This window comes from Erigeron canadensis, chromosome 7 (genome assembly GCF_010389155.1).
Source record: "Erigeron canadensis isolate Cc75 chromosome 7, C_canadensis_v1, whole genome shotgun sequence".
In the NCBI taxonomy this organism is placed as follows: Eukaryota; Viridiplantae; Streptophyta; class Magnoliopsida; order Asterales; family Asteraceae; genus Erigeron; species Erigeron canadensis.
In genome coordinates, this window is record NC_057767.1 from 24,195,387 (window position 1) to 24,267,275 (window position 71,889).

Sequence of the window (71,889 nt, forward strand, 5' to 3'; positions counted from 1 at the left end):
AGATTGCGAGCAAGTTCCATATTTGAATATCATTGGCAATAATGATTAATATTATAATGATCATTGGATTTTTTCTTTGTTGAAATACTTATTAAATATTTTTAAGCAATGATCATTTAAGAGAAAACTGAATGACTTATAATTTGGGGCCATGTTATTTAACATGCAATAAAATGAACTCGCATCACGCCAATAGTGTTCCTTCCCATTGAAATTAGTTTATGGTCAGACACCATGTATGTCTCATATAAGAGTTTTTGCTTTGTTGTGCGCTATATGTTAAAGTTGCTCCATCACAACGCATAAGTATGAGACCTCAAAGAATTTTGCAAATAATGTTGGGAAAATAGGCGTGCCTTGAAAGTGTGTAGGCTTATGCTTTGATTCAGTTCGAAACTGTCTGATTAAACTAGACATTAGTATGGCTGTTTTGGGTATGAGTTGGAACATGAATGAGGTGTACGTATTCAATAAAGCCATCATCGGAATATTTGTTTATGGCTTAAGTTTTTCATTGACATGATTTAGTTTTCCCAACATTAGGGAGAGATGTTCCTAACATTAGGGAAAGATGGAAAGCAGCTGTTGAAATGAGTAAGAATGAATTATCAAAGATCCTCACATCAATTAATATAAACTTAAAGTTTGTGGGATAATTCATTTACATGATTTAGTAATTGCCAGCAATGTAAACGGACCAAAAAGCTAATGTAAACTGACCAAAAAGCTGTTTATGCTCCTATTGGTAATAAGTTTATGAACATTTGAAGGTAGTAGAAAAGTCAATTCCAAATAAAAAGCCTCGAAAGAAAAGGAGCATAAAAATAAGATGGTCAAAGTCGAGGAATAAAGACCCCATAAGAGATTGGTGATGAGAAGCTAGACATGAAGGTTTTGAGAAACCCAGGTTCCTGAAAATAATGAGATCTCAATGAATTGTGACATGTCTAGATATTTTTGGAATTGAAAATAAATAAAAACGACGTCGAGATTGATTGAATATGATAGCGCTAAAAGTATGTAAAATTGTGAAGATCAAAGCATGCATGTACAGAAAATTGATATGATATGGTATGGATGATTGGCCAAAAAATGAAAAGACGCTAGTATTTTAAGACATGAAGTCCAAGCACTTGAAAGTGCGTAAAATATATGATGATGATCTGTGTTCGGATATTGAATGAGAAAAACTGAAAATATGGCACATAGATTGTTGAATAGATCTTGTATTAATTATGGGCAAGAAATGTCATATGGTGGAAACAACTATTGATATATTAAAAGTCTGGCAAAATAAGATATTTGATTTGCGTCTAAAGAATACGAACAGAGCTCATTTGGTTTTAAGATTTAATGAGAGATATCAAAAGACTGAAACATGTTTCGTGATTTGAAAAGCTTAAAAATCTATGTGAAATTGGTATGTGATGGAATCGCCTTAGTGCATATTTATTATTATGTGCCATAGAAATTACTATGTTTGCTCATGAAACTTCATAAAGAAATTTGGATTTAAATATGATATGAGTTTCAATGGAACTCCGAGAGAGTGTCCAATACAAATTGAATTATTAGAAAATGAATGTGAGATAAAAGACAAAGACTGTCTTGATTTACGAATTTACTATGTTAAGGACAATATTATTGAGCATCATAATAGCTAAAAGAGGAAGCTATACGTTTTGTTGACAAGTGACGCTCATGGCTATGAGGTCACATGATGTTGAAAGAACTCCCTCGAATTTCAAAGACAATGATCACAATGTTGGTTCAAAAGTGTTGTTAAAGCATTGATAGTTATCGATTTCTCATTATGCGTCATTTAAATTGAAGTTGTTGATAGAGCTTAGCTTATGAACTATGGGTATGTACTTAAATGAAATGTTTGATGCATGTTGAAAGCTTAAATTGGATATGTGAGTCATATGTGGAGTAAACAACATATAGCAAGTTGGTTCATGAGAAAATCAAATTGATTTATCGAGACACTTATTACGATAACTTGAGACTTGGTTAGTGATACTGATTTGTGTTAACCATCATGAGGGGGAGAAGATACGCATTGCACTCTTTTTCCCTTAGCCATGTTTTTGTCCCAATGGGTTTTTCTGGTAAGGTTTTTAACGAGGCAATATCCCCGCGTATCAAATGAGTTATGTACTCTTTTCCCTTCATTAGATTTTTTGTCCCATTGGGTTTTTATCTAATAAGGTTTTAACGAGGCATAATCTTTCTAAAGAACATCCAAAAGGGAATGTCATACATGTTTGTGGATCTTGCAGTATTTCTTCAAGAAACAACGCTCCAACAATTTTGTATAAAGGTGATGCAGCTTGTATTATTCAACCTAAAGAATGATACATCAAAGAAGAATAGAGATATGACGATTTGTTTATTAAGGCACTTCGAGCCATATCATTCAAGAAGTTAGTACAAGATATTGGATTGCATCAACTTAAAGATTTGAAGTGATATCGTCATCAGGGGGAGACAAAATACGCGTTGCACTCTTTTTCCCTTGACCATGGTTTTGTCCCACTGGGTTTTTCTGACAAGGTTTTTAATGAGGCAACAACTCTAAGCGTATTATACAATAAATATCCAAGGGGGAGTATTATAGATAAATATATTAGTGAATCATGAATGTTTATATGGAGATACAATTTCCAATATTACCATTACTTGGAACCTACTCCAAGCTTGTATATGTGTATATATATCTCTCCTATAATGATAATGAATGATAATTCTCTTCTCTTCATCTCTCTTGTTATTCTCTCATTATTACTTTTACAAACAGCTTTTAATTAATTTATGTTTTTGAGGGTGCTCAATCAATAAATTTGCTCAAAAAATAAAAACTTATAGCAATCACCCGGGATTTATAATATGACATTATAAAAGCCAAGAAAATAAACATTTGTTAACTGTAACATGTAGCTTTCTCCGGTCGAGTGTTTCTTTTATTAACGATAACTTTGGATTCAGCGGCATGTCTCTTCATATACTCAACTTCAATTTGAAACTCATAATGGAAAAACCTCTTTCTCTATTCCTGTATACATTTTGCTTAAATCAAAATTTGAACCCAAGACCTCTCAGTCTCAGGCTCCACCATATAACATTGTGTTACTCGGAGTGTGCACTAACTTGTTTGTTATATTTTATGTTAGTTCTTGATCGTCAATTTATATCCGATTAGTAAACTATTTATTGTCACACTACACATAGTAAAGCTGATCATATTCTTCTCATAATATGTACTTGTAAATATTTTATTCATGTTTCTTAATTCTCTTCTCTTGGGAAACAAATAAAAATATATGTTGTGATTCATTGTGTAAACGAATTCGTTTGAGTGGAGTCGAATAGTAGAAGTTTTGATCTTGACTCACTAATTACACAACTTGAGATTGAATAAATACTACGAGTAAAAATTTTGTTTAAGCTCGACTCTAATATCATATTACTGTATCTGTTTGATTTATAGTTCTCGATCCATGACTAAGTCCTCGTTTATGTTTACTATTAGTAAATTTAAATAACTTCTAAGCTCAAGTTGCTTGGTTATGAATTCGTATTCGATAATCTCACTTATAATCGTGAATTACCTTGTTTTGGTGCTCAAGGCTTACATAATCTCATTTTGGTTAAGCTGGTTGAGCTCTTTTAGCTAGTGAAGATTGACTCAAGATAGCTCAACAAGCTTTCTAGCTTTATCTAAACGAACATGGACTCGATTAGTTCGTTAAAACGCAACTTGTTTACATTCTTATTAAGTATCAATTATCTACTATCTCAATACTCATTTCTTTGTCTTATATAAAGTTAATACTCAACCAACTAGGCTTTTCTTATTTATTTATTTTTACTTTTTTTCCTCGTTAAGTGACAACGTGACCCAACATCATTGAAAAATTACATATAGACATTTGAGTGACACTACATCGGACAACATTATCTCCATTACACTCTAATTCTTTTGTCTTTCCTTATGCCACCTACATATCAAGAATGGGGTTATGATGCAAAAGGGGTTAAAATACAAATCGTCTTAAAATTTCATATCCAACCCCACCCCCAACAACCCCACCCTAACCATTATGAAGGTGATTTTGAAATGGTCCCTTTTGGAGAAGGTCGGTGAACCTGCCCTGCCATCAACAGGGCACCGGTACCACCAACATCAGAAACTGTGTTGAAGCGAGATGCACCCTTGAAACATTAATAAGGAGTAGCTGGTAAAGGTGATTGTCATAAAGGGTAATAGGTCATAGAAGGTGATCAATGATGGATGATCTACCTACAGGTGGTGCCCTCAGCCGCCATGTTTTGACGTGTTCCCCCATTAGCGGCCATGGATGGAACTACCGCCCTAAACGATGTGCAAACAAATTGGGAGGTATGGGATCACCTAACGAATGAATAAAGCTTAATCAGGTATCTCATAAATAATAATGTGCAAACGTTCGAACAGGAAGGCATAGTGGATCAATTTCTTTCTATGTCTAAGATAATTAGAAAAATTCCGCTCAAACTGATAGACTACTAACTAGATTGTTATATGCTTACTATTTAAATATTCATTAAAATGTTATTTTAAATATGTCTGGTCTAAATATGAAAATTATTCTTTGACGATAATTTTTATAAAATAAACACTTCTATGTTTATCTGAATATATATGAATTATTATTTATAATAACTTATAGCATCTCTCTTCACAAAATGAAACATGATATACTTACTTAACTCTTCCCATCTATTTTGTTACCCAATAATTACAATACTCTTTTAATAATGTTTTCACCATCATCGCCAGTCCGTCAGCACCATACTGCCGCTGCCACTACCAGTCTACCACCATCGTCGCATCATACGAGATCTCTCGCACATATATCAAATATATATATTCTGAAATAAAAAAATATATATATATTATGAGATTCGTTAACTAATGCCTTATGTATTTAATAAACTCAAAATATCTTAAAATATAAAAATAAATATAAATAATTCATATGAATTAATAGATTGATTTAATGACCATAAAATACAATATTTTTATTTCGGAAATAATGACTTTATTATATGCATACTAAACAATGATTTCGGATACTTTGATTATATAAATCTTTTATCAAAATTGATTTAATATTAATAATATTATAATATTGGCATATGTTTATTAAAGTAGTGGGTTCCAAAAATACATGATGATAACTTACCGCTCCCAGCATCCTAACCGAAAGTCTTCCTCTTTGTCTGCGCTTCCTTGATTCATCCGTGCCAATAAAAGAATAAGTCATGAAGTCATAATGCACGAGAAACTTTTGAACTATTTAAGTAGGTCTTAGTTAAGGCATCCAATAATATAAAAAAGAATGATGATAGATATAGCGTTAAGGAGATAACAGCTCGGCAACCCAAAATTCATATTCTTTTACCATAAATGTCAATCAAACTTTCCATATTTTTCACCCAAAAGTAAACCCCCAAATCTTTTATCACAACATAAACTAAAAAAAATTGGATCCTAACTACATTTCGAAGGTCCAAAAAATACAAATATGACCTGATAAAACATGTCTCTCCAAGTCTCCATATCACTTCCAAGACCCCCGAAAATAATTCGTATTTTTAATTTTATTAAAAATTAAAAACTTCAGTAAAATACAAAAACTTATTTCCTTTCATATTCTAATTTTAATACAAAGCAGCATGGTTGAATCAGTGCTAAACACCTTTGTCTCTGGAGACAGAGATTATGGGTTCGATCCTTATCCCATGCAAAGGTTGGAAGGCCTTTTCTACCATTTAGATAGAAACTGGAAGCAACCTCTCTACTTAGGTAAAGGTAAGGTCTGCCTAAATCTTAACCTTCCCATGCTATTCTAATTTTAATACAAATTTTTTAATTTTTTATATTTTATTAAATTTAAGGTACTATATTCTCTTCTGTCTTATTTATTCCATTCCATGCCCTAAAACTCCATCTTGCAAAATCCCCCACCTATACATACAAACCCCTGTATCTATATATTCGATCTCTCCCTTAACTCTCTTTCTATACACACACACACATATATATATAATATAATATAATTCTTTATTTTTATTATTATATAATATTTAATATATATGTTTCTTACAAACTGTCACCGAAAACAACAATATTGTCGGAAAACCAAAACAAAAAAAAAAAAACGAGTATAGTAAAGTTTGGAGAGAGATCTAAAGTTTATACAACATTGTTATGAAATTAAAGTTTAATAATAATAATCATAATTTTTTTCATTATTATAATCAATGCTGTTTGTTCAAAGGGTTTTAGGGTTTCCATTTATAGTGGTGGTGGTTGTGGGTGTTTTTGTGTTGATTATATGGCGGAGATGGCGGCAGGCGGTGGTTAGAAGTGAAGAAGTTAGAAGGCTTTTAGTGAATGCTTCTGAAGAAGCTTTTAGAGTTGAGTTGTTTAAGGCTAGAGAAAGTGGTTTTTCTTTTGGTGAAGAAACTCGAGCTGAGGAGCCGGTGCAGGTGCGTACTGCTGCACCGGCTCCTTCGGTTTATGGGTTGGGTTTTGGGGCAACTGAACCGGCCCCGGTTTATGAACCGGTTTATGGGTCTGGACAGTTTGGGCCGGGGCCGGGGTATGGTTCAGGGGTGAAATTGGCGTATAAGTGTGTTGTTTGCCTTAGTTCGACGACTACGAGATGTTCTAAGTGTAAAGCTGTGAGATACTGGTAAGGTTTTTGAGTAATTTGGGTTTCGTTTTTGGTATAGTTAACTAAACAAGTAAACGGGTTGAGTTTAGGTTCGATTTTTGGCATAGTTAACTACGAGTTGGGTTTGGGTTCAACTTTTGGTGTGGTTAATCAAAAAGGTTGGGTTTTGGTTCAACATTTGATGATTTTAAATAAACCGGTCGGATGGTTGTTGGATTTTGAAAATTTCACCTGATGGGGTTTTGTTCGGGTTTGGGTTAAGATATATAAACGAACCAACCCGAGACACGTCATGTTAACCTGTACATTACAAAATCGACACCCCTAAGTTGAGTATTTGTTTTTCTTTTTTCGTATGCAGAATTTGGAATTTATTTAACCTTTGATTTTAGTTTTGGTTGGTTGTTTTTTTGGTTGAAAAGATGTAAGGAACATGTAGTAGAGAAATTTTAACTTGGTAAAGTTATAGTACTTTAGCATTGCTTAAAGAAGGTAATTTGTGGTTAAAATTTTGATTTAGAGGTGATAAGGTGATCGGTGTGGTCGCCATCTTGCCAAATTTTGGCATTGTAAATACCAATCAAATCGAGCCACATCAAAAAGTAGGGTTGATTGCCAACTTAACAAAACTTGTAAGTCAAACCATTAATGCATGAGTCAAACAAAAACGCACACCCTAAATGCTTGCCAATTCTCTCTCTCTCTCCATTGGCATCCCCACACTGAAATCTTATGATAATGCCGTATGCCGCAAGATGCTAATCCATAGGGGGTAGTGTTAACCCGTGTGAAAGTTTGGTACTGCTCAAATATGCCGCCAATACCTATCACCCTAAATGTGTAAGCTTTGAGAACAATGTAGTTAAAGAATGTACTTTCTAAATCCTTTTGCGTTGGAATAATGTAGTGAAAGAATGGCTTGGTTTTTGTAGTTTGAAATTGTACAACTGTTGTATGTAAAGCAAAAATCTTAGTAAATAATTTTTAACGGCTGTTTAATATTTTGAATTTCCAGCTCTGGTAAATGTCAAATTATTCATTGGAGACAAGGTCACAAAGATGAGTGTCGTCCTTATGTTGCTGCGAATTCCGTCAACAATGTAGAAGCTGGCTTTTATCGGCACAGCGATGGCTTTGATACTGAAGTTAAGCAAAATGCTTCACTAGCAGGGACAGTCCCAGAAAATGGCTATCTCAAGGATGACGTTGGAGCTGAATACGTTGTTCATCAGCAGGGTATGAATTTGACATCTGAATGGAATTCCTTCTCATCCTACGAGAGACGTTCTGTTTTTTCTAACCCCATCAATTTTTCTGCAGGTGCTGCCTTTGAGAACTTTGAGACAGTGAAATCAGCAGACGAGCCTCTGACAAACGCTTCTGGTTTTTCATACGGGAGTATTCGTAACAGGAAATCTAGTGTCAGTGAGCATGTTGGTTGCCCACCAGGCAGTTTTGGCAAGATTCCAAATGGTTACATGGCTAACCATGGAACAAAAGGTGTTAATAACAGCTGTGTCATTGAAGGATTAAGTGCTGCCAATGTCGTTGATGGATCTGGTCTAACTGGTGTGGCGTGTAAGACATCTGTTGATATTGCAGATTCGTCAAACAACCTGGTCAACAATGTTCCCATGTCACGGGGGCCTTCAACATCTACATTTGAAACATTAAATCACAGTGATAGGGCTGCCGTCGCTGATTTGCCAACAATCAAGGTTGCGGAATCAAAAACGTCGCTATCTAGTGCTACAGCTCATCATGATTCCACTGCTGCAGAAGGCAACAAGAGCATGACTCCTCTAATGACATCCGTTATCAGTAAGAAGACATCTCATGGTACAAAGTCTGTGAAGGTCGTTGATAACCACCAAATGCTCGCTACTTCGTCTCAGCTCTCAGACAATTCTCGAAGTGAATCAAAGTCATCAAAATCAAAAGTTGTTGACTCTAAGTTGTCCCGTGAGGGGTCTATAGAAGGAGGGAGTGAGGCAGCTCAAAGATACAGTTTCAAGGCATGGCTTTGAAACCTATGTTTCTTTATCATAATTGTGCAGTTTATCACTGTATCGTGATAGTTTTTATATGATTTTGACAGGGTCTCTTCCCGTATGAGATGTTTGTGAAGCTCTACAACTCGAAACAGGTTGAATTGCAGCCTTGTGGACTCAATAATTGTGGAAACAGGTTAAGCTTGTCATTGTTTGTGTTGTATTTGTTTAGTTTATGTTATAGATTTGCAGTAGTTGCCATACTACCATAATATTAATATTTGGAACTGGCATTTTGTCAGTTTTCACAATTAGTTTATTATCTTATTTGTTTTTATATTGACTTCCGACATATTCTGCAGCTGTTATGCTAATGCGGTGCTACAGTGCTTGATATACACTCCACCTCTGACTGCTTATCTTTTCGAAGGGCTTCATTCCAAAACATGTATATATGACCATGCATTTAAAATCATACCTGTTTTGACTTCTGCTTCACTAAACTATTATTTACAAATTATCTATTTGTCATCTTTTTTAGGTGATAAGAAAGGATGGTGCTTTACATGTGAGCTGGAAGGCCTGGTTATGAAGGCAAAGAATGGGTACTCTCCATCGTCTCCTGTTCGTATCATTAACCATATTGAAAACACCGGAAGCAATATTGGACGTGGGAAAGAAGAAGATGCACATGAATTTCTAAGGTGAACATGCTACAAACAGTTGTGGAAGCATTTATGCTTTTCATCATGTTCCTGCTTTAACCTTTTTTGTTATGTGATTTTAAGGTATGTTATTGACGCTTTGCAAGCAGTTTGCATCTGGGAATCTGGATTAGATGCCTTGAACTCTTTACAAGAAGAAACAACTCTCATTGGACTTACCTTTGGGGGTTATCTACGGTCAAAGGTAACCTCATGATTTTATGAAGTTGTTTTGAATGTTCTGAATAATAACTAGAATTCATGTATTTTATTTAGTTTATTGTCAGAGTTGAGGACCACACTCTACATGTATAACCGTGATGGTTATTATTTACAGATAATTTGCATTAAGTGCGGGCTCAAATCGGAGCAGCATGAGAGGATGATGGATCTGGCTGTTGAGATACAAGGCGATATTGGAACATTGGAAGAGGCTTTGGATAAATTTACATCTACTGAGCTTCTGGATGGTGAAAATAAGTACAAGTGTAGCAGGTTAGTTATGGATTTTTGTTTAATGTCTTTGTGTTATTACTGTATGGCCGATATTGTTGTTTTCTACCTGGTTTAAATTTCCATGAGCTTAGTAGTTCACTATTCAGTTTCATCCTTGTTGTTTCCTGTTTTTTTTGGCTTTGTTGTATGGTGATTTTCTATGGGGATTATCTTCCATTAGGACCAAATATTCTATTACATGAGGTAAGGATGGACTGGTTGGCTAAGGGGTGATAACAGGCCGGGTGATCTGCGAAACATCTTTCTCTTAATCCATATTCAGTAAACACGCTTTAGGATCTCGTTTATAAATTTTACATCAAAGTTTTAACTAAGCGACCCATTTATAAGTAAAACGGGTCGAAATTGCCACACCTCTAATTGTAGTATGCATAAAATTAATTTTTTGGATACTTAATTTTGCTGCTACGTTGGCTCCAGGTGCAAATCATATGAGAAAGCTAAAAAGAAGTTGACGCTACTGGAGGCTCCTAATGTGCTTACTATAGCATTGAAACGTTTTCAGGTAAATTTTCTGATTATAAGATAATTCTGTAGTCTTGGTTTCATATAGACTCTTTTTTTATACTTGCATTGTTTTACAGTCTGGTAACTTTGGAAAGCTCAACAAATCAATTCACTTCCCAGAGATTTTAGACATGGCTCCATATGTTAGTGGCACGAGTGACAAGTCCCCGATTTACAGACTATATGGAGTGGTGGTTCATGTTGACACAATGAATGATACATATTCTGGTCATTATGTTTGCTATGTAAAAAATCTTCAGAATCGATGGTTCAAGTTTGATGACTCCATGGTGCGTTTTCAGTCTTTCATTTCCATTTTTTTCAATTACAGAACATGTATAAACTCGTAGGACCATAATAAGAGTGTAGGCTTGCAAGTTGGAGTTGCATTTTGAAAATCTTATGCTTTTAATCCACAATGTAGGTAGAAGAGGTGGAGCTTCAACATGTGTTGACAAAAGGAGCATATATGCTTCTTTATGCAAGGTAATATTGATTATGTTCTGATACTTTTACATTTTTTTTTTTAATTATTATTTTGTATTCTTTGCATTTTGTTCTTTTAAAGTAGGGTTGAAATGGTGTAATATGTCATTACAATTTGGGATTGAAATGGGGGAAATTTGTTGTCAAGGCTTGAAATGGGTTGGGTTTATCGTGGAACACATTTGTTCCTTGTGTAAATAAAAACTAGCCGGGAATAGCACATTAATGTTATGTTTAAATCGGTTAAAATGATTTAGGAGTTTGTATGCATTAAAATTTTACATAGGATTATTTTTCACTTGTTTGACCATTTATTTTTAATTCATATATTATATGTACCTTTTGAGGTTAAAATTGCTCTGAATTGTCCCACTTTCAAGTACAAATGTTGAATTTGCCACCTCTACCAGAGTTTTTACTTGTTTGTTTTATGGTACTTCCATATATTTTTATGCTAATACTAATCCTGCATTCATTATCTAACACCCCCTTTATACCGACATAATCATCAGGTGTTCTCCACGTGCCCCACGATCAATACGCAGCTCCTTAACCCACCACAACGACCCAAGAAAACATAAGACACCGCCATCGTTTGTACCAAAATCTCACTCCACCGAGTCTTGGGATGCTTGTATTTATCACTCACAGGTCATCAACCGTTATTTGGAGGAGGAATATTCCTCGAGTGACAATTCTGGATTCTTCTCCGAGTCTTGTTCTTGCAGCACAGACGCTACTCGCAGAAACTCCGCCACCATCGAAGATCATGATTACTGGAAAAACACCAACATGAATTCATCCGATTCTGACAGCTCATCATCCTCTTCCTTCCCCTCGCCATCAAGGCTTTCTCAGTTGTACACTTTGAGGACATTAGGTAAGAATGATTGTAAGAAAAATAAGGCATGTAGAAACTTAGACCGTAGTTGTAATTGCTGTAGGGTAACTAACTTGAGTAGTTTAGGAGGACCGGATATAAACCAGATCGTGAAGCCAGATGTAACCTTTAGAAAATCAACAATTCGAGGAAAATCGGACTAAAAAAATGAAGAAAAAACCTTCTTTTAGAAGAGGTTTTTGAGTAAAAAATAGGGGGAGAGAATAAGGGTTGGGGGCAGGTGTATTTTGTATGTACGTAGTTTCGGAAAGGTATTAACAAGCCTTCACCATTTTGTGATTCCCTTCCCCTTCTGATTAATATATACAAGTATTTCATTTATTCCTTTGATCAAGTTTCTTGCTTTCTATAGTTCTGAAACCTTGATTAGTTTTATGTGCCATGTCGCATGGCACAACTTGGCCTTTTGAGTTCGCATGTAGAAGTTATGCGATATGCACTATTTGATGCGGTTTTTTTTTTTCTGCATTTGTTGCTTCTTGGAATCTAGGGAAACCTTCATTAGTTTTATGTATTGTATCACATGACATGGAAATGCTATGCGAACGATCTTCACGTCTGCAAGTCTAATTGTTGGTTCGCTGCGTCACATATTGAATGGTGTCGGAAGGGTTGGTTAATAAGCCGAATGAATTCGGTCAGATAAACCTGCTAAAACATTATTTAGTATGCTACATCTTTGAAGTAACCAATTGAGAAAGTAAAAATCTAATGATTACGATTAAGTAAATATGTGATCTGTTAATTTAGTCTTGACCATGATCCGATTCTCCATAACTGCCTTCAATGTTCTTTTTAACATCCCCACATATTCCTCTCCTCTGCCGCTACATTCACGCCATTCCACATTTACCTCTACTTTTGTCCGCCCGCCCACAGTTGCCATTTCAGCCTTGACTGCCTTTCCATGGACTGAACGAATCGCCTCAGTCAACTCTTGGTTAAGTTCTGGCCTGTCCTCGCAACATATAGTTGCTTGGATGGCTATCTTATCACCACTATCATAGAAATTTATGCTCACCTCGTCCTTCTCGTTAGGTATGAAAGTACTTTTATCAGAACACCTTTCTTTGTCGTCATGCAAGAGAGCTACATTGGCAACCATGCTTTTAAGCTCTTTTAGATGACGCACTGTCTCTGTTAGCACAGAAGCCTTATCATTCTGCGACATACATCAATATACATGTCAACTACAATTTGGTGGCTTGAATTGTTGTTAACTTGTCTTGCATATAGACCAATGTTCTTTCCAAATAATGCAATGGATCACAAAATATGCTCAACCTAAGAAGGTAATAAAATTAAGATACACTAAAAATAAAAAACAAGACCCGATATTACGATATATATATATACACTGTTTAGTTAGGGTTATATGCAATTCTTCCGGAACTGGGATTCTCTAAAGCAGAAGTTTTCATAATGTTCTAAAGTTTGTTAAAACATGGATTATCTAAAATAAAATCCTATATTATCTATCTCGTGTTTCATATAAACATATATACATATCCTTTACCTTGAGTAGTCGAGGGAAGAATTTCCGGAGAGAATCATAGTGACCATTGATTCGTTTTCTACGCTTACGCTCAGAGAGGGCGTGCTTCTTTGATGCTAGCTTGGTCATTACATTTAGTTTTGTGGCTTCAATCGAGCTACTGATTTTGTTCTTCGCAACTTCGTTACTTTCTTGACTTATTATTCGGCTACAATGAGTGTCGCGGCTTGTATCGTGGCCATGAAATGAAACCATGATGTTTTAGTCTATGGTGTAGTAAGTAAAAAAGTTGGAGAGAAATACTTAAGCATGTTGATGAGAAGTAATTAAAAAAATCTCCAGGAAATATTTTTCATAATTTTTGTAATAAAAGTTAGTTATATTGTATTAAATTCGAAATATAAAGGAACATAAATAGGGATGAGAATGGCGATACTTACAATTTTTAATTTAACAAGGAAGTAAATGTCAGGAATATATGATTGTTTTGAATATATTGGCATACAATAAGTCAATAACCAATTAAAACTTGTGATAGAAAATGAGAGATCAAAGTTAGTTGATTTTATTAATGTAAGGAACAATATTGTGATCCATCCATTCCAAACTAACAAACACTTTTACCAAACATTTTCTACAGCATTGTTAGTTTTTAGAAAAAAAAACTAACTGATTGTTTATTGTTTTATGCAAAATACTTCAACCAAATTAGCATTATAATTTAGCCATTCAAGAAACCTGTTGAATAGAAACGATCATTTAACCAAAGGGCAAACCAGTTTCAACCTTACAAAACATAAACAAAATATTTTGCTAGCATTGCATCTTATATGATCATACATACTCATATTTCTCTTTCACAAAATCTTTAGGGATAGCGATATGATCAAGACACATGAACGTACACAAATAGGTGTTCAACCTTAGGAGACGATATAATTGTGTGCATATGGAAGCATAGTTAGAAATAAAAAAAAAATGTTATCAAGAGCAGCAAGAAATGCATATTCCTGGTGGTGGGCTAGCCACATCAGGACCAAACAATCAAAATGGCTAGACCAAAATCTACAAGGTACATTCTATATTAGGTTTCTTGCTTTCTACAACATCATTTCACAAGATTTTTGTTACCTTTCATATATAGATCAGAAAAATTCCTTTCCTAAGATATGTGACAAGTATAAAATCCATATTGATTCGATATATAGAATTTACGACGAGTAATCAAATTTGTTGTTTTGTTTATTTTGACTTGCAGATATGGAGGAAAAGGTAGAATACATACTTAAAATTATCACAGAAGATGGAGACTCATTTAGAACTAGGGCAGAACAATACTACCGAAAAAGGCCAGAGCTTGTAAATTTTGTGGAAGATACTTTTAGGGGATATCGGTCTTTAGCAGAACGATATGATCATTTGTCAAGGGATCTACAAAGTGCTAATCGAACCATTGCCTCTGTCTTTCCCGAAAAGGTACAAATGTCATTTGATGAGGATGACTATGAAGATTTCACATCGAATTTGGATGAAGATGAGATGAAAATCCCTACAAATTCCAATGTGCCATTACCATTACCTATGCCACCAAAACGAAACCACAATCCAAAAATGGAGAATGTAGTTCAAGCAATGATCAAGCAAAAGTCGAAAATGCCAACAAAAATGATGTCTAAAAGAGGACTCATCAAGATAGGCGTTGATGAAAAAACTTCTAGGCCGGTTTCCAAAAGTTCTGGATTGAGTAAAGATGAAGCACTTGAAGAGATTAATAAGCTTCAAAAGGATATATTGGGATTTCAAACAGAAAAAGAGTTTGTAAAAAGTTCATATGAAAACACATTATCCAAGTATTGGGAAATCGAAAACAGTATCAATGAAATGCATGTTAAGATTAGTGATTTGCAGCATGAGTTTGGAGCGGGTGCAATGATTGAGGATAAAGATGCACAAACTCTGATGTCATCTTCGGCATTAAAGATGTGTAAGGAAACATTGATCAAGATGAAAAATAATCATAAACGTTTCCGAAAAGAGGCAATTGTGCAACACAAAAAGGCTGATGAGATTAGGAAAACGTATGAAGCTTTGATAGCTTCTAATAAAAGTAAATCAGATTTTGAGGAAACAATGGAACATGTTAAAGATAAAAAGGCAAAGATTGAAAAGAAAGATATGAATGCTCAAATGGAGTCAACTGAAAGTCAAACCATGAACCAAAAAGAAGATGAAGATATAAAAGACAGAGAATCAAGGATTAAAGAAGGGATTTTAGGAAAAGATGAGCCAATCACTATATCTAAAGTTGCTGAGAAAATTGAACAACTTGTTGATAAAATAATCAATTTGGAAACTGATGTGATATCTCAAGCTGCATTGATAATGAGGTTGAAATTTGAGAATGATGAACTTCTTGAGCAACTTCAAAGCCTAGAGAATGAAAAGATGAGAGTTGAGGATTCGAGTGACATGAGCATAAATTTTAAAAGGCTAGAAGAAAGATTAGAAATAGTTCAAATCCTTGATCACAAAGTTAAAGGACAAAATTCGAACTTGGAAGCAAGTTTCGATGAGGTTAGCACTAGCCTTGATAGTTTGTCTAACGACGTTTTAATTGCAAAACCAGATGAAAATATTCAAGAAGATGTTACATTTCATGATGGGAAGGAAGGAAAATCAGAGTTTTCTAACGTAGAAAATGAGAATGGTTTTGGATCTTACAAGATTCACCATTCTGAAGAAAAAGCCGTTGAAGAAAACAAAATAAAAGATAACGATGAACCAGAGGATTTTGTGGATCAATCTACAAAAAACGATGAAGTGAACGTTGTTGAATCACGAGATATCAACATAGAAGGGGGACATCATCAAGAATTTTTTGAAACAACAATCAACAATTATAAAGATGTTGATTTCATATCTGAACACGGCGAACCAAATTGGAAATTACTTTTGTCACTCGAAATTGAGGATAGAGAGGAAATGTTACTTAAAGAGTACACATCTACGCTCAAAATCTACAAAGAAGTAAAAAGAAAGCTCAATGAAACTGAAAAGAGGAATCGTGCAAACTCATTTAGATCTGCGGTGCAAATGAAGATGTTAAAAAAATCGAATGAATCAAAAGATTCGGAAATTAGATCTTTATATGAAAAGTTAAAGCTATTGGAAAGAAAGATGGAAAAAAGTATCAACTTTGAAGTAAAGAAAGCTTCAAATTTGGTTAATATTGAAGAAACAGAAGGAAGAACAACACTTTATGAAATAAAAGAAAACAACAAAGACTTTGAGGAAGCTACTAATTTGATTGATGAAACAACACAAGGAGAAGACGAACTTGATGATATAGAGTATGAATTAAGAAAAGCATCGGACGCGATTGATGAAGGAACACATAGGATAAAAGAACTTATTGAAAATGCACACTCTGAACTAAAAAAAGCTCAAGGTTTGGTTGAAGGAGGAACACAAAAAAGAAAAGATCAACTTGGTGAAACGACGACAAATGAACCAACGAAATCTCCAAATATGGTTGATGAAACTACAGATTTTGAATTAGAGAAAGATCAGAAAAACATTGACAAAGAAACACAAAGAATCGAAGGATCAGCTGATATCGCTACAGATTTTGAACACAAGAAATCCATAGATTTAGTTGATGAAGAGACACAAAGAAGAAGAAAACTTGGAGACAGAATCGGCGAGGCACATGAAGTTTTAGACATTGAGGATGAAATACGTACCGAAATTGATGATTTAAGGAAAGAAAACTTAGAGTTATGGTTAAGGTTTAGTACCTCATATCACCAAATAAACAGGTTTCAAGATTCATACAATGATTTACTACAAGAGATAAAAGATGTGAAAGAAAAGAAGCACAAACATGATCATAAGCATCATCAACACCAACATTCTCATTATGTTTCCTCAGATGTTAGACCATTATATCGACAATTACGTGATATGCATACAGAAGTAATTCTATGGTTGGAAAAAAGTGGAATTCTAGAGGATGATTTACAACACAGGTTAACATCATTTTCCGATATCCAGAACGAAATATCAGGCATAAGTACTAGCGAATACTCAAACGCCGAAAAGGCAATCACAACACCACTTGGTGAACATCAAGCTGCAAAGTTTCAAGGAGAGGTTTTAAACATGAAGCAAGAAAATGCTAATGTTTTAGATGAGTTAAGAGTTGCATCTGAACGGGTCAGAAAATTACAAGTAGATTTAGAGAGGACTTTGTCTGAATTGGAAGCTGAACTTGGTAAGGTCAAAAAGTCAGATTCTAGCTTAAAAGTTCCTTTTAAGTCTTTCCTTTTCGGGGCTAAGTTAAAGAGAAAGCGTAGGTCTTCATTGTTTAAATGTATGAGTCCCTCATTGCGTAGACACCGTAGTAGTGATATCAAACAACCACCATCACCACAACCCAAAGAAGATAATGTATAGCTGAGTTTTTGTGAATATATATACATTTATATCATTATATATATATATATATATATGATCTAGTATTGTACATATCAATATTGTCATATAGTCGCCCAGTATCAGTTGGAAAAACCTTCGTTTATGAAACTGAGGTTAAAGATTCGATCCTCACTCAGTTGCTTTCAATTAGGGGTGAGTACGGTTCGGTTTGATTCGGTTTTAGTCTAAAACCGTAACCGAACCTTATAATTCGGTTTTTGAAAACTAAAACCATTGGGTTTCGGTTTTTCGGTTTTAGTCGGTTTTTAACCACTTGTGGTTTGGATCAAATTGAACTTCAAAAGTTTATAAATTTATATCCTATAATTACACCTTAATTGATTTCAACAAGTTTCCAAAACAATATTAGTAACAATAACACCACAACAATGACAACAAATCCATAAAAGTAAGTTGTATAAACTTCAAACAAATTTTATATATAATTATTTATATCTTTTATGAGTTGTTTAATTATACAATTATTAAAACAAATTAATTTTGTTGTGTATTTTCACTTAAAACATATAAATGATCACCTAAAAATGCAAATATAATAACATATTTATCAAAAATTAATAATAAAATGATATAAATATAAAATAAAGTAAAAAAATATATATATTTGGTTCGGTTCGGTTTTTATGGTTCGGTTTTTCATTGGAAACCAAAACCGAACCACAACTTTCGGTTTTTAAAAAACCAAAACCAATGATTTTGGTTTTTTCGGTTCGATTTTTTTGGTTTTCGGTTCGGTTTTTGTTCATCCCTATTTTCAATATAGCCGAGGCTCTTTGAAAGCAGTCTTTGAAAAACTGTTGATTTTCTATTTTTATTTTATATAGTCATCCCTTAATTATGTTATGGATTAGCTATATAGTTTAGGTACAAATTAACTAGCTAGGAAGATACTATTAGTTACGGATTTATCCAATTTAATTACAAGATTATTCATTCTTTTGAAGTTGCAGTAAAAACATATTTGTTTTGACTTATACGAGTAATATCTAACAACATAATATAGCGAAACATGATTGATGCATCATTAATCGACAAGTTACGTTTGAGCGACGAATGTCCCTTTAAATGTATATTCAACAATCTTATTTTTTAAAATACCATTATCATTATAATAAAAAATTTTATTTAATCAATATATAAATATAGATAGCTAATATAATACAGTTTGAAAATTCTACTATATTTGAGACTCGTGTCAAATACACGGATTATATAACATTATCAATGTAAGAATTAATATACGAAATAAAAAAATACTTATACATTAAATGTAAAAAAAATACTTAAAAATGAATTGAGATATTTAAATGTGATACTCAATGCTAAATCATTTTAACGATGGATGAGTGTAGCAGAGGTCCTTTTATACAAACTCTTCAGAGAAGTAATATCTTAACTTTGATTACATAATTGACTAAGTTCTCACTGATGTGTTACAAAAAATTAATTTTATTTTCGTCAATATATAAATATAGATAGCTAATATAATACAGTTTAAAAATTCTATTATATTTATTTTTATACGAAATTACATATTTCATTGTGGTTTATATATTTGGTTTTAGAGAAAACCTAAATACGTAATATATCTACCAAATTTGTATTATGAAATAATAATTTGTTGTAGCGTCAACGACAATGTATATAAATGTATACTTATTAAAGTAATAATAATTTTAATGTAATTATTAATAGATAAACATAAAAGAAAGTTCAATTTTAATGCAAAAAGCTTAAACATAATGGTTATCATGATTATTATATCTTTGTAATTGTTTATTTTAGACTTGATATAATAATTATAAATTATTTATTTTATTTTATTGTTATTATTATTATTATTATTATTTCTTGATGTATATAATAATAATCTTTAGATTTAATTCAATGTATATGCAATGTTTTTATAAGACTACTATGTATGTATCACGACTTTTTTCAAAATTTTGAAATTAGTATTTGATATGGGTAGCTCCTAAGTCCACTACGTGGACTCCGAGGGTTAGTTTGTCCAAGGTTTTGGGTTCGAGCCATGAGGTTCTCATTTTAAAGATATTTTTAATGAGGAAAAGATTGAAGGTCCAGAATTAAATAGTTAAAGTTGCATATAAATCTTTTTCCATGTATATCACAATAGAATTATAATAATATATCTTGGCTACTAACTTATTTAATTATTGGTTATAAGTCTAACATTTAATTATTTGTTGTATATAAATCTTTTTGTCCATGTATATCTCTTACTAGTATTACTTAAAGAGACAATTTAATCAAATATTAATGATAAATTGTAAATAGATTAATTAATGATGACATAAACAACTTTAATTTTGATGAAATCAACTATTATGATTGGTATATATATATATATAATTATATATATATATATCTACCAATAAATTAAAACAGGATTGAGATGTTCTTATAACAACACATGGCGTAATCCTTGATCGACACTTATATATATATATATATATCTACCAATAAACTAAAACAGGATTGAGATGTTCTTATAACAACACATGGCGTAATCCTTGATCGACACGTGTCCTCTTAATTTATTTAATTAAATTAATTATCTTTTTTAATTGTATATTGATTCAAATTCCTTATTAAAATTAGAATTAAACTACAACTCTTGGCTTATAAATACAAAACAGATTATAACCTTATTTGATTAATCGTTTTCTCATTAATAAAATTGTCTTTTTTTCTTAACTCTTATCTACTTATATTACTTATATTAAGTTATTAACATGAAAACTTCAAAAAATTGAGTTTACAATCCGAAATTACAAAGCTATTTGTCGTCATCAACTATGCTTACAAGTTTCGATTTTGACGTGATTGTAAAATTTAAGGTAAATCCAAAACTTTAACTAAACATATATTATATTTATCATTACAGTTTATTATAATTCGTTTACTTTAGGTATAATTTATTTCATACTCAGAAATCATATATTAGGCATATTCAAATTTCTTTATAATACAATTCATATAGCTACCGTATATCGTACGGGTATTAGGACTAGTATATATATATATAAAGATAAAGATAAGAAAACCTATTTATTATAGTTATGGAACCTGTTGAATTAATTAGTATCTAGTAATTTTGTTTCTAACTTATCATTTACTTATTTATCTATTCGACGAACCAAACTAAACGTTGTTACAACTTTAACACGACAAATATCATGTTTTACCGGCATGAATTTAAATTGAGGTGATATTGTTACAAATATCAAAAGTAATATTAGATGTTGACGAATAATTTTATGATATGTTTTTCATTATTAGCTAGGCTACCTTTAAAGAGGTCAAATACATGTGATATCGTGATTAATTTCTTTTTAAATTTTATTTTCATCGTACAACAAATTAATCATACATTATATTTTATCAATACGAAATTATATTTTATCAATCCGTATTTCGTATGAGCATCTGAACTAGTTTTGTAATGTATGAATGGGAACTAGTTTCATGTATATTAGGTTTGATTTTAAATCACACAAACAAAGGCGAACCATGTTCACTAATTGTTTCAATGATAGTTAAGTTACTTCTAATTTTACCTATATTAATTTGTTAAAAATACGAATTGAAGTAAGGATAATTTAATTATTAATAGATAATTAATTCATTTGATAAAAAGTTAAAACAAAAATCTGGTAACTTAGGGGAAAAAAATAAATACAACTTTCTTGTAATTAATATCTAATAACCAAGAACCATCTATAAATAAGCTACCAAATACAAATGTTTATGCATCATACATATAACAACTTCCTATTTTATTTTATCTTATATATCTTCCTTCCTTTCCCAATTCCCATTTCGTAAGTTCAAAATGAAGGCGGGGTCTAGTATTCTTGTAGTCGCGGCCATTGTGATGCTTCTCGCGACAGTAACACCAACGACACAGGCAGTAAACTGCGACGTGAACGTGTTGTGGGGAGCATGTGGCGTGTTTTTAAGCGGAGGAGGAGCACCAACGCCGCATTGTTGTGAGATTTTGAACGAGCAACAATCATGCATTTGTGGTTACCCAGACAATCACAATTGGGCTGGACTCGTCAAGACTTGTGGCCAATGTCATGTCCCCATGCCACAATGTCCTTAGAAATAATAATATTTCTTTTTTACGTTTGCATCTATATGATGAATTATTTGTAATACGTTTTAATTTCTATGTGAAGATGAATATCATTTTTGCTTTTTAAAATCTATGTGGTTACAAAAAGAATTGGTCCTCGATCCATTTAATTTCAGTAGTATTAAATTATTAATTATCATTTGGGCTCTGATAATGCAACTTCGTTATTACATTGGGTTCCCACCAAAGTATAATATGGAGTAAATGTTTTTATCAAAGAGACAATTCAAATATTATTCAAATATTGTGTAACTAGTAAATTTCGGGCCTTGTGAGGCCTCTGGTATTGAAACGAATATCATATATCAGTGTAAGTTGAATTTTCAATCAACTAATTAATAATCATTTGTGTTGGATAGGTTTATTTAAAAGTTTATTATATTAAATATATTTATATTTATTATTTAAGGGCAAAATCATAATAGCTTTTATGTGCATGCAACTCCATTCCATGTTTAATTGTAAAAATAGTGGTAAAGAGAAAAATAAAAAATTTCAATATGTTTTTAGGACAACCGAAAGGGAATATACAAAAATCAAGGAGTTACTCGTGGTAAAAAACTCGAACATGATACTATTTGGTAAAATCCAAATAATGGTGTTGGGTGTGACATGGATGACTAATTATATATTTATTCAAGGCACTATTACAAAGAAAAAAGAATGAAAGTACTTAATGTAAAAAGGGATTGTGATTATTTTAAGCGTTGTAGGTGAAGTTATATATAGTTTCATTAATATTAAGTGAAAATATTTAAATTAATGCTTAAAAGATGGGGGTATTTTTAAGGTATACTAGATCATTATTTGAAAAAGGAAAAGGGATAATTTATTTTATAAAGGAATATAGATAAAGATATATCAACCTAACTAAGCATGGTTGAAAATTTTAACACAACAAAAACCATGTTTCACCATGACTATAGATCAGGGTGATATTGTTACCAATATTAAAAATAATATTAGATCTGGACAATTATTTTTATGATATATGTGTTTCACTATTTTGATCAAGTAGGTCAAACATATGTGATGAAATATGTTCAAATTTTACTTCATTTTATAAGATAGTTGATTATATGATACAATATATCATATTCATTTTATAAGATAGTTGATTATATGATACAATATATCATATGTAATCCGTTTATAATAGCGTAAAAAACTAGTAATGTAACGCTAAGTGGTGTGGAATTGCGTCATGTGACGCCATATCACGCCATAAGAAGCCAGTCAAAAATGATAAATGCCAACGTTATTCACTTGTTTCGATAAGAAATAAGTTACTTGTAATTTAACTTATTTCAATTAGTTAAAAATACTCTCTCCGTCCCACTAGAAGTGTCCAGTATAAAATTTTCAAAGTTTTTTTTATGCAATTTTGACCTTAAATATATTTGTTTGCGTTATATGATACTTGATGAAATTTATATTAATCGATTGAGTTTTATATATGCTTTTATTGATATAACTTTCATCGAGTAGTATGTAACACGATTGAAAATATATGTGGTCAAAATTATAAAACGAAAACTTTGAAAATTTGAGGTGGACACATATAATGGGACGAGCGGAGTACAAAGTAAGGATTCATCAGTTATTAGATCAAGTAATTGGTTAACTGAAAAATGTTTAGTATAACAATATGGATTGTAAGTAAGATATATAAAAATTATACATTTCATATCAAAAGTTCATTATTTGAATTTTAATTTATGGTAAGTGTACACTTATTTGATTCATCTTAAATACAACCCCTGATTTATATTTAGCAAAACTTTAATTAATTTTTGAATTTTTCAAGTCCTAGAAATTAATTTATCATCTTTACCCGGTCAATTCATTTGTAAAAAACTAAATACAAAAGTTTTAGTAACAAAGAAAATAATACAACTACTTTGTAATTAATTTTTAATAACCAAAAAGCGCAATAAATTAAATTAGAAAAATCAAATATTTTTGCATCATACATATACATTACAAAAAAAAAAAGATTTTCATACTAAAAGTCCCAATGTCCTCGTGAAAAGTCTTTAGTGAGGACATGTCTTTACAATAAGCTCGTCATCGAAAACCCTTTTTATTGAGGACATTTGGAAGATATAATGAAGACATTAACCAAAAAAATATTAGAAATTAGGCTTTTGTGAGACGAGTCCTTACAACATATATAATAGTTTTATTTTCAAAAACCTTATTATAAACATTTAAATAGATATTATGTGCATTATAAATGTATGAATACTACTCATATACATGATACATTGATACGTTAAATATGGAGTTCTTATAATAGGACAATAGCCTTTAGCAAGAACAATTTCACTAAAAGTAATAAAAATTTTTAAAAAACTCTGTTGCAATTGCATCTTTTGTGCAGAACTTTCCGGATTGCAATTTGTTTCCTGTCAAGAATTGTACTACTTATTCACCAAACAACATCAAGAACAACAATACTAATGTGGAAATGTCCAGATTCATTGAACTGACTGACGCCAGTGAACTGAGCAAGTCTACTGAACTAAAGAAGTCGTCTGAACTGAAGTCAATTTTTGAGCTGGAAGAAGATTCTGAGCTGAAGGGGTTATCTTAAGTGAAGAGAGATTCTGAACGAATAATGCCATCTAAACAGGCCATGTTAATTCTGCCAGCAATAGCCCATTTCAAAAAATTGCTCACTGAACCAGTCCAGTCACCAGTTGTAACACTTCTCCAGTGGCAAATGTCTCTAGTCGCAGCCAGCAGTGATCCATCAGTAAAGTTTTCCACTAAAGCACTCCAGTGACCAGTTCCAGTCTAGTCTCCAAATGGATGCTCCAGATGTACGTCTCAAGTGGAAGTCCAAATTCCAGTTTCAAGTTGCCTTAATAAAGTTTGTTTCAGTCACATGTTTGTGGGACCCCAATAAAGAAGGAATGATAGTTGTCGAAGATAATGACAAGGAAGGAGTGAGTGGCCATGTTATTTCTAACGGTTTGTGGGCCCTTTTACAAAAGGAATCTTTCTAGAAGTTTTGTCTGTTTATTTCCTATTGGCCAATAAGTTAGTGGTTGTCATTTGCCCATGACAACCTTTTATTTTTTAATTATTGTATTTCATTAATTTCTAGGAAATAGTTTATGTGGCTATAAATAAGGGTTGTATTTCTCATTGTAAAATCAGACTGTTGAATTGAATGAAATTAATAGAGCAACCTCTATTTCTTACAAAAATCTTCATTTACCTTTATGGATCTTGGATCTTGATGGTTTGAAGTGATCTCTTTATCTAGAATTGTGGTGGTTCGTACTTTATCAATTATAGTGGTGAGATCCAAAATCTTCGATTCCTTTATCTGTGTTTGTGGTGGCTAGACCATTATCAAACATAGTGGTGGGTTGAAGTGTTTTCTTTATCCTTGATTCCGGTGGCTTGGCCTTTACGAATCTTGGTGGTGGATTCTTTTATCTATTCTTTTAAATGTTTAACCTGTTTTGTTGTTTTGTTTCATTAAAAATCCAGAAAATACCAAAAATAGTAATTTCAAGTTGTTATTAAATTCAGTTGTGCTTAGTTTTGCATGATCGACGCATCAAATACCATCAAACTACCATTAATATGGTCTACTTAACAACATTTCTAAACATTATCTTAACATAATGTTTTAACCACAAATTTAAACTAGGGAGATATTCGGTTACGAAATATTATTATTAAAACATAATATTTCCTCTTGGCTAGTTACGTTTGCGAGGACAATCCTTGCAAAATATTATATCGATAATTCTGATATACATGTTAGGAATTAAAATATTTTAAACGTATATAAGATATTTTGAAAGAATAAAAAAAATTATCGCAAAAACTGTCATCACCAAAGGTCTACTCAACAAAAAATTCCAATCCATCTCTTTCTTTGACTTTGACTCTATAGGAACTTTCGATTGAACATTAGGATTACCGGAAAAGGTAAGCCAGCTAAACACCTTATCCTCGCTCTAATAAATACGATTGTAGCTAAAAAAAATTAAAAAAAATAAGGAGGATAGTCCCTCTGTCCCCTGTAACGGCATCAACCACAAAGATATGTCTTGCATAAAAGTGAGTAGTTTGAATCAATTCGGTCAAAAAAACTTATGCATAATGTACGGGCAAATCAAAATTCAAAAGTACGAATCTTTACAATTAACTCATTAATTTATTTATTTTTATATAGTGTCTTGTTAGATAATTATTTAGTTTCATTGTAAATGAGTCAATTTGCGTTCTTAAAACAACAAACAATAATTGTAAAAGCAACACATAAATCAAAACTATATCATACATCATTAAATAAAAAAGACAAAAACATCATTATCATTCTATGTTTAAAACATGTACCAAACTTTGAATTTTTCATTTACTTTACCAATTAAATAATTTAAAATATAAACTATTGTTTATAACAATTGACACACACTAACATATTGAACAATTTATAATGACACTGTTATTTTTTATCGTAAAATTATCATGGAAAAAGATGTTTACCTCATTTATTAAACTCACGAAGAAACTTTAGATAATACTGTATAATCTTTGGATGTCTACCTACATACATGTTATAAACACGAACGGTGATATAAAAAGTTAAAAGGAAAAGATGTAGTGCGAAGAAGTTTATTTTGACACATTTTGACAAGGAATTACAGCTAATGAGAAGTCAACATGTAGCAATAAATATAAGAACCAAAACTTATCAAAAATGTGCCAATTTCATAAGTGTGGTGTTTGCTAATTACTACGAAACGAAATATTTGGTCTTCCCAGATAAAAACAGTAACTACGCATGCTACCAACTCTCATTTCAATTGGCCACATGGTTTTGATGTGCTTGAAATGGGCTAATGACCAAAAGTGTCATAATATAAGGTGTAGGGAACCAATGTGTCAAAATGTACCGATAAAAAATCAATAAAAAAAACCAATTACATCATAAACAAAGATTGTATAGTTTAATTAACTTTATTTTTATTTTTTCATTTTCATGTTTCTATAACTTTTTTTTATTGTATTCAAAATTTTATAAAACCTTTTTCCTTCTTTATTATCATTCGTACGAGATTAAAAGCAAGTATTATTTACCAGAGCAAGTGTTTTAAAAGGATTAAACTACCATTATCAGTTTATCACCATTAACAAATACGGAGTACTTATCATCATCTTTATATTTGATTAACATTAACATAATATAAAAAACACATCAAAATCAAATCAATAATGGAGACGATACGTAGGCGGCTCACGCCAGCACCCCCTCTAACTTGTTTACCCCACCCAACATCTCCCCCACAACAAAAAAAACATAAAATTTCTTTCAAGGAAAATTCCATCAAAATTCAACTTGCAACAAATTTCCACATATCCCTTTTCCACCCAAGAAACACAAAACCCACTTTTCAATTTCACCAATCAAGAAAACCCTTTTTGGATTTTCTCCCTACTAGCCTATATATATAGATATATAAATATATAGATATAGATTTGTATATGTATATGTGTGTTAAGTAAATTAAATTAAAAGAAGAAGATAGATGGAAGTAATTGAGAGGGTGAATAATAATAATAATAATACAATAGATGATGATGAAAAGGATCAAGTCCGTGTAAAAAGGAAAACTCTTGAAGCAGTTCTTGATCAATGTCAAAGAGCCCTTGAATTACTTAGTAATCCTAATAATACAAATTGTGTTGAAGATGATAGTGATGAAAGTTCTGATGATAATTCTGTTGGACCCAGTTCCGGTTCGTCTCGTTCGCCTGACGGTGAAGCCGATTTGGTATAAATTTGTTTAAAATTTTCTTGAATTTTCTTAGTTTTAGTTATATTTTGGTTGAATTATATGTAGAATGATTGTATGATTAGTAATTGAGATTTGAGCTGATCCAAATTTTGGTGTATGTGATTTACACAAAAATCTAGGTATTTTTTAAAGTTTTTTGCGCTGTGAGATTTGAACCCACAACCTGTTGATTGATTGATTGATGGGTCGTCTCGAATACTGCTAGGAATAACGTTAGGGCCCGAAGTCCTATGCTTTTGATCTTAAGTTTTTGGGATTGAAGTTTTTTTCTTTTTTTGTTAGGGATAGGATAGCATAGGGTATACTAGTACACATGTTGGAAACATAGGGTAGACAAGCACACATGTAGATATATGTAGATCACATGGAATGAAAAAAGTAGCACATGTTGTTTACTTGATTTTAGGGGTGTTTGGATGCGCCGGTTTAGAGGATGCGGAACGTGTGAAATTACTTAGCTTTCTCTTGTTTAAAGGCTTACTTATCTTAATCTTTGATTTAGATTAGGTTACTTTAAGTCGCTGATTGCATAATAAATATCTGCATCCTAATACTCCCTTGGCTTTCAATAGTGATGAAAATTAGGTATGTTGGTCGTTTTTAATTCTCTAGAATATGATAAAGTGCGAGTATATATATATATATATCTTAACCATTTCCCCAGAGAAGTCGAATGTGGGAAGTTATGATTTTGGGACTTTCGGTCAATAACCAACGAAGAGATAGTTCCCGAACCCTGGCTTAATGAGTCCCACTTCTATATAGAGCATGATATGTAAAGTTTATGGTATTAGAGTGTGTTTGGAGGTGTTTGTATTGTAATTATTGGCATATCAAGTCGCAATAGTCAGATTTTATTGTTTGGTGAAAGAAATGGTTGATTTCTGATTATTTGGTGTTATTTCAGGCCAAATGATTTTAATTTAAGAAACATATATGTAGGCATAAGCAAACTGATTATTGACATTAAATGTAAAATTATCCAACTATCTTCAAGTCACAGTAATCACCCAGTAAATGAGTAAATAAACACCCTAAACATGAGTGTTTTAGGGGATTTACAGCAATGCCATGTATCTTGAGAGTATGGATTTCCATTTGTTGACGGAGGTCAAAAATTATATTTGCTGCCAGAAGGGAAAAAACATAAGAAGTATTAAATGTAACCTTTGTGCCTTGACTTTTGTTTCATGTTTCCCTTCTAATCCTACCTCTGTCCCAAACCAACATTTTAACACGTTCACCCTTGTTCAATTTTACAATAGTTACGAACAAGTCAAAAGACTTCCTTTTTTGACCAGGAAGCAGGACAAGGGGTTCACCACTTGTATTTGCACTGCTGTGGCCAAATTTACTTTATTTGGTTCTACATCAATGGAACATTTTTTTATTGTCCATGCAATGTAAATTGTCAATAGTCACTATGGTAGTATGGTTCTTGTTCAGACATAACTCTTACATACACAAAACAGTATTTTAAGAAAGGAAAAAAGCAAACCAACAAATTGTATATACATGGCTTGTCAACTTGCCTACAGTTCTAGCATAATTATATTAATGTGTAAACATGCAAAAAAGAATGACACATAATATACTTGCCCACTAACTTGACTCTGGGTTTACATATAATTTCATTTTTTTTTGTTTGAATTTAGCTTTGCAGTCTGCTGAAATCAAGAGTTGAATGCCCCGATTTTCTTGAAAAACTTGAAAGTGCTCAGTTTACAGTTCCACAGAATTTAGCTGGTAAGTACTAGAACCTCTTCCTAACTCTGAAATGGCATGTTATTGTGCAAGTATCAAAATTTTGGAACCAAATTATTTATGTACGTATTGTACAATTTGGAGTTTGGAACTCTATTGACCCTTCAACCTATTGGGCCGTTTCTTTGTTAGCTAAAAAAGTGTATATCAGTATATGTCTTGTTGAGATAAAAACATAACCTAAATCTACGCATTTATATGTAAACATGATAAAGTTTCCACCTTTTACTTTTATTCATCTTTGACTTTCGTTTAAACAACTTTGTGCAAGTAAATAACATGTAAGGTAGTAAACGACTGTGTATCTACTCTATGTAGTATATGGATTATGGTTTATAACTTATATACTGAACGCAAATATTTCTTTTAAATATCTTAGAGGAAAATAGTTCCTGGGACATGGTCAGTGAAAAGGAAGCTTGGGAAGGGGGAAGTATTGCGTCAGATGAAGACTATGTCTTAGTTAGGCAAGATGATATTGTAGATGGGATTGCATGCTTCATGGCTGCATATCTGATTTCCCTTAAAGAAACCAAGGTATGCATATTCTTGCTGTCTATTCAAATTCTTGCTGTCTATTCCATTGTTTCATTCGTCTCCTCTCTTATACCAAGCAGTTAATTGAATTTAAGTCAGGTCACACATATATGAAACCATGTCAGTTCGGGTTTTGTTGCATCAATATCCGGTCAAATGCATGAAAGAAAAAATTGTGCCTAAGAGTAAATTGGTCAAAAGTCATCTAAAGCATATAAATTTGCATCCTGCCTTCGTTTACTCAAAAAATGAAATAGATGATTATGTTACGAGATATTTTTCCAATAATATCTAGTTGTATAAATATGGACGAATAAGAAGTCATTGGTTGATCCAGCCGGCCTTTGTTAATTTGGACTATCTTGACATGTTAAACCAACATGGTTTTGTGAGATTGAACTTAATGTGATTATCTAATCTTTTTTTTTTTTTGGGGACGACAACTCCTATGCTCTGTTTTTGGTTTCACTTACATCATTACTCACTGTTTTTCCACTGTTTGTTTCGTTAGCTGATTATGAAATCTCTATACATTTGGGGCTGTGATTTTACGCTATGATATGCAACAACCTACAATCAAGCTACATTTTACTTCCTTGCTTCTATAATTTTCAGTAGTTTCAAATTTTAGTTGTCGTATTGTCTATTGAAAGGAAGTTTTCTATGAAGTTCATATTTACCTGATTTTACTAATGTCATCGTTTAAAAGGTTGGACATATTCCTTTACTTTGTCATTTTTGAAAGGTAGTAGAGGCATTTGTGAAACAGACAAAACACTTGAATAAAACATGGTTCTGTTCAAACATTGCATATTGCATTGCAATTTTTCATGGGACAGAGGAATATGTATTCCATATCTTTCACTGAGCCAGCGAGCCTAGCAAATGATAGATTGAATGTGGCCAGGGTTGGGTGATCATTATAGGTCCTAGTCAAAACAGCCGGGTCAGGTCAAACTATATCATGAAATATATTTTAAACAGATTTAAGAGATTGCAATACACTTTTACCATCTGTAGCTAATTATTTTTCCATTCAACCCATATAGAAAATTAGTACTCAAATCAACCCATCTGTAGACAAACAAGTAAATGTTTGCCTCTAATTGATCTTATGTTATGCAAAGTTCTATTAGTTTGTTGACAATCTTTATTAATCGTCAACGGTCATTATTAACCTAGCCTTGTTCTGATAAGTGGGATAGTTTCGTGTTTAATAATCGCTTTCTTTTCTTTTTTTTCTTCTTTTTATTTTTTTTTATTTTCAGGATTTGAGTCCAAAACAGCTCCAGGATGGTGAGAGGATAATTCTAAATATCATTACAAATTCAATAATTGTATCTTTAAAAAGGATTGTAATTTAACGTGTTTTTTGCTGTGAAAATCTGTTGTAGCTCTTAGCAAGACATTCTCTATGAAAAAGCAAAAGGGAAAGCTTCGAAAGGCATGGGATGGAAGCAAAGTTATTTATAATGTTGCTTCTTGGGGCGCAACGGCAATCGGGTAAGTGACGTATATCATTTTCCCTGCATAAAGTTTATAGACTGATTTTGTAGTCTAGTATTATTATCAAACTACTAGCAACATACGCCATCTCCTTGAGAAGTACTATAATATCGAATTTTGGGATACCCATCTATTTCAAGATATGTAAAATTTAAGAGCTATACGGGGGTAATTACTTATATCAGTAACTTGAAGAGTATTTTGACATTAGAGAACTCACTTCAAAATTATGTTGCCATTTGTAATTGCACTTTGTCTCACATTGGGTTCAACGGAACGAGTCTGTACTTGTATAGTTTAATGAGCTCCCCCTATGTTAAAATTATTGAAGTAGTTCTTTCATGCAACATTCCCTTTTTTCCGATGAGCGGAACCTAAAAGTAAATCTTCACTTCAGTTAGGTTTACATCAATATTATTTTGCACAGCAAAAGTAGGAACATTATAAATATTTTATGTGTGTTACGGTACTTTGGTTTCATTACTTTTAAAAGAGATGAAGATTGGATGTACATAACAAGAGGCAAATATGAAATAAATTTGCAATAACCAATGAAACCTCATTCGCTCTAATACAAAATGGTGTGTCCTCTTCTTTTCTCAGGATATACCAGAATCCCGCCATTCTCAGGGCCGCTTCTGCTGCCTTCTGGACTTCATGCAATGTGATATCAAAGCTCTTCTGAAAAGGCAGCATAGTGTGTGGCATGTTGTTTGATGCATCTTTCGATAGCTCTAACGTTGTTTGTACGTAAATGTTCGTCAATTGAATAACTTCCGCTCCTAGGATTACCACCCGTCTTGTATATAATTCATTTCCCTTACGGTAGTTTCTGTTGTTTGATCACTCCCTTTATTTAATGATCGAAAATCGTAATTCGTTTGTTCAAGCCATTACCTTGAATTCTATGTTTGCTTCTAGTAACGGAGTCATAATTTCATCGATTGTGTGGTTCGCTTATAATATGTACTTTTTAGGCATATATAAATTTAAAGTTCTTGTTATTGCCAAAATTTAAATCTTTTCCTGTACTTTTCTCAACTTAATATGCTGGAAGACATAGTAAAAGTAGATATAAGTAAATAAACTTATTCATTAAGGTACAAGTGTACAACCAAGAAAGAAATGACGACAAACAAATTTGTATCAACGTACATGCAAATGTAGATAAATATCATTTAATAAGTAATCATTACTATGCTAGTAATGTGTAAAACTTGTCAATTTGTCATCAATGTCTCTTGTGTCATGCGTGTTTGGCGATAGCGGCCTTAACAATTCAAATACTTGAGCCAAACTCAAATAAAAATGCAAAACTCCTAACAAATTTAACAAATTTAAATATATATAATTTTTTTTAATAAATAATAACTAACGTTATAACAATAAATTATATATACATAACAGAATCATAATATAAGAAAAATATATTATTAACAGTTAGTTGATGATTTGTGAAACTTTTACATTATAAAACAAATTGATTGATTAATTAGCGTTTCTTAGTTTTTAATATATAACTACTCTTTTAACTACTTCAAATACTTCTATGACAAGGCTAGAACTTTGATTTTTTTTCCCCCAAAAAGCATAAATCTTTACCAACAATGACCGAAGTCAAATATTGTACTTTTTTTTAGAACGGCAAAAATTATATTACTAAATCGGACAAACTAGCAAGTCGTTAGTTGCCAAAATGTACAATTACAGATACAATCTAGAAATGAAACGAGACCATCAAAAGTTATACTTTGAAAGGGCCAAAACGAAATAACGAGTAATAAAAGCTACAAATTATTTTTTAAAAAACACAAAATAACAAAACAAAAAAATAGATTATATTATAGCTTTGTCTAATGCATTAACGGTTCAAGATATTTTTATTACTTGAGATTTTATGATTTTATTTGATTTGGATGAACCGTTTTAAGTTATGAGCTAAATTTTGATAATAACATAGGGCCTTGACCCTTCCACATACAAGTGTGGCTTCACGGCCTTCGCTACTGTTTACCAAGTGAACTAATCTCACGTCGCAAGGACCAATTCCATTATTAATAGAACTTTTTACTCCAAAGCGATTTAATATTATAACTTAATTAATTTGGGTGAATAATGAAGTCGTGTTTCATAAGATTATCACTATGGAAATTAATTAACGGTTAAATATCCTCTTAAAAATGCTTCTAAAGTTTTTCAGTTTTATTTATTTGTCTTTCCTTTTTTTTATATATAATTTTCAATTTTCCGCCAACCTTATTTTCCTTTCTCTATATAAATCCTTACAAAGTTTACAGTTACACCCTTACACAGTTAGACCCCATAAGGAGTAAAGACTATGAACATTGACTTGTAATGCAGTAATGACCAAATAACAGTATAACACAGAAAAGAAAACCGTTTGAATAACAAAAAAAAAAAAAAAAAAACAGAAGTCGAAAACGCGTTGTTCAAATTTTCTCAAACACACACACATCCTCATCCATGAAATCCGGTATTTTTCCATAAATAAATATAAATCTCAAAAGTTTTATTACAAAATAAAATAAATAAAAATGATAGGATGGATGAAACAGCTTGGAATTGCTTTTGGTGCTTCATTTATATGGCTTGTCTGCTTGATTTACTTTACCCAGGTTTTATTCTTTTTTTTTTCTTTTTATATAATTTTTTTTATCTAATTTTTACTTATTATTATTAATTTATTTATTTTTATATTTAGGATCTCATTTTCTATTTCTCTATATACATTTTGTTTCAATAATAAAAATGTATCTGATCTGTCAAACAAATACATTTAACTTTTATTTTTAGTATGTTAGTTTAGGAGGTTTTTGATTAATATATAATAATTAAAGGGTTAATGACGTGGAACTTCTGTAAAATGTTACAGTTTGATGTAAATGAGTTTTGGTAGCCCGTTAATGATGACGTGGAACTTCATCAGTTAACCGGCTATAGGAGGTCATTTACATCATATGGTAAAGATATTATTTATGTAATGTGTTTTGATCGAGATATGATAAATGTCGATTTGTTGAACCTAGATAAGTAGAAAATCAAAATTATAATCATTTATAGCCCGACACTAATAACCAATTTGATAGTAGCAGTTGCTTTGATTTTATACGATATGGAATATTCCAGTGTCGGAAATGAAGTTGATGTAGGGATTAGTCGACTATCATATTTGAAATGCTACTCTTTTCTTATGACAATTCAATAAGATTTTCAGCAACATTTCTATGTTAAGTGAACTAGTAGTCGATTAGTAATTACAAATAAATTGATGGTATTCATTGTCATGAGACAGATCGTGTTGTTTGTACGATTTTTATAGGCCTACGGCTACAGCTTGCATTTAACAAGACTGCATATCTATGTCGCGTATTTCTGTTTAATTATATGAATTATTATCTTTTTTTTTTTATGATTTCTGAGCAGTGAGAATAATCATTCCATGATTTATATGTATAGGGTTTTAGATCATTTGTATGGACAGCGGTTTCTTATCAGCTGAAAGACAGGCTAAAATTGTCGCCCTCTGCTTCTCAGTTTGTGACTTCAATAGCATTTTTTCCATGGAGCATAAAACCAATATACGGGTATTAATCTAACCACAATTATACAACATTTAGTTACCAAAATTTCGACTATAATAATAAAAAAATATACCAAAAGTAACCAAATGATGGTTATAAATTTGCCACATTAAAAATTCAATTTGCCAGTGACCAGTGCATGAAGGTTGATTATCTTTGACATGTTCATTGTGTTTGTTTTTGGATGCAGGATCTTGTCAGATTGTATACCGATCAAAGGAAGAAAAAGGATGCCTTATTTAGTCATTGCAACGCTTCTCTCTCTCTTTCCATGGGTGATTCTTGGCCTGCAGGAGACCATAAGAAATTCAAGAGGTCAACTCATGATCTTTTTGTTAATTCAGAATCTTGGTTCTGCAATGGCAGATGTTGTCATTGATGCAATGATTGCTGAAGCAGCAAGACTTGAAAAGTATGTCCATTAATCAGTTTTCTCTTCCTCTTGTTTTCATTGTATTTTTTTCGTTTATTTTAATATATTAGTTGTCATTGTGTTTTGTTTGTACTTAGAAAGAGGTATAGTTTGGTTTTAAGGTCTAGTTTGAACTTCGGAATTAACATTAACTCTTATAGTTCTCATTGAACTTGTAGTAGGAAGTTTACTCCCAGCTCTACCATGTAGTTACAATAATATTCAGTCTTTAATGTTTGGATAAACAGATCTTTCGTCTGCGTATTTATAGCTTCATAGTTCATTCTAACTACAGTGCAAACAGAATTATCAAAAGAAAGTATGAACTTACCCAAGTTACCCTTTTAAAGATCATTGGATAGTTTTACTCTATTTCATAAGACATATTTCATTTTCTCTCAAGAATACTCATTTTTGTCAATTTCTCACAATTTGTGAAGCACAAAAACAATTGATTATTTCAACTTCATACTGCAAAAGCATTTAACACTATCTCTGATAATCCATTTATTCTGGTGAATGGTACTTCTCCTTGTTAGAAAGCTCCATAGTTCCTTTAAGTGGAATTAAATTGTTTTGTAATGGGTACCATGGTATTAATATATTGCATTTTTGACTAGCAGTTGGATTAACTTCACAACATACATGCTATTTTATATAGGTTTGGGAACCATATAACCATTTATACATGATTATTGTTGGTCAGAATTTCAACTTTCTTATATCTATAACTTACTCATGATCAGGGCTAAATTTGCTGGTGACCTACAGTCAGCATCATGGATGGCAATGGCTCTTGGGGGAATCTGTGGAAGTTTATTAGGTGGATATGCACTAAGTAACGTTCATATGGAAAATATTTTTCTGCTATTTGCTGTTTTGCCAATGGTGCAACTACTTTCGTGTGCTTTTGTAAAGGAGACTCCTGTACATAGCAAGTCCTCACCCAAGTTTTCCAACTCGAATGACTCTGAAGAACTGAATGGCAGCATGGGAGATGAAAATAAATCCTCGATTCAAGTACATAAGACCAAGTCAGTGAGGAGAAAGAAGAGTTTTAAACAGAAAAAGAAGGGAAAGATCAATGGTAGTAATGATCTGATGCCTGTAAAAGAGGGATCTTTCTCATCACAATTGCTTCAATCGTTAAAAATGGCTGGTTATACATTGTTTAAGGCTTTCCGACAACCAATTATCTTAAGGTATGAATATGAGCTTTCCTGTATGTTAGCATTTACTCCCACCATTCCAAATAAGGGCAACATTTTAGAAGTGTTTGACCATCAGTTAAAAGACAATTCGCTTCACTAAATGTAAACACACGAATTTTGTGAACCAAAATGATTGCTTTTTATATCTTGTGAAAATCAATAATGGACAAATAGGTCTTTTTAACACAACAAATTTAATTGAAGTTATGATTTTCAATTGGATGGAGGAAGTATGTCTCTAAGCCTCTTTACTTCACTTCAGCATTGGTGGTTAAAGGTTTATATACACGTGCTTAAACTCACATGTACCGGTTTCCATGAAAATGCTTCTTTTGCCTAAGCAACCTTTTGAAGTATAATGAAGTTGTTTAGATACTAGTTGTCTCGAGCAAGCTTCAATTATTGCAAATAGAGGTGGCATTTCATCCCCTTGATATACAAATGGCTTCTGAGTCCTGTTTATTCTGTAAATGTGTCAAGCTCAAAGATTTAACTAAAATGGGAACAGGTCAAGCGGGAGGCAGTGGGTTAAACTTGTTAAAGGTCTTCCCAAAAGTATTCAATTGCATAAAACCTTCAAAATTGCTTTAATAAATAAGTTCATGTTATTAATGTAATATTATAGATTTGTAATCATATATAACAGTAAAACATATATAAAGTTCGAAGAGGAAAAAGATAAAGTTAGCCGTGTTGACCTGTGCTAAAAGTAAGTGGCCATTTTGATCCATTAGCGAGCCTGTCTAACCTACCCATTGTCACCTCTTATGGCATAATATAGAACTCGATGACAAAAAGTTTTAATATGTCGGTGGTGATGACCTCTAATTTGATTTGACCTGGAGACCAGACCAATGGCTTGGTTTTTCCTAGCGCAGGTAACGATGCCGAACCTCTCTACAGTTATGTTCTACTACCAGACAGAAGTCCTAAACTTAGAAGCATCGTTTCTGGGCACAGCACGTGTTATCGGATGGATAGGCCTAATGCTTGGAACTTTCGTTTACAATCGCTTTTTGAAGAAGATGAAATTACGAAGAATTCTTATGTAAGCTTTTGTGTAAATTTGCCTCATCCCATGAGCTTAATAAGTTGCCAATTTCTTATTGGTCTGAATAAGGAAATGTTTTGTATGCAGGTTGGCCCATGTTGCTCTGTCTTTGCTAACACTTCTAGATATAGTGTTGGTTTCTAGATTGAATGTTTCGTTAGGCATATCAGATCAGACAATGGTGCTATTTGGATCTGCTCTCTCAGATGCCATCAATCAATTCAAGTAAGTGCTTCTCTCCCTTTTTTTGTTGTTTCTTTATCGAATTTGCTGTCTGGACAGATTTATAATAGAAAATTAGAGATGCAAAAATCTAGAAGATTGCTGAGTAATATGCTTGAGCTCATAGGAGTTGCTTGGGTATTTTTTTATTGAATTATTTTAATCTGTAAGTTTCTTATATTAACATTCTCATTTTTCACAGGTTCATGCCTTTCCTGATTCTATCAGGACATTTATGCCCACCTGGAATAGAAGGGACTTTATTTGCACTCTTCATGTCAATAAACAACCTGGGGGCTACTGTTGGGGCATTTTTTGGTGCAGGCTTGGCTTCCGTTTTGAACATCTCTTCAGGCTCTTTTGATAACCTCACTTCTGGGATTGCCATACAAGTCATCTGCACATTTTTGCCAGTTGGTTTCCTCTTTCTCATACCAAAGGACGCTACAGGAATTTCAGCATAGATACAAACGCCCCAACGTCTTCTCATAATATTGTAGACTTTTTAACAGTTTGGAAAAGAAATCATGTGAAGTGGATTGCCAACCCAATATACTCCAAAGTATAGTTCAGATAGATGCATACATTGATGTAATGTTAGACTGAAGTATGTTGTTAGATTTTATATAGTTCGGGTTGACATACAGGACAATGACTCTTATTGTAAACGCCAATGAGTTATTGCTTCTAGTTTCATGACATGGTCGAACCTATCAAGGCGGGTATGCATACTTGAAGTACTGATTAAGTTTAATCCGCCAAAGCTATTGGGATTTCTAAACCACCGTTATCTTGATTTTATCTTAGCTTTTAGCAGTTTCAATTACACATGTTGATAAAATGTTTGTTAGATTTTTTATGGCCATTAAACGAAACAATTGTACGGATGCGAACATTTTCAAGCTTTGTGGTGTTTACACGAATTTTGTTTGGAAAACTTGTAAACCTACAAAAACTGGTGTTGTAGACACTGGCTTTACCCAAGTCACCAAACCCGGTGTCTTAAACACGGATCTTCTTCACCTTTTGCATAACATCGGTGTTAAAAGACACCGGTCTTCAAATTATCTACATCAAAGCCCGTGTTATAGTTAACAGACTTCAACTCTTTATTGTGCAATGTTTTCTTTAATGTTTCTGTTATGTTTGTTCCTGTACTCAAAAGAACGGTATGAATGACACATATGTTTAGTGTATTTAATGTTTATGTAATTTATGTTTAATTTCTTTATTCAAACTCTTTATTTGGTAGTATAAAAGAAATAACACATACCAACAACAGATAGAAATGTGAGATGTCGGCTTTGATAGAAAGTGAAAGAAGACCGGTGTCTCAAACACCGGGTTTAAGACACCGGGTTTCAGTTAGTTGGACAAAGCCGGTGTCTACAACACCGGTTTTAGTAGTTTTACAAATTTTACAAATAAAGTTAGTATAAACACCATAGTGCTCGAAAATTTTTTTCCCATTAAACAGTTTGGATTGGATTGGATTGAATTGGATGTCTATCTCAGACATATCTGTAGTTTAATAGTAGGATCATAATAGTTTGCCCTTCTAAACAAATATATTGCAGAGAACAAAAGTATGAAACACAAGCAGCAATCACAGAAGTGATGTTTTACAACATGTATTATTTGATAATTTGGTATTTATATAGACGTAAGAAACAAGAAGTTAGATTAACTATTGGTAAGCATCATTAAATTTCTCTACAATACAAATATATATATATATATATATATATAAAGTATAATTGATTGCACTCGGAGCTACGGAGTACATTGTTTTATTAAATTTCATAATTCTATTCTGTAGTATGTTTTTTAACCACCATACGACACACCGTGAGTATTAGTTGCATAACACTGTATTCTCGAGTTTTTTTTAAAGGATAAGAAAAGGGAAGATTGGATACAGAAAGAAAAGAAAAAAAATTATATATCAAAAAAGGCATTCTCGAGTTACTTGGAAAACTAATGAAAAAAAAAGAAAATATAAAGTTAATAGCATTCTTGAGTTAGAAAGAAAAGAAAAGAAAGGGAAAAAAGTTATAACTTTACAATTATGTCCTTTCATCCTTAAGGTTGTTTTTAGGTAATAAGGGTAAATTGGTAATTATACACTTAATTTAAAAGTTTTCCATCCAAATCCTTCCAAAAATGGGAGGAAAGTTTTTACATCCAAAATACTTTTGTTTTCTTTTATTCCTCTTTCTTTTCTCTTAGAAAAAAAAACACAAGAATGCAAAATGAGGGAATTTTCTAATCTTTTCTTTTCTTATCCTTTATAAAAAAAACTCAAGAATGGAGTGTAAGAAACTTTCAAATTACATTATTATTAGATTCCGCCAAACTGAATAAATACACACACGCACACACCCCCAACCCCAAAATATAGACTGGTCCCCTTAATTTGTTGATGTCATCATATAGTAGAAATTAAATAAAGCTCTGGCTAAATGTCATGGGGATAGCGACAAAATACATATGGTCAGTTAGTTGTTTTTTTTTTTTTTTTAACAAGTTAGTAATAAGTAGTTAGCATGAGCACAAAACTTAATGATAGCGACATATACATCCCTATTGTTACATTAAAAAAACAATCCTTTAAAACATTGGTTATAACTTTGTATAACTTTGTCAGGTCATTAATTTTATATATTTGTATGAAATGTCAGGTAGTATTTATGAGAATCAAATTGAGTTAAAAACAAATACACTTTTAGAAAATGTCATTAGTTTTATACAAAATAATGAAATGATATGATTTTGTAAGGAAAAGTGAGGACGATACTTCCTTCGGTTTTATAAATTAAGTTAAGTAATAAATATATAAAAAAATAATAAATAAATAAATATGTTTTTAATAAAGTGACATTGATTTTATACAAAATAGTGATAGATTCGTATGATATTTTGACAGTCTATTTGTTATGTAATAAATATACTTTGTAATAAATGTTTCAACTATGATATATTTTGTATATCTTTTACACAAACATACAAACTAATCTAACCAAAAAAATCGAAGTAGAAAAGAAGTTCAATAAACTTGATCATATGGTCGTGTTTTCGTGATTTTTTTGCAGAAAAATTTAAAAGATTTGATGGTATCCCTTTTGTTCTTAATCACAACCAGCTCAAGAAACTCTCTGTTTCCCAAGCTATCCATCTTAAAGCTCCTTTCTCTAGGGAGGAAATTAAAGAAGCGGTGTGAAGTTGTGGTGGTGACAAATCCCCAGGTCCGGATGGATTTTCCTTTGCCCTTATTAAACGCTACTGGGATGTAATGCAGGATGATATCTTCCATATGATGGACGAATTCTATGAACAAGCTTACATACCAAATGGATGTAACTCCTCGTTTATCACTCTAATAATCCCCAAAGTCCCAAACCCGATTTTGGTGAATGACTTTTGTCCTATCAGTCTAATTGGGGTGCAATACAAGATTGTAGCAAAAGTCCTAGCAAATCATCTTGCGAAAGTCATTGATTCGGTGGTGAGTTCGGGGCAATATGCATTTATAAAAGGTAGACAGATTTTAGATGGACCGCTTCTTCTTAGTGAGATCATTCATTAGTACAAAGCTCGAAAGAAAAGTCTAATGTTATTCAAGATAGATTTTGCTAAGGCTTATGACTCACTGGCTTGGGATTATCTCTTCTCGATTCTTTTAGCTATGGGGTTTGGTAATAAGTGGATGGCTTGGATTAAGACATGTCTTAACTCGGCTAAATCGTCAGTGTTGATCAATGACAGCCTCACTGAAGAATTTCCCTTAAAGAGGGGATTGCGTCAGGGCGATCCTATGGCTCCATTTTTATTTATTATTGCAATGGAAGGTCTTCATTTAGCTATCGAAAATCTGGTTAGTAATGGTTTGTTTCATTGTGCTAAGATTAATCAGTTGTCTACATCTCATTTATTTTATGCCGACGATGCTATATTGGTTGGTGAATGGGAGGAATCAAATCTGGTTACTATATGTAATGCTCTTAGATTTTTCATTGTACTTCGGGTTTGAAAATCAACTTTGAAAAGTCCTCAATTATTGGTATTGGAAAGACGGGTGAAGAGGTAGAGGTTTTGGCAAGGCGATTTGGTTGCAAACCTGAAACTATTCCTTTTAAGTATCTCGGTATTCCGATTGGGGGTAGAATTGGGAGCATTGCTACATGGGATCCGATAGTCGAGAAATTCAAGAGAAAATTGGCGGGTTGGAAAGCTAGTTTACTATCTATTGGTGGTAGGGCTACCTTGGTTTCTTCTGTGCTCGGTTCCTTGGGTACCTATTTCCTTTCGATTTTTAGAATACCTAAAAAGGTTTGCATGAAACTCGAAGCTCTAAGAGCTTCATTTTTTGGGGCAGTACGGAGACTAAGCGATAAATGGCCGTGGGTTAGTTGGAGAAACATCACTGCAGCAAAAGAGGATGGGGGTGTGGGAATTAGAAGCCTCGACGCTATGAATCTTGCTCTTCTTTACAAATGGAGATGGCTGGCGATCTCCAATCCAGATTGTTTATGGTCTCGGGTTCTCTCAGGTATACATGGAACGAAATGTTTTGCCGATCTCAAGGCATCTAATAATGGCCTCTGGTCGAAAATAGTGGACTCAATAAAATCCATTCATTCTCTTCCAAATATTGAAGGCGATTTTGTCAAGTAGGAGATTGGTAATGGAAAAAAGACACTCTTCTGGAAGGAAGGATGGACTGATTCTCAAACACTTGATACATTATTTCCTCGATTATTCGCTTTGGAGTTGGATAAAGACTGTTATATTAGTGATCGGTTTGATGGAAATAATTGGAAGTGGACATGGAGACGTGACATCAGGTCGGGTCGGGAACATACACAGCTGGTCAATTTGATAAGGTTGCTTCCTACTTCTTTGAATAACGAGAAGGACAAATGGATTTGGTCATGTAGAAGCAACAATGTGTTCACTGTTGCCCAATTAAGACAATATATTGATCATCATTTGTTAGCTGGTCATTATAGTATTAAAACTACGTGGATCCCATTGGTGCCAAAAACGGTGAATTTATTTGTATGGAGACTTCTTAAGGATTGTATTCCTAATTTCCCAAATCTTTTCGCGAGAGGAATTGACATCGATACTATGAGATGTCTTCAATGTCAACACGGTGTTGAAACAACTAGACACATCTTCAAAAATTGTTACTTGGCGACAGAAACGAGAAGTTTGATTAGTAGTTGGACTGGCTTTGCCTTACCTGCCATGTCGCCTAAGGAACTGTTGAGTTGGTGTAATGGTTTGAATTTGGAACGACTAAGAGACTGTAGAATGAAGGCAATATTGTTTACGTGGTGGTGGTTTCTCTGGAAAGCTAGAAATAATTGTGTGCACAACAATGTTCGTGAAAAAAGTCAAGATCTCTTCTACGATCTGATGGCTACATTGTACTTGTGGATATCTAACCGGGGGAAGAAACATGGAGCTTCTTGGTCTAATTGGGTCTCGAACCCTGTCTACATGCGAGTATGACATGGTTAATGATGGTGCGAGTTGTGCCAAGAGCGATTCTCATGCGGCTGTCTTTGCGAGTTGGGTCGAAGTTTTCGTTATGTTTTTTTATTTATTTATTTAGTGTTCCTTGATTGGTGTTGCCTCTTTTCCTTGTATCTGTACTCTATCTTTCAGGGTTTCTAGCGTCTTGCTGGTCGATCTTTAGTAATAAAAATGTTTGCCGTTCTAAAAGAAAAACTTGATCATATAGTTTATGTTGATTGTTAGTGTAATTATTGTTTATGTAGATTGTTCAATAAAAAACAAATGACGAATGAATCATAATTTTTAACTGACCAGGTATGAATCGTCTTTCATTTTCATAATTTATATTATAGTTAGTAATTATTGTTTATGTAGATTGTTTTACATTATACATCAAGAACACTTGCTTTATATTTATAGTAATTAATTATTATTTTATCTTAATAATTAATATTATCGTTAGTGTAATTATTGTTTATGTAGATTGTTTTATATTTATTATGAATAATGATAAATCAATCTAATTGATGCGTCAAAAGATATGCCTAATAGTAAGATGATGACATGTGGAAAAATCAGGGGGCAAGATTAGAAAAGAGAATTGGTGGAATTCACATGTCAAACTCTTAAAGGTTTTAGGTTGATTTTTAGGCATATATTTTAAGTTGATTAATCATTTTCCATTTATTATAGTTAGTGTAATTATTGTTTACATAGATTGTTTTATATTATACATCAAGAATACTTGCTTTATAATTATACCAACTATTCATTATACATCAAAAATACTTGCTTTAGAATACTTGTTTATGTAAATAACAAACCACTTATATGATATTTACAGGTGTTTAACTCTAATCAAGAATTAGTAGAATGGGCACAAAAGTTGGCACGCTCTCATGGTTACTTTCTTGTAACCAAAAGATCTAAGAAAAAAAATGCTTATCATTCTAAAGTTGTACTTATATGTAATCGTGGCGGTGTGTCTAAAAGTACTAATCCTGTTGTTAGAGACACTCAAACCAAAAAAATTGATTGCAAATTTGAATTAGTGGGAAAGTATTATAAGACTAATGATGTGTGGGTGTTAACAGTGAAATGTCATGAACATAATCATGAACCTTCACTGTTTATGGTGGGTCATCCATATGCACAAAGATTGACTAGTCATGAAACTAGTTTAGTTGCAACAATAACAAGTCAGAATATGAAAGCACGTGATATTCTTTCAACACTGACGACATTGGATGAGAATAATATGTCTACAAACAATACCATCTATAATGCCCAACAGATGGTACGATTGGCTGACCATGACGGTCAAACCCCAATTCAAGTTGTCTTTGATTTTTTACAAGAAAAGAGATATCACTTTCATTATGGTACAAATGATTCAACCAACAAGTTGGAAGAATTATTTTGAGTATATATGAATGAAGATTGAATATTTACGGTTCATAATTTACAACTCACAATCTATCACAATTTATATGAGTATTTGATACAAACAAAGAAATGAGTTTTGTTTTTATATAACAATAAATACAAATAAAAGTGGTTGCTTTTTAAAGGTGGTTCATTTTTTGGACATAAAATAATAGTATAAAATAAAATAGTTTATGTTGTGGTCCATAATCTAAGTGTTGTTGTAGGGAGGGGTGAAGATAATAGGGTCATAAATTTATGTTATTGCTAGAATACTCTAGTTTTGTATTCATTCATACTACATACTAAAGATTTATTAAAAACTTATGAAAATAATTTGGTCAACATTTTGACCATTACTCGATTTATCCATTACAAGAGAAAGGTACTCGCACGTTGCGGCGGTGATGGAAGTAATGGCGAACTGGTGATGTAATGGTGGTAGCAGTGATGAGCTGATCTACCTGACGGGCTCCGCTCTTAGCTGTATGGGCTCCGCCTTCGGATTTTTAAAAATTCGCTGAAAGTATATATCGAATGACTACTCTAATAAAAGAGCATGAAATTTTAAGAACACTCATATAATTTTTATAATTTATCGATTTACGGTTTTTGAGATAAAAGACTTTTGAATGAATTAGGAAAATAAAATAATTTATGGAGCAGAGAGAAAAAAATGAGTGGTTGAGATTTAAGGAGAGAGAAATTGTATTATAATTATTTTAGGTAAATATAGAATAAATAGAAGAGACATTTTGAAAAAATAAATATTAAAACTTCAAATTTTAGACAGAGATTATTTGCTCTATAATATAAAATAAATATAGATATAGATATGCCACCTATAGTCACAAACTAAAAAATAATTATATGCTGATATCAATGGTTTTGTTCTATAATAAGTAGTCGTGCGCTATGGCAGGTACTAACAATATTTGGCTTTTGGTAGTTTTAGAGAGTTTTTCATGATTTAAGTGTTATAGTAGAAGATGGAACTAAAAGATAATTTTGAAACATGAACAAAATTCTTAGACTATCCTTATCCGTGATCCATAGTTTAGATTGTGGAATATTTAATTATAAAGAAATGAAAGCGGCCCTCGATCCTGCACGATCTTGCCTCCAAAACGAGCAGATTGAATCATAGATTATTACTTTATAATTTCCACATGACATCTTTTCAATGGTGGATGTTTTTTAATATTTTATTATATATAATTAATTATAAGTCTTATTAGTTTTCTTTAATATCTTATATTTTATAACTTCTAATAAAAATATAAAAACATAGCATTCCTTATTTTTTTCATTTGCGAACATTTTGACATAAATTTTATTAAAAATGGAGCTATTTAAAAAAACATATATTTTTTTATAAAACTATTTAATATAATAAAAAATTGGTATAGGTTGGGTTGTGGATGAGAGTGAAAATTTGAGTTAGATTGAGTTGTATAGGTTAGGGATGAGCAAAAAAACCATTGACCCGCGCCTGACCCGGAACCGGCCCGAACCAACCCCCCTGAAACCCAAATGGGCCGGGTCACGGGTTACACATTTGTGGTTTTCGCGGGTCACGGGTCACGCGGGTCGGGCCGGGGCGGGTCGGGTGAAGGCAAAAACCGAAAAAAAATGAAGGAAACCCGTAACCCGCCCGTACCCGACCCGACCCAAACCGGCCCGGACCTTCACGGGCCGGGTCACGGTTTCGATTTTCATGCATTCGCGGGTCGCGGGTCTTGCCGGGTTTTCACGGGTATGTTTTATATTTACCATGAATATTTTATACGAGTATGTTTGAAACAATATAATGATCTCCAGCTAGATATACAATAGTTAAAGTAGTAGTCTTACGTCACAATTTTTTTGTTTTTGTTTTTTAACGTATGACTAAAGTTTTTACCTCAAAATTCGAACATATCTGTAAACACATAAATAGGACATAACGTGTAAGCAAGAAGATGTACACATAAACAGAGCATACCGTGCAATTTGGGATTTTATTTGTACCAAAGCAAAACAAAAAACCAAAACCCGTGTACATCATATAAATACATACATATATCTGTATCTATATATTTCCTGTAATCCTCTGCGTGTGTTTGTTCTGTGACACTAGGGTTTCACCTGAAGCCAATCAGGTCAAACCCTTTTCACATCTCTCTCTCTCTCTAGGTAACCCCCTAATCCTATATCTATCCTTTTTTTAATTTTATTTTTAGATTTTTGGTTTTGTATCAATGTTTTGTTTGATATTGATGTTTTGTTTTAATTGATGGAGTTTAGGTACATGGAAGAGCAACAACAAAGTAAGTTCTTGTTTTTCTTCGTTGCAATCCCTTACTTTTTTTGTTTCTTTATTTATAAAAGAGATTATTTAATATAGAGATTATTTTAGTATTGTTGTAATGTGTTTTGAATTGCAACTTTTGATGATAGTTTGTTTACGGGTAGTTTCGATTATTGGCATTGTTTGTAGAATTGGTAAATTAGGTATTACTTGAGCAATTTTGCCAGTGTAGCCTTACGTTTCAAGTTTAGGAGTAAGTTGTAGCTTGACTATGTATTTACGACGGTCTTAATGAGAATTTAGAACTTAAGACTTCAAAAAAAGAGAGGTAAGAGTTGCCTTGTAGTTAGTTCTGGAGATGCAAGTATTTGGAAAGTAACCCAGGTCCAATCCCCACCGAGCCATTTTATTAGATAAATTCTTTGATGAAGGTGGATCAGTTTGTCAAGCCACCATCTAATCTGGCCGCTAGGTGAGTTTGATTGGCCTGGCATGTGTCGGTTGGGGTTGCCGGAATTTTATCTTTTGGAAAGTCAGAGTTCTTACGAATATAACAATGGACAAAGTTACCAGTTGAATTTGCGGTTTGATGTGATGGTCACTAGTCTTAAGGGAATATTGAGTTAGTTGAATAGTCTTAAGTGCACGATTATGAGAATGGAGCTAGTTGGTGCTTTGTATTGGATACAAAAGATGCCCCTTTTCTTTATGTGGCTTATATGGAAGTGATAATGGAATCAATACTTTGGAATATAATTGAACACCTTTTTGTTAATAAAAAGGTATATCCTTTCAACAGCTTATTCTGCACATTGATATCTTGGTTTGTCTATATTGACTTAGAAAAATCATAATTTTTTATTTTGAAATTATAATTACGTGTTATAAGTATGTGAATTTATTGTTTGAGAAATTTAGTAGATGTAAAGTATTTGAAGGTTGATGAGTGACTAGCGGAATTGATACTATTTACATTTTAAAAGGCATCACTGTCACTTCCCAAAAAAATTTTTTAATGGAGATAACTGATTTTCTCATCTTATTTCTTAACATCTAATTGTTCCATACCAACAAAAGAAGTTTACTAAATTTACAATCCAAATGCTCACCTAATATTCTTGAAAAAATAGTATATATTTTCCTCAAAAGGATTAAAGGTATACGAAGGTCTTTTTTCTTGTCGAGTCGAATTGAATGTTCTTCTAGCTTTTGCAAGTATATGTCCCTGTGCATTTTAAAATTTGCTGTCCGTTACGGATTAAAACTAATCTGCCATTTCCCAAGCTTCAACTTCCTAGTGTTAAAGCATTAATTGTCATAGTATCATGTGTAAAGTGTTAAGTTTGTGGAGACAAACAAATCGCTAGTTCTTTCTCAGTGAAAGTTCAGTGAGACACTGAGACCGCTTTGAGTAGAGAGAATTGCACTTTGTAGTCAATATCGTTGGGATAGCGGTTATGAGGGTTCCTTCATAATATCAGTAAAAAAGCGGTCCCACTATTATCAAAATAGTGGCCAATATCGGTCTTTGAGGCGCTTTTCCAGATGTTTTCTTTTGTTGGCCAAACTTATAAACAACATAGTAAACACTAATATTTTTAAATAGACCATGAAATAATAGCCCAAACCTAACAAAATCCACCCGATCTGATTAAATCCCTAATTAGATGGCTTGGTTGAAGTGGAAGATCTTAATGAACAATTAGATGGCTTGGTTGAAGTAGACTGAGGAAGATTTTCAAGACTCATGATTTGATTAGATCATGTTTGAAATATTGTGATATGATCCCACATCGGCCAAGTATGGGATTGGTTGGTGGTTTATAAGCCTAGGTGAGCTAGCTTTTGGGAGTGAGTTCTACACCTAGCTTATGGCATGATACGAGCCTATTATGGGATGGGTTCGTATCAATTGGTATCAGAGACAACCTTACCTATCGAGGTTCCAATGCTCGGAGTGGTGGCCTATGAGTGGTGGCTTGGACCCAAGGAGAAGGGTGTCAACCGTGACCAACATAGGCGTGACCAACGAGGACCTTGGCTCTTCAAAGGGTGGGGTATTGATATGATCCCACATCGGCCAAGTATGGGATTGGTTGGTGGTTTATAAGCCTAGGTGTCCCTTCTTCCTTTGAGCTAGCTTTTGGGAGTGAGTTCTACACTTAGCTTATGGCATGATGTGAGCCTATTATGGGATGGGTTCAATACCCCACCCTTATAAACCACCCTTTTCTGATACCAATTGATATGAACCCATCTCATAATAGGCTCGCATCATGCCATAAGCTAATTGTAGAACTCACTCCCAAAAGCTAGCTCAAAGGAAGAGGGGACACCTAGGCTTATAAACCACCAACCAATCTCATACTTGGCCGATGTGGGATCATATCATATTGACACTTTTAAGATTGACTTTTGATATTACTATTAAGTATTTATTATTATGTTATATATATATATATATACACTAGCATTGTACCCGTGCGATGCGGCGGCGGTTTGGTGGCGACGACGATTGACGGTGGTGACGGTGGCCGTGGTGGTGTTGTTCATGGTGGGTGCAACTGTGTAAGTAATTTGTGTAAATGTAATTGATGTAAAGTGATAGTAGATATAATTTAGAAGATAAAGGATTAATGATGTAAATTAATTTATAAAGGGTAAAATGGTAATTTTCCATCTAACACTTTTATGATAGTAGATATATATTTATTGCATATAATTAAAATTACCGACATCCCACTACATAGAACCTGTAGATAATCTTACGAGAGATGAAGAACTGGATGGTGGTGCGGATGAAGATCTGGTGTGTGTAAGGGTGATTTGATGGAAGAGTTACCAAACACCAGTGTAGTTCTTGTCAACATATTTGCAGAAATCAGAATTCATTGTTGGAACTAAAATCTGGATGAACTTGAATAAAATCTGGACCTAAAAGTCTGTAGTTAAAACAAAACATGAAGTTTATAATGTAAATAAAGTAGTACTCTAAGATTTTCATTAAGGTGAAATGTTCATTTGAAAACTAAAATTTCTATGAAAACTAGAAAATTGGCCAAAACACATTGTGATCTGAATTTAACATGATGTGTTTTAATTGTGTTTTCTAACAACACAATGTGTTTTTATTGTGTAATATAAAAACACATTTAAGATTTAAATCATAGTGTGTTTTTAATAGCGTGTGAAAATCAGAAAATTGTTCAAACATGATATGAACTTAACACAATATGTTTTCTAAAAAAAAAAAATTAAAACACATTGTGTTAAATTCAGATCACTGTGTATTTTGGCCAGTGTTTTATTTTTCACGAAAATTTTAGTTTTTAAATGATCACAACCCTTTCATTAAGTATATATATACCCTTGTTTAAGTTCAAATTTTGGTATAAGTGCTCCAAAGTTATAAGTTGAGCCCGGTTCAAGTCTCATTTGTCCATTAGTTATCAATGAAAGTTTGAAGTGTGGGACACGTGCACAAAGTCAGGGGGTGTATAAAACACAAAAGCTAGCTGTAGGCAAAGCTACACTGAATTTGATGCAATGTGGTAGTTTTCATTGGCAAACTAAATTAAATGTGATAATAGTATGTAGCATTACAGATCAAACACTAATTAAATTGCTAAAAGATACCGTAGCACTTTTTTATTTATTTATCAGTGCTAGGTTCTAAGCTTAAACTTTCTAGAATAAGCACGCCATAGGATTAATTATTCCCAAATTCTGTTAAAAAGAAAATTAAGTATCCTGAAGCAAATTTCTTTAAATTTTTTTAATGTGTATTTATGCTTACAAGAACATTGAAGTGTTTGACATAGAAAATTTGTTGCTTTTATTTAGAATCATCAAGAAACCTGTATCATTCGTTTTGGTCTTTCAACATCTTCATTTTGTGTGTTACAGAAATTTAGGTATAATTGTTGGTATCAATTACTTGATATTGAATGGATCACAACCCAAAGGATAGAATTTAGAGGAATCTGGTTAAACATTAATGCTAATGTTCTATTCATGTCTAATCAAATTGAACAGAAACCATTATTTTAGGCTGAAGTTTTTGGTGGCACATGTATATGGTGTCAAAGGCAAATGACATGATTATTGTATATGTAATGCTGGAAGAAATGGCATGGTGGTAATTAGAAAATTAATAGAACTCACAAATGGAGCATTTGAGAGAATGGACAAGAAACTAACTCTTAAGTCATTAGTTTTCTTTTCATCAATGTCTTTGAGTGCATTATTTGTGAGGATGTTGGGTCCCATAAAGCTTGATTAAGAGGTGTTGAGTTTCTATTGGTATCTTGTTTCCAATGTGGTATTCTACTATGTAATTAGGCTTGTTAAATCCGATTAGCCACTAACTCTTTGGCTTCAATTAATGAAGCATTGGATGTTGCAGGTGTTTCGAGTTGCTATGTGTTTAAAAGTCGGTTGCAAGAGTATGCTCAAAAAGCAGGACTCACTACGCCTATTTATCATACTATCAAGGAAGGCCCTTCACACCAGCCTATCTTCAGGTCAACTGTGGTCATAAATGATGAAACTTATCATTCTTTGGCCGGTTTTTTGAATAGGAAGGCGTCTGAACAATCTGCTGCTGAAGTTGCTCTCGTTGAAATTGCTAAAACTGGGGCTACCGATAAAAGCGTTTCTCATCCCGTGGTAACTATCTCTTTCTCAATTTTTTTCAGCCAATAAAAGGAAATTTTAAATATCCATAATTGAAATGAGTTCATCTACCAGTCTTATGTTTACTTTCTCTCCTTATCTTCAATATTCGGAAACAGGGCGCTTATCTAGTTCTCTCCCTTGCTAAACCCTCATATGTTGACCTCTAATAAAAGGGTAATCTGGTCTTCATTTGAAGAGAGTAGAGATAAATTCATAAATTTCCAGAACTAAAATTTTATTGAGGCTGAATTTCCAAAGCAAAAAATCTGTTATGTTGTGACTACAAAGAAGAGTGACACTTAAATTTCTTTTTACTTGCAGAGTTACAGTAATAATCTAGACCAATATAGTCATGACAAACCTTCGGCTACTTGATAGAAGTAAACACAACATAAGCCATAAGAGTAAAGTTTATACACGATCATATGAGATGATGTCTTTCTTTGATTGGTTATTTTCAAACTTGTTTCATGTAAGCTCACCCCTGAATCATGAACTTATTTAAATTGTCAAACCTGTATCATGGCTTCACCTTTACCTCTGCAACATAGCCAGTAAGGATATTTTTGTCTGACTCAGATGTCATAGTTTCTGAACACTAAAGGTCGGAATCTCTAAAAAGTTGACTTGCTCTATTAGTCTCTGTCTGAATTTGTTTGTATGGGTAGAATTTCTAAGAAAATGCAAAATACCATTGTTTACTTTTCATATGACAGCAAGCTGCCCACAGTATGTCTGGAAAATGAACTTTGAATAATGTTTGGTCAGTGCTCAAGTTGGTAACTCATTGTGATAATTGTAGTCTTGTAGATTTATCATGTTCTTTATCTTTCCCACTCCCAAACAATTTGTGGAAGTTATAAATGTGGATAAAAGGAACTTTATATTTGTATATGTTTTACACCATCGTGCACATGATAGGTGGCCAATTGCTATTATTGACTGAAGAAAGATGCTTATCGAAATAGTTTGTTTAAACCTCCCTAGCAATTGATAGACCAAAATGAAACTAGTAGTGTCAAACCGCAGTCTAGCGTTCTGTGTAACAAAGTGAAAATCATTTGCACAAACTTAGATGTGTTCCTACGTTTTATTTGTTAAATTTTCTCTTATTGAACAGCCATCTGACATTGTCTTTCTCATTGGCATCTGTAGCATGAAACCGGATTATGTAAAAACCTACTTCAAGAATATGCACAAAAGATGAACTACGCTATCCCATCATACGTCTGCACCAAAGATGAGAAAAAAGGGGGCCGAGATTCCTCATTTTCATGCACAGTCGACATAGGAGGAATCAAATATATTGGTACATCTGCAAAGACGAAGAAGGAAGCAGAACTTAAAGCTGCCAAAACCGCTCTTTTGGCTATTAAAATGAGCTCACTGGAAGCTATTGAAAAACCTGACACATCCGATGCAGAATATGTATATACAGTGGTCCCCACTAAACGGAAGGCACCAGATCGACCCGTTGTTGAAGCCGAAGTCAAAGTAAAAAAAGGTAAGAGAAGAACTGGTAAATTTCATAAGAGACGAAAGAAGAGAAGTAAAGCAACAAGTGATGCTATTGAGGTCAAAACTGACAAACCTTCTGTAGATGAAGATAAAGATATGAATTCAAATGGTGAAACCGTATTCGTTCCGTGTAGTAACAACGGGAAAGTTATAAATTTGAACTCAAACAGGGATAGTGTTTTTGTTCCACGTAGCAACCCAGGGGAAGTTCAAGATTGGAAGTCAGATGGGGATAGTGTTTTTCTTCCATGTAGTAACCTGGGTGAAGCCAAAGATCTGAAGTCAAAGGGGAAAGGTGTTTTAGTTCCGTGTAGTAGTGTGGGTGAAACTAAAGGTTCGGAGTCAAACGGGGAACATGTTTTGATTCCGTCTAGCAACTTGCCTGAAGTCAAAGATTTGAAGTCAAACGGGAAAAGTGTTTTGGTTGCGTGTAGTAGCATAAGTGAAGGTTTTAAGTCGTGTTTCAGTTTCGTGTAGTAATCTTGGTGAAGTCAAAGATTTGAAGTCAAATGGTAAAAGTGTTTTAGTTCCTTGCAATGGGGAAGTGTCATGGCTCGTTGTAGTAACAACATCAGGTCAAACGAAGAAAAAGTTATTGTTCCATGTAGTAACCCAAGTGAGGATTAAAGTTGGGTATTTACATAGATATTTAAGCCCATGAGTTGAGGGGGATTTTGGGTAATTAAAAAGAAGATGTAGATGTAGATGTGATTTATGCTTATGTTGTTTTGTCATAACATTATTCATTGGTGGTATAAGAATATTGGTGAACATCTTCACAAGCATTTTGGAATTGTAACCATTGGACCTAATTGCATATTTGTCATTGGATTATTTCTTTATCTGTATCTATATCTCTAATTTTATTCTATTTATTTGTTAGGTAACATTTTTATTTTGCTTAGTTTATCCAAGATGATTATGTGTCGGATACTAGGAGCATAATTATGATCAGATATCGTTGTGATATTCGAATAATGATGTTCTTGATATGATCAGGAAGTAATATGCTCATTCAAAACACAGAAATTGGTAATTGGGAGATTAAAGGTTGTTAACTAAGCTTCGCTTGTTCGATTCTCTGATATTGTGGCTACGGACCAAATGAAAGTTCTCTTTTGAAGAATCAATAACGAACCGATTAAAACCTATATCAACCAGAGTGCAGCTTGTATGATCATCTAAAGCATATCCCCATTGTGTACTCCAGTTGTTTGGCATAGCTGTCAGAGTTGGTCTTTCAAGCATCCGGCCGACTGGCCGCGTTGATGATCGATACAGAACGGTCTTCTCAATCCCAAACTTGATATTAGCAACGAACATGAAACGTCGTGTTAGTATGGTATTCCATGCTGAATACCTCGAAGGTTCTTTTGTTAGGTAATTCCCTTACAGCAGCTCGACCAAACTTTTAATGGATGTGCCGCAACCAGTTAGAATAAAATCTTGATACATTACTAGGTGCAGGGGAAGAAAGTGAATCAGAAGACTAGTCCTGATCGTAAGACTCACCTTGGGTAATAACTCATGTGTAACAAGTAATGTGTAATAACTCTGATTAGGATCCTAAGCATAACAATTACACGTGGTTCGATTCGTTAGGTCCCTGTCTCAGACAAGAAAAATGGAAATAAGCAACTACTATTACACATAACTCACAACAAGTTATAGTATAAGCATCTTATAGCAAATCATTCAAATGTTACAACAAAACCAAAACCATGTTAGCCAAATCTCACTAGTCCGACTATAACAGCTGCCTAACAATCATACTTATACAAAATTTAATAACCAACTCCTTGTAACAAAACATATCCAGGTTCTAAACTATATCGAACCCAAACGTTTTAAAGCAGTCTGAGCCACAGCATTCTGTGGCTCAACTTTGACTACATCCATATACGCCTTAACCGCCTCTTCTCTCATCCCTTTCTTCTCATAACACTCTCCCAACAACCGCAAAGCCGTCACGTTTTCTTCATTCAACCTTACCGCCTCCACTAAGTCCACCACGGCCGAGTCAACTCCCTTAGCCTTGACTTTAATCTCGGCCCGTTTAACCAACCCATCACTCCTCTCTTCATCACACAACGAATTCTTTGTCAAAGGCGATAACGCAATATCCATAGCTTCTAAAGCCGAAGTAGTGAACCCTTGTGCATCAAGAGCCAATGCTTTAAGAATGTGGGCAGCTGCATCTTTTGGATTTATAGCTATTGACTTTTCTGCTTCGTCAACCGCTGACTTTGCAAATTCGCGGTTTTTATATGTTCTTGATTTTGACAAAAAATCTGCGCCGCGAACAAAATGACGTTTCGCGGCGTAGCTAGACCTGTCTCTAAACTGGAACTTGTCGTAGTATTTTTGTGGTATGTTAAGTGTCCATAAAAACATGAATAACATGACTAGGATAATAATTGCTTGAAATATAAGATCAGTCATCATTGTTGTTGCCATTGAATTTTTTTTGTTTGTCAAGTTAGAGATCGAGATTTTGGGTGTTAGAAATGAAGTGATAGATTGAATGGATCTTTGGTCAGTTGTATAACATAATAAAAGTCAAGTATGGTTGGCTAACATAATAGTATGGGGTTCTAGAATAATAACATGTGGGTGCTATTATAGTGACGTATTTCTTTGTAAGGTGACAAAATAATACTCGTATGTTTTTTAAATTTGTAGTAACTACAAGCTATTTTATACTTCTATTAAACTATTCTAATATTCATATATCTAAAATGAAACTCAAAGGCCTTCCAAAAATACCTCAAATGCCCGTTTACCTCATCCCAAAGTTTTATAAATAAGTCACCAACCTTCATTCGATGACAAGATACTTTTTATTTATAGCAAAACAAATAAATAATGTTGAAATACATTGATAGGGAAAACTTAAGTGAAATAAAATGGCCAAAACAAAAATATAAAAATTAAAAAGAAATTGAAAGAAATAAATTTGATTGAAAAACTCCAAAAATTCTTTTGTTTGAAGAGACTGGAAAAATTATTTAAAATATTCCTTTGTTATCATATTTCTAACTCCAATTCCGGTCACTAGACATGCCATTATGTGTATAAATTTATCTATGGTACTTAGGCCGTTCCTTATAAGACTTCCACTTCGCGTCTAGGAGGCGTCCGACGCGGCCAAAGCAGAAGATGTTATAAGCACCGGCGCGTCTGAAGGGTGCGTCCGGTGCTTGCTTCTAACTTTGAACGCAGTAGAAGTGGTGGTGGTGGTGGTGGTGGTGGTGGTGGGTCTGTCTTGCTCGTGAGCCGTTGCAAACAAAAAAAAAATTGATTTTTTCAAATATTTTCAAATACAATGGCTAGTTTCGTTTTTTTTTTCTTCCTCCTATATATACCACTATCACACTACCCTTTTATTTCACACTATCAAACATACACACTTCTATCTATCTTAAACCATCTCTAGCACTTACCACCCCAGAAAAATGTCTGATTCATCAACATCCTCCTCCTCTAGCTCTGATTTTGAAGCAACCGAATATGAAGAAGAGTTGATAGCTAACACTGTCCTCCCAACTCGCACGTGGTCTGAAAGGTGTTCAACGCAGCTTCGTATGTACGGGGAGTTGCGCGATAGAAGGACTCACCATGAACTCCGCAATGCTCTGGTTGAACATATTTGGAACCTCCCGGAACACGGCCGTCAACGTTGATGTCAAGTTTTTTTTTCTTATAATAATGTGATTTTTTCACAATTTATGTTTAAGTTTTTAAATAAATGTAATGTGTTTTATGTTTTTTATAAGTGTTGTAATTTGTTTTTCTAATAATAAAATGTGTTTTATTTATAATAGATTGTGTTTGTTTAGTTTTGTGAAAAATAAAAAATGAAATAATATAATAATTGATGAATAGTGTTAGAATTAGGGATTATAAAGAAGGAGTGTTCTTGGTGTGTCTAGAAATGACGACTAGTGTTAGAAGTGGGTTAGAAGCGGTTCCTTATAAGTATAGACCTTATTTCTCTATCTATATTTAACTTTCAAAGAAAAACATGTTTAAAGCGTTAAATCTTTGCATAAAGTATTTTTTGAGGACACTATATACCAACTCTTTAAAACTTCACAAAATTTGACGTAAACCTTATTAAACAAAGGCACCGAAATTGTTTTGATACTAACATTATCTAAACCACTATTTTGCACTAACTTCAAACCCGAGTTTGAAGTTTTTAACATACCATTTTATTATTATTTTTCGTATTCAATAAAAGTTGTTTTAACTGTCGCATTTAGTACTTAAGTTTAACCAATCCTGCTAAAAATCATCTCAATATATCCACTTGTTAACACATGTAATCCCCTAATTCTCTTTTCTAATCTCATCCCCTGATTTTCCACATTTCACAATCCTATTAATTAGGATGATATTTAGGCTAAGCAATTATGAGGATTGATCATTACCCTTCTATTAATTAAAGATACCGTACGTTTCTTACAAGTTTCATTTTGGTTATTGTTCTCTTAATTAGCCGAAGATCACCAACAAACTTGTTGCCCTGTTGAGTTATTGGTACATAAAAGCTGTTGTATGATTAGTAATTGATCATCCCAAAAGGTTATTTTAATTTGTTTGTATCGTTGGTTACGCAAATATAGTTTTATACGAAAGTACTTCAAATTTTTGGTTCCATTATATAATAATTAATCATGCTCGAATTTCACAAATGTTATCAGTAACATTAATTGTTTCTAAAACGTTTAATATTAAACCCACTTGAGCAGGTTGACCTTGGTTTAGTCCCGGTTGAGATTTGTGATCTGAAAAATCTATTAGATAAGGTCATAGGGTTTCAGTCTGAAAGTTTCAACTCCTCAACCCGTTGAGGTCGACTCGATTAATGGCCCTATTAATACAATGCTATATAGATTTTTTTTTTTAAAACGTTATCGTTCAAAGGATTCGACATACGTTTTATGAAAATTTTAATTTTGTTTTAATTTAGATAATTATAATTATATATATATGTTATAGGGATACATTAGTAACTTTACATATTGGAATTTAAGTAGTTTATAAAAAACTATAATTATAAGAGTAAATTACACGGATGGTACCTGAAGTATACCTCAGATTACTCTTTTGGCACAATCTTTTGATTCTCTACTTGGATCATACCTAAAGTTTTTAAATCCTACTCTTACGGTACCTAAAAATAAAAAAATATATGTATATGAATATTTCGTTTATTAATAGATTTTATTATTATAGAAGTAATTACACTTTTGGTCCTCTTGTTAAGAAAATAACAAAATTAGTGCTTAAGTGGATGGACTTAGTAGCCAAATAGACGGCTGTTAGTCTTAGGTATCGTACGAGTAGGATTTGAAAACTTTAGGTATGGTCCGAGTTGAGATTCAAAAACTGTACCAAAAGAGTAATATGATATATACTTTAGGTATTATCCGTGTTATTTATTCTAATTATAATTATAAATTCTAATTGATGTAAATTTATAGATTAAGTAAATTAAAACAGTGATTGCTACGCCTTCCCTAATCTTTTTAATCAACTTTTAGAATTTTGTATATTTATCTTTTCTTTCTCTCTAATAAAAGAGGATCCCAGATTAGTTATTTTTAAAAATATTGCCACGTGGCAACATATGCCCTCTATTTCACTAATCTACTTTCAAACTTAATTTAACTCGATCTACTAAAAAATAAAGCGTACAATATACCAGGGGAGTTCCGGAGGGAGGGCAAGCAAGACCTCCGACCAGGGCACAATTTTGAGGGACACAAAAATTTTAATTTTTTTAAATGTATATATATATATATATGTAAAAGTATAATCTATTATATTATATAAATATAGATATATTTAATTCTAATAACAAGCTAATGTATAAATTGAAAAAATAAAAAAAATAATAAAAAAAGGAGTTTGCTCATATAAGTGGATTCCTAAGAGTTGGAGCATTTTTTCCCTGGCTCGGACAGGGCACTTGAATTCTCAGGGCAGTAACTGAATATACTATACTCACAACATCCATCTCTTTAACAGGAAAATCACATAATATGATGTTTAAATATCTTTATCCAAAAAGCGGATAAATTAGGGCCTGTAAAAGGGGTGCGATTTTTACATGATGCAAGACGTCTTTTCTTATTTTGCTTCATTTTTTAAATGAGGTTGCACTTTTGAATCAAGTCTTACTCAATCGGTGATCCATAAGACTCCAGTTTTTTTAAAGGTAAATATTTAATCACTTCACTATATATAATATATCCTTATTATTTTAGTCCATAAATTTTACTTTCATTTACATACTTTAGATTGAATTATAGTGTAATTTATTTTATAGCCATAATAACAATGTTAAATGATGGGTCAATATTTCCTATAAATTACATTACAATGACATATGAAAGAAAGTTATTGGCTTGATAAAGTGTGTTTTATACGAGTTTTATGATTCCTTATAAGTATTTCATGAAGTGGCGTACAAGGTGTTTGATAAAATGTCTTTGTCAGTAAAAATATGGTCATAATAATACCATTAAGTTATCGGATCCTAAATCTACCAAAATTGTTGTTCAATTGTTATAAAAAAGTCAGTCGTAGATAGATTTGAGTCAATGGCAAATTGCCAAATTCATTGTATATGTTTATGGCAAACAATGGAGCATGGTCAATATTTCAAGGTTATAACTTCATCCCCAGTTACATGATTCTTGCTTGAATGTTTTTAGAAATAACCGTAAATTTTGTTGTAATTAGGTTTTATTAATCCTGAAAATTTGGGATTTTAATAGGACCAAAGTGATTGACTTATGTTTGTTGATTCCAAACTAAGATGATGATCCTATACTTTATGAACAGGTCTTGAAATTCATGATGCGTGAACCTTGTGGTAAAGACACCCCTTCTTGCCCATGTATGCACTTAAATAAAATGCACAAAGAAATTTCCCTAAGGATTTTGCTGACTCTACATACATCAATGACGAAGAATATTCAAAATACATGAGATGTTAAAGTCACAAATCTGGTATTTTACTTCGGTAAAAGGCCGTCACCCCTAGTTAGATTTTATATCATAGCAAATAAAGCAGGCGCTTGACTGAGTTGTCAAGACGACTTACATCCCATGCACATACGTGCAACGACCAAAATATAAGAAGTGGCATACCACTTTCACAGATAAAGCAAGCTTTATGCTAGACAAAAATAAAAATAAAAATTACACATTATAAATCAATCGAAAAGGAAGGTCCCATGATGTCAAGAACTGTTCCACTCGTCGTGTTCTCTTGTATCTACACGTCATTAGTTTGAGTCAAACTGTGGAGAGAATCATCTCTGCTACTTTGCAAACTGATCTTTTATGTTTTTTGAAAAGTTGCGCATTCCGTTATTGCCAAATGAAACACTGATGCAGCAAAGACCAATTTAGCAGCAACATTTTGCATTGAAACTCTTTTTGCCGTCGGGAGCATTCCACTAATAATATCATCCCAAGCACCATTTGCAATTGGAAGTCCAGCCTTGTTGCTCACAATTGACCAAACCTGAAGCGAAAAGGAGCATTCAAAAAAATAAATGGTTATGTGAATCCAGGCATAATTCACATAATGAACAGACATGAGGCATGAGAGATAGCTCATGGACATTCCACATACTAAGCATATCTTGTGTCTTTAACCTTTTCTTCATTGCAAGCCAAAGGATAAATGGTATTTTACTTGATAACATGTCTTTTATATAATCTTTCCTACACAACCCTTAACTTGAAGACATGCTATGTTTTAAACTTAAATAAATGATTATAAGTATGCATTATTTTCTTTTTAGGTATGTGGTTGGTTACAACAGTACCAGATGATATCAATCACACATTAGTGTTAAATGGTGCAAACAAGTTGGATGATACCTTTTTAAGTATCATAAGCCACCCCTGACATGAATAACAGGGATGGTTTGAGGACTCATGCTCTCAAGAAACATATCATCAGACAATAACGGGTTCTTTCTTTTGGCTCTTATTTTATGTCGCCAATGTAAATATATGATTGATCATGAATGATCACGACAACAACAAACTCATTTTACATCCTTAATGCTTTGATTTTTAGATGTTAAATTTGCTTTATTTTACATCTTTGGGCTTTGTTTCTCAATCAAGACTTTTTTTCCACTTGATTCGTACCTGCTAGATGAAGCTATATTAGTAGGATGTACCCGAGTTTGATTATGAATCTATTTTACCCATTTGTTTACGGGTTTACTGTATGACAAGCCCAAATAAGAAACATACTTCAGTTTGAAGTGTCAACCTAATTCCGTTATAAAGTTTGAAACTGCATGAATATGAAGCTTTTTTAGCTTTTACATATTCTAGTAATTAATCCTCTTCAGGATTTTCGATTTATGATACCTAAACTACAGTTCTATAGAACCTAAACAAAGAAATATGTTAATGTGGTCCTCATGGACCTCCCATTTGCGTTGGAGACTTGAGTAACTTCTTTAATGAGTTAACGATGCTCTTAAAAGTCGGACGTTGAGCTGGTTCACTGTTGCAACAAGCAGAATATGGCTTAGTGGGCGATAAAAGATGGAAGGAAGAGACGAATAGTATGAAACAAAAGATTGATGCTAAGTTTACTTACTCGGCCCAACAAGATTCCATAAGTGAAGTTAATGCCGGAGGAGTGTTGGTAGGTATCGTTAGTTTCCTGTTTTGGAAAGCTACTGCTCCAACAACCTGGAACATGAGTTTCATATGTCAACTAACAGAATTACACATTCATAATCCAGCTTATGTTTTATCTCTAACAGGTCAAAAAATCAAATAAAAAGATTAGCTCAAAAAGAAATGGTTCTAACTGGTGGAAAGTCGTCTATATTGTACTTTTAATGCTTAAAACCTTTTAAATCAATTTATTTATCGGAGACACAGTACATATCAAAAAGAAGTTGGACACTAAGTACTTTTAATGTCTGCCCGGACAAAAAGTGGCCCATTTGAGCTGTTACCCCACCCACCTGACCTATCCATTTTGGCACATCAAGATTTTTTCATGTAAAATGGTTTTTCTTATAACCTGAGCAGGGCTGAGTCCGTTCCATGGTTGCTGCATGGTCACAAGCTCCCACAAGATCACGCCAAAACTGTAAACATCAGATTTTTCATTTGAGGGCTCGCCACGGAGAAATTCAGGGGCCATCCATTCTGGCTGAGATCCAGCAACAAAAGAGTTATGTTCAGTTTTAGACGATATAGATACATATTTGCGACTATGAACAGTGAAATGAATCATGCAGACCATACATTCAGAACACTTGTCAAATTATCATTTGAGACTCATACATTTGATTCATTGGCACTAAATTATATTCTTTTATCAAACAGGTCCTTAAAGAAGCTTACTGTTCCAGCAACAGACTTTGATGATATGAAAGTATTCGCTTTAAATCTCGATAATCCAAAATCACAAACCTATAAAATGAGAACTAACGTAAATGTTGATTCAAGAAATATCAAACATAACACAACAATTAGCAAGTTTTAGCATCTGCATAGAGATACCTTCACCGTCCAGTTTTTGTCAACTAGTAAATTTGGGGATTTGAGATCCCAGTGAACGATGGGAGGACTAAGGCAATGTAGATAATTGATGCCCTTTGCCTGGAACAAAGAATAAATCAGAGCGTTTCGCGTGTTTTAAAAGTGAATATCACCACTTAATACAGTAATATAGAGATACAATTCGACTTTTAGGAATGTAATTTCAACATTCATACTTTCTAGGAATGTAACAAGTAGGACAAACCAAACATTTCCAAAATTTTGGTACATGTGCAAGCCAATGGCTCTTAACTTAAGTATCTCCTTGGTAAATATTTAACTTTTTAGTAAAACGAATTTAGTTACAAGTCCAAGGTTCATAGAAGTTTGTTTTTGGAATACAGCAGGAGAAAAAACTCAAAAATCATAAATACATTCAATAGACTTAACCAAATGTATAAGTACAGTTTCACATTTGAAGTTAAAGGATTAGCTAACAAAGAGTAAAAATACTGAAGTATATATCAAAGGTTTAGTACGAACCACATCCAAAGCCATTCTTAGACGCCGTCTTTGATCCATTATTTCACCTGCGGTTGGTCGATGTATAAGGCGAAACAAACTCCCTCTGTTTCATAAACATAAGTTTTGTTTTATTAGTGTTTAATGCCGAGTCATCTACTTTTCATCGGTCATACATGACTTCTCCTTATGAAAATGACAAAATTCATTTTGTGCCAACGAAAAGCTGTCGGTTTTCATTAACTTCCCATGAGCTATATATATTTTGCAGGACAGATAAGTAAACTTACCTAGGTAGATACTCTGTCACAATTGAAAAGTGTGGACGGACGGTGACTGCACCCATGAAAAGAACCACATTTGGGTGGCGTACACGTTTCATGATTGAAACCTTGTGACAAATGACAAGATAGATGGAAATTTCAATATATCATAGAGCATAATTTATGAGAAAATATTGACAGAAACAAACATTGTAAAGACTGAAAATGTTATACCTCTCTTAGAAACTCCTTCAACTGATCATCTTGAAAGTCCTGGACTGTCAAGACCTTAACAGCTACATCCTAAGTTGAAGAGACACAATTTCTGGGGATTAGCATTAAGAAATCATTTAAAATTTATGGGGGAAATGGTCCATGTAGCAAAGTATTTGGACATGTTTAATGGTAACAAGGTTTATCTACTTCGTAACATGATTAACCTAATGTGACATTAGGAAAATGGAGCAGAAGTACTAACCGATCCATGCCATTCTGCACGATGAACTGTCCCGAATGAGCCTGAAAGTTAGGTAAATATTAGCCACTTGCAGTTATTAGAAGATATTCCATAGTTGGGCTAAGGGTCCACCAGTGTTTCTTTATTTATCCTCTTATTTATAGTTGTCAATAACATGCAATTCCTCACAGGGTTTTCAACATAATGTAGCTTATGTAGCCATACTCATAATAATAGAGAACCATGGGGTGTAAATTCAACATGACATGACCGGTTTAACCAAACCAACTCCCCCGACGCGCTTATTTTGCCACAAGAAATGAATAGATACAACTGGCAAGAGTCATGAATACGTACCAGCACCAATACGTTCCTTGATATGCAACTCGTCCCAAGCAATCTCAAGCCAGTCCATTGCAAGAGACGGCTCAAGGGTCAAGTACCTTGGAGTGGTAACTGGAAAGTTGCCTCTACATTTTCCAGCACTCTCAACCTTTAACTGATCCGATGGAACTAATTTGAGTTTTGGCGTTTCAACTATCTCACAAATTTTATTGTTCCGATCTACTGGGACACATCTCAACTCTTTTATTTCTCTGTTCATACCAGTTTCTTCTTCAGATACATTGGGCCCTCCTTCAATGCCTGCATGACATAGATATAAAAACCTGAGAACGGGAGTTTGAGTATGTGTTTTGAGATTGTTACTTAATGTGGGTAAGAGAACGTACTCTTGACTTGAGATATAGATGCTCGGTCCACATAAACTTGTTGGACTTCTTTCACATGAGAACTATTAAATGGTGAAGGTACTGAAGAAAGTATATCTCCATTTATCGAGGAGTCCGGATTATACATATTTCCTGGTTGCCCAATTAGATCCATTACATACTCCCTGAAAAAAAAAGTATGTATATACATACATTAAATACTTGAAAAAAGACTAACTAGACAAGCTTTTTGGCATTATTATATGCATGAAATAAGGCATTTCCAGGATAACAATTAACCTTGTGATCTTGTCATCTTGGATTTTGACAAGGCATGAGGATCTATGATCTTCAACACAATACTTGCAGCCTCTAGCTATACGGCAAGGTAGTCCTACATAGTCAGCCAATTTCTGCATATCGAAATCCATATTACATCAGTATATAGTATAAGTTTATTTTTACATGCACCTTAGAGTAGACAAGTCGAATTGATACAAATATTGAAAAATGTTCACGAGACAGCCAAATGCAACCTGTATATGATTGTGCTTTACAACAACTAAGTAGATAATTTTACACTCAGTTCAGTAAGTAAAAGTCAAGTAATAGTGGTTCCGTTGACGGTTTCAATCATAATTTAGAAAATAACCTTGAAAAGGATAGCTCTGTGCCTACAGAGTCCCACAGACAAGCTGCCAATCGGGACTAATATGCCATTCTGAAGATCCCTCTGTCTCGTGCTAGCCGATTCCCATCGAACACGTAGATCATCTTGCTCCACTGGAAACGAGCCCCTTTTTAGTGTAACAAGGTTAATACATTTGTTATGTAAACACATAAAGGTTAATACAAGTTGCAGAGCCAGGATTTTAGTAAAATAAATATATTTAACTAATGATTATACATAGAGTTCAAGCAGAAGATACAAACAGAAATAACACATACCCCATGGTAGAAGCAACAAGTTTTCCAAGTTTTTCAGCCAACATAAGATTGTTTTCAGCAGAAAAATAGAGCTCCTGTGCTTTATCCTCCAAGTCCCTTAGCCGTGAATCCCCATATCTATCCACAAGAAGCACTTCCATTGATGTAGTACCTGAATTAACGGCTTTGAGTGCTAATAAAGAGGGTAATCGTTTTCCTTCTTCAGAATCATTGCACATCATCCACATATATGGATCCATTCCGATGATGTTGTAGAACCCGTCTGATATCTTATCATTATATGACAAAGTACCATTAACCTGTGGATAGATTCATCATAAACATACCATTTACTACATGGATCAACTTAAAGATCGGAAAATAGATACTTTGAATGGCTGATTGTGACATACAGCTTATAATACGTCCACAACATATTCTTTTGTTTTTATTGAGCCGTTACAGATATTTTTACTCGTGTTTTGTATCCAACTGATCATTTATCTTTCAATTAATTTAGCAACTCCCATATCTCTATATTAGATACATACTTAAGGTAAAGATGCAAAAAGAGCGCTATGTTGAAGTTTTATATGTAGTTTGGTGTTTTAATATATAAGGATCAAGAGAAAAGTATCCTTATGGTAGAAAGTGTTGAAGGATTCTGGCGGTGATACTTCGAATAACTTTTGGCTGCGCCTCAAGGTGTAAAATAGATGCATCGGGAGCATGTGACCTTACGTACGTAATGTGTAGTGTTCATTATATACTAAAGGGAGGACTCAAACATTCTTCTTAAACCTTGATGTAAAAAATGGCGCAACAAGGTGCGAAAAAGAGACATTTGACCTCAAAATCGTTCATATATATTATCTACTATAGGAAGATTTTTCTTATCAATCCCACCCTACTAATTATGTTAATCTACAAGTTGCATTATAAATAACCATTAGAAGTATGATCGTATTAATGATTATATGGGCTTAGATTATATAGTTCATTTGAATGCGCTTGTATGTTCAAGGTACATGGATCATACATCATTAGTTTATGTCATTTAATCAGCACATAACACTTGAAATAGTCATCTAAACCGAAAAAAGTCATATATCATGGTTTCTGAAGTCAATAAGACACTCATAAAAAATGTTATCATTGTGAAGCAACCCTGCCAAGAATATATTCAAGGGGTTATGTCCTCATATGTTCAATGGGAACGTGGTTAGTGAATAGTGATTCACAAAATGTGTTGTTACATTGGGAATTTAACTTATTACACTTTAAAAGTAGTAATATATATGTTACATATTTGATATTATATATTAATCTAGAGTATTATAGGACTTGAGAAGGTTAATATATGCATCAAGAAGTAGATATAAATGCGTAGCTTATACTCAAGAGACATTATGATAAATCATGTCAATCACTTCATATATTCTAATCCCAAAGAATTGGCCAAATTTTTATTCACTCAAGAGCTTATTAGAAGTCCACTTGATCAAGCTGTTGATTATTCTATTTTAGAGGTAACCGCACACATCCATACGTTCTAGTCCAAGTGCATAAAAAACTTTTGCTACATCTTAAATACCCTTAAGCTAAAAACCTCTTTCAATACGAAAAATATATAGAATGTGAACCACGTGTGCTAAAAGCATTACCGAAAAATCATCCAATCATAAATGGGTAATCAGATAAAGGTTTTAATTGTTAGCACTATCCGGGGATGACAAAAATATTCACTCAACTATACGCTGTTTAAATGGCATATCTTTGTGACCGTTTCTCTGACCACTCTCAAGATGTTGACCTAGGAAAGTATCGGACCCGAAATCTCTTTTAAAAAAGACAAGACATATAACATCAATTTGATATTATATATAAGGTAACAATCAAATGAGAATGAAATTAAAATGAGAACAAATAAGAACACTTAAAAATTACATTTTGATGCATTAAAAGTCCATAAAACTAACATAGTGTTTAACTAATTATCATTAAGTGTTTAACAACACATTGATCCGTCAAAATCGAAAAAATCTCGTTTTTTGTTGGATGCATCATATTGATGAATATGCATCCAAGATGGATGCACAAAAAAAACGTGATTTTTTTTATTTTGACGGATCAAAGGGGTTGTTAAACATTTAAATAATGATAATTAGTTAAGCACTATGTTAGTTTTATGGACTTTTAATGCATCAAAATGATGTTTTTAAGTGTTCTCACCGTTCTTATTTTAAAAGTGTTCTCACCGGAGTGTTACCATATATATATATATATATATATATAACTTGATGTAAATAAAAACCTCCAAGGAGAATGTTTAGTTAACTTTGTAAAAAAAAACTACTAAATTCATATAATAATTAACCTGACAGAAATTTAAAACAAAATGAATTCATTTATAATAATCATGTTATACATATGATAACTTGATACAAACGGCACCACATTAAAAAATTAGATGAACGTGTAATGATGTTTACCTTTTACATATACTAACATAGAAAATAATCCCACTTGGTAATTTTATCATCTTTTAATCGGTGGGTGGGATTTAAATTGGTATCCTATATACTATCATGTTTGATTACCTCTAATTATTAATTAATCTCATATTGTACAAGATTTGTCATAACGCATGTCTATATTAAGTGTAATTTTAATCATATTGATCTTTATTTATATGATATGAGTTATTATATTTTCAAGTTGTAGATTTAATAATGACAGATATAGAGTAGTGGAGACGCAAAATATGTATTATTTTACGTAAATGAAATTGAACACCATTAAAGTTTACTTATAGAAAAGAAAAGGATATATCAAATAAAATTAAAAAATAAATAGTTTGGTATCAACAAACCATACCAAACCAACTACTTTTTAAAGTATGTTTTAAAACCAATCAAATCAGTTTAAATTGAAACGAATTATTTGTATCTATTTCTGATTAAATTCATTTTAAGTGTATAGCAAAATGGATTGTGTAAATTAAAGAAAGGAATGGGCCGGGTGTTCGGATATAAGTTTGAAATACAGGAACTAGTGTTTATAATATTACAATAGTTTTGATAATTAATATAATTATGATTATTAATAAAATATAATAAAATAATTAAAAGTGATACTGTACTAAACATGCATGCACACCAATAAAATAATTGTTCTATTTGGGGAAAAAAACAAGACACTAATTAAGTTGGTAGATTTTTTTTTTGTTTTTACTTTTTGCACAAAAAATGAACATTTAACTTAAGATAAGCCTAAATTAAAAGGTAGAAAATTTTAATAAAGAATAAATAAAAGGATTTCATGATCAACGATTTTGATAACTTGTTTTTCTATTGTTAGTTAATATGGTTATTTGACATATAAGTTGCTAATCATTTTTAAGAAGCATTCAATATATAATATATATTACGGAGTATAATTTATGTTTAAATAACTATTTTTTTTTGTTGGTAAAGTGATATATATAATTAGCCACGTATCCTAATTCTATGTTTAACATCATAAATTTTATTTCTTTTATTTTTAGTAAATGGACAATAACTTCTTTTTTTTTATAATATATGATAACTGCTCTAATAGATATTTTGTCAGAGAATAATTAATCCTCTTAATTTCATAGCGTAAAACTTCTTCTAAGCATGAAATGATCGTAAAAATCAAAAGGAAATAGTTTTTTAAAAAAATTTAAGCTAATATGTAGGGGGATTTTATAATTTTCCAAAATGTAAATAACACCTATATATATAATTTCAAAACAAGATAAACATACGGAAATAAAAAACATCAACCAATTTAATGACGTATAGGAAAACGTATATGATACTTGAGATAAATGACAAAACAACAAAAATGAAAAAAATATAAATAAATATATCATCATAAATTATATACGTACCCAGAGACGATACGAAACAGACTCAGCGTCATAACACGTCACAACAGAACCACCAGCAACAACACCAACACCACCACCACCACGCCGTTTCTCATCACCAATAGTAGCATGATGTGTCAACCTTTTTGCAAGTGTAAGTTGTAAGTAATAACTTTCACGCCATTTTCTCACATTATAATTATTCTCAACTTGCACCACATCATTATAATGATCATGATGATGTTCATCATCAGCGTGATCAGCATCATCTCTTCCTTCATCAGTCACAGAATCCTTATAAAAAGCCAAAGAACTCGAACTCCCGATCGTATTCGAAAACAAACTCGCGGCGTAACTACTTTCGACGTCACTTGATATCCTCCTGCTTCTCGATTTTCGGTACCGAAAACTTATTGGATTATCATCCCAGTGATCTTCAATGTGATCATGATCACCAACAAGGGCTACATCCTCTATTAACTCATCCTTAGTATGATCAGGTGGCAGTAAACTATCCATGTGATGATGATCTTCATCAGCGTGGTTGTTCAATCTCACGTGACCACCACGCCGTGATCCAGAAGCAGCTGAAGTAGTAGTAGTAGTAGTAGTGGAACTATTTTTTTTCTCCACTAACCAGTTGACAAAATCAGTAACTTGTTTCTTTTTCACACTACTCTTTTCGCCGTGATAACTTTTTTCACTTTTAGATGACCCAAAACGATGTCGTTCTGATAACAGGTTAACTGTACTACTATTACTATCTAGTCTTCTTTGTCTATAAGAATCTGTATTATTATTATTAATTTTATCTTCTGAAGATGAATTTGTAATTACTGCACCATTTTCTGTAAAATGTCTAGGAAAAAAATATGTTGTTCTATGCGGCATTTTTTTTGTAATAAATTAATGAAAAAATAACAAAAGTTAGAACTCGGTCGATCGATATATAGACAAATCTAGCAAAACAAATAATGTTGTCTATGTAAAGTAAACAAAAATGTTTGATAAAACTTTGAAAAGTCAAAAGCAAAATAGTATTTTTGAGATGGAAGAAGAAAAAGAGAAGGAGATAAACTATATGGGAAGAAACAGTATGTGTGTGAGCAGAGGGGGTAAATTAGAGTGGGTTTCTGATTGGAGGAAGGGGCGGCAGCATCTCGTTATATGTAAACAAAACTATATATATGTATGTGTATGTATATTATATCTATTTATCTATATATGGTGGGTGTGTGTGGAATTTTGGAAATTTTATCTGTATTTTATAAACCGCCATGCAGACAAGATGGTGTGCCTTGGGCCGGGTCAATTGTTTATACAAAGGATATAATCACTCCGTTTTATTAAATATGTCCCCTTTTTAATTTTCAAAAATCGACTTTTAACAATTTTAATTTTAAATATTTTTGTTTGTGGTATATAATACTTGATGAAAGTAATACCGATGTAAAAATTTATAAAACTCCATTAATTTATATAACTTTTATCGAGTATTATAAAACACAAACAAAGATATTTAAGGTCAAAGTTGTAAAAAATTGACTTTGAAAATATAAAAGAGGACACATTTAGTGGGATGGAAGGAGTATTATATAAGGGAAGTGATTAATCCTCCTAACTAAATAGCCTAAAAATCCTTCTAACTATTGGATGATGATATGTGAAAAAATCAAGGGGCAAGATTAGGAAAGAGAATTAATGGATACCACATGTCACATTTCACATTTGTAAAGTGTTAGGAGGATTTTTAGACTATTTGGTTAGGAGTATTTATCATTTTCCATTATGTAATACTCTTTTCGTCTTAATTTAGATGTCCGAATTTAATTGTTTGGGTTTTTTTTAACAACTTTGACCATTAATATTATTGTTTGTGTTTAATAATACTTGTTAAAAATTATATCTATGCAAAAATACATTTAAAACTCAATCGAATCATATATTATACATCAAGTATTACATAACACAAATAAAAATCTAAACGGTCAAAATTGAATAAAAAAGACCCAAAAAGTCAAATTA

At 32.8% G+C, this 71,889-nt stretch overlaps 8 protein-coding genes across 12 annotated transcripts; 5 read left to right on the forward strand and 3 right to left on the reverse strand.

Annotated features, from left to right (window-relative positions):
* The first annotated feature begins 6,220 nt into the window (after positions 1-6,220).
* LOC122608442 (ubiquitin carboxyl-terminal hydrolase 17-like) lies at positions 6,221-12,151 on the forward strand. The gene is made up of 12 exons (XM_043781551.1): positions 6,221-6,743; positions 7,741-7,961; positions 8,046-8,740; positions 8,824-8,912; positions 9,079-9,164; positions 9,258-9,420; positions 9,505-9,625; positions 9,758-9,915; positions 10,357-10,441; positions 10,521-10,733; positions 10,868-10,929; positions 11,442-12,151. Exons 1-12 carry the CDS (start codon positions 6,310-6,312, stop codon positions 11,971-11,973), a joined length of 2,859 nt encoding a protein of 952 aa, XP_043637486.1. The 5' UTR covers positions 6,221-6,309; the 3' UTR covers positions 11,974-12,151.
* Positions 12,152-12,551: 400 nt separating this feature from the next.
* LOC122609137 (transcription factor bHLH30-like) lies at positions 12,552-13,580 on the reverse strand. The gene is made up of 2 exons (XM_043782195.1): positions 13,347-13,580; positions 12,552-12,992 (listed from the first exon to the last, which is right to left on the reverse strand). Exons 1-2 carry the CDS (start codon positions 13,578-13,580, stop codon positions 12,552-12,554), a joined length of 675 nt encoding a protein of 224 aa, XP_043638130.1.
* Positions 13,581-14,280: 700 nt separating this feature from the next.
* On the forward strand, positions 14,281-17,780 carry LOC122609139 (kinase-interacting protein 1-like). Its single transcript, XM_043782196.1, has 2 exons — positions 14,281-14,397; positions 14,584-17,780. The coding sequence occupies exons 1-2, from the start codon at positions 14,304-14,306 to the stop codon at positions 17,778-17,780; spliced, it is 3,291 nt and encodes a 1,096-aa protein (XP_043638131.1). The 5' UTR covers positions 14,281-14,303.
* A 9,554-nt stretch (positions 17,781-27,334) lies between these two features.
* LOC122606998 lies at positions 27,335-32,505 on the forward strand. The gene is made up of 6 exons (XM_043779915.1): positions 27,335-27,785; positions 29,465-29,555; positions 29,953-30,110; positions 31,379-31,406; positions 31,505-31,613; positions 32,220-32,505. Exons 1-6 carry the CDS (start codon positions 27,540-27,542, stop codon positions 32,299-32,301), a joined length of 714 nt encoding a protein of 237 aa, XP_043635850.1. The 5' UTR covers positions 27,335-27,539; the 3' UTR covers positions 32,302-32,505.
* A 1,527-nt stretch (positions 32,506-34,032) lies between these two features.
* Positions 34,033-38,898, forward strand: LOC122607201 (probable folate-biopterin transporter 4). The gene is made up of 7 exons (XM_043780127.1): positions 34,033-34,252; positions 35,094-35,221; positions 35,409-35,630; positions 36,377-36,832; positions 37,692-37,889; positions 37,980-38,117; positions 38,317-38,898. Exons 1-7 carry the CDS (start codon positions 34,172-34,174, stop codon positions 38,576-38,578), a joined length of 1,485 nt encoding a protein of 494 aa, XP_043636062.1. The 5' UTR covers positions 34,033-34,171; the 3' UTR covers positions 38,579-38,898.
* Positions 38,899-47,045: 8,147 nt separating this feature from the next.
* LOC122608409 (double-stranded RNA-binding protein 8) lies at positions 47,046-54,395 on the forward strand. Of its 5 annotated transcripts, none has more exons than XM_043781513.1 (4): positions 47,046-47,237; positions 47,349-47,371; positions 51,743-52,020; positions 53,185-54,395. In XM_043781513.1, the coding sequence occupies exons 2-4, from the start codon at positions 47,353-47,355 to the stop codon at positions 54,022-54,024; spliced, it is 1,137 nt and encodes a 378-aa protein (XP_043637448.1). In that variant the 5' UTR covers positions 47,046-47,237; positions 47,349-47,352; the 3' UTR covers positions 54,025-54,395. The 5 variants fall into 5 exon arrangements, with proteins under 5 accessions (XP_043637448.1, XP_043637451.1, XP_043637449.1 ...); XM_043781516.1 differs by having other exon boundaries at positions 51,758-52,020; XM_043781514.1 differs by having other exon boundaries at positions 47,046-47,233; positions 47,342-47,371.
* Positions 54,396-55,202: 807 nt separating this feature from the next.
* LOC122607740 lies at positions 55,203-56,098 on the reverse strand. Its single transcript, XM_043780769.1, has one exon. The coding sequence runs from the start codon at positions 56,002-56,004 to the stop codon at positions 55,375-55,377; it is 630 nt and encodes a 209-aa protein (XP_043636704.1). The 5' UTR covers positions 56,005-56,098; the 3' UTR covers positions 55,203-55,374.
* A 5,622-nt stretch (positions 56,099-61,720) lies between these two features.
* Positions 61,721-70,887, reverse strand: LOC122607356 (serine/threonine-protein kinase CTR1). Its single transcript, XM_043780313.1, has 15 exons — positions 69,886-70,887; positions 65,991-66,289; positions 65,695-65,839; positions 65,343-65,455; positions 65,064-65,227; positions 64,690-64,977; positions 64,354-64,394; positions 64,110-64,178; positions 63,903-64,003; positions 63,634-63,718; positions 63,112-63,210; positions 62,953-63,021; positions 62,627-62,758; positions 62,192-62,286; positions 61,721-62,095 (listed from the first exon to the last, which is right to left on the reverse strand). The coding sequence occupies exons 1-15, from the start codon at positions 70,753-70,755 to the stop codon at positions 62,008-62,010; spliced, it is 2,658 nt and encodes an 885-aa protein (XP_043636248.1). The 5' UTR covers positions 70,756-70,887; the 3' UTR covers positions 61,721-62,007.
* Between the last annotated feature and the right edge of the window lie 1,002 nt (positions 70,888-71,889).

Coding starts and splice junctions, on each gene's coding strand:
- LOC122608442 (XM_043781551.1), top strand. CDS start 6,310: ATGCTGTTTGTTCAAAGGGTTTTAGGGTTTCCATTTATAGTGGTGGTG. Junction 6,744..7,740: donor TGTAAAGCTGTGAGATACTG/GTAAGGTTTTTG, acceptor TTGAATTTCCAG/CTCTGGTAAATGTCAAATTA. Junction 9,916..10,356: donor AATAAGTACAAGTGTAGCAG/GTTAGTTATGGA, acceptor CGTTGGCTCCAG/GTGCAAATCATATGAGAAAG.
- LOC122609137 (XM_043782195.1), bottom strand. CDS start 13,580: ATGGTTTCATTTCATGGCCACGATACAAGCCGCGACACTCATTGTAGC. Junction 12,993..13,346: donor TCTTCCCTCGACTACTCAAG/GTAAAGGATATG, acceptor TGTATGTCGCAG/AATGATAAGGCTTCTGTGCT.
- LOC122609139 (XM_043782196.1), top strand. CDS start 14,304: ATGTTATCAAGAGCAGCAAGAAATGCATATTCCTGGTGGTGGGCTAGC. Junction 14,398..14,583: donor GCTAGACCAAAATCTACAAG/GTACATTCTATA, acceptor TTTGACTTGCAG/ATATGGAGGAAAAGGTAGAA.
- LOC122606998 (XM_043779915.1), top strand. CDS start 27,540: ATGGAAGTAATTGAGAGGGTGAATAATAATAATAATAATACAATAGAT. Junction 27,786..29,464: donor CTGACGGTGAAGCCGATTTG/GTATAAATTTGT, acceptor GTTTGAATTTAG/CTTTGCAGTCTGCTGAAATC. Junction 30,111..31,378: donor TTTCCCTTAAAGAAACCAAG/GTATGCATATTC, acceptor TTTTATTTTCAG/GATTTGAGTCCAAAACAGCT.
- LOC122607201 (XM_043780127.1), top strand. CDS start 34,172: ATGATAGGATGGATGAAACAGCTTGGAATTGCTTTTGGTGCTTCATTT. Junction 35,631..36,376: donor GAAGCAGCAAGACTTGAAAA/GTATGTCCATTA, acceptor ACTCATGATCAG/GGCTAAATTTGCTGGTGACC. Junction 37,890..37,979: donor AAATTACGAAGAATTCTTAT/GTAAGCTTTTGT, acceptor TTTTGTATGCAG/GTTGGCCCATGTTGCTCTGT.
- LOC122608409 (XM_043781513.1), top strand. Junction 52,021..53,184: donor AAAGCGTTTCTCATCCCGTG/GTAACTATCTCT, acceptor TGGCATCTGTAG/CATGAAACCGGATTATGTAA.
- LOC122607740 (XM_043780769.1), bottom strand. CDS start 56,004: ATGGCAACAACAATGATGACTGATCTTATATTTCAAGCAATTATTATC.
- LOC122607356 (XM_043780313.1), bottom strand. CDS start 70,755: ATGCCGCATAGAACAACATATTTTTTTCCTAGACATTTTACAGAAAAT. Junction 64,179..64,353: donor GTGCAGAATGGCATGGATCG/GTTAGTACTTCT, acceptor TCTTCAACTTAG/GATGTAGCTGTTAAGGTCTT. Junction 63,211..63,633: donor TAAGAATGGCTTTGGATGTG/GTTCGTACTAAA, acceptor TCTTTGTTCCAG/GCAAAGGGCATCAATTATCT.